The 60,948-nt window shown below is 44.0% G+C and overlaps 8 protein-coding genes and 3 pseudogenes across 9 annotated transcripts in view; 6 read left to right on the top strand and 5 right to left on the bottom strand.

Annotated features, from left to right (window-relative positions):
- Nucleotides 1-380: 380 nt before the first annotated feature.
- Nucleotides 381-2,524, bottom strand: LOC133902284 (cytochrome b561, DM13 and DOMON domain-containing protein At5g54830-like; annotated as a pseudogene).
- A 27-nt stretch (nucleotides 2,525-2,551) lies between these two features.
- On the top strand, nucleotides 2,552-6,824 carry LOC133901559 (transmembrane 9 superfamily member 8-like). The gene is made up of 7 exons (XM_062342905.1): nucleotides 2,552-2,898; nucleotides 4,242-4,406; nucleotides 4,506-4,615; nucleotides 4,694-4,799; nucleotides 4,915-5,027; nucleotides 5,117-5,270; nucleotides 5,436-6,824. The coding sequence occupies exons 1-7, from the start codon at nucleotides 2,779-2,781 to the stop codon at nucleotides 6,591-6,593; spliced, it is 1,926 nt and encodes a 641-aa protein (XP_062198889.1). The 5' UTR covers nucleotides 2,552-2,778; the 3' UTR covers nucleotides 6,594-6,824.
- Nucleotides 6,825-7,643: 819 nt separating this feature from the next.
- On the top strand, nucleotides 7,644-8,512 carry LOC133901670 (early nodulin-like protein 19). The gene is made up of 2 exons (XM_062343107.1): nucleotides 7,644-7,951; nucleotides 8,075-8,512. Exons 1-2 carry the CDS (start codon nucleotides 7,795-7,797, stop codon nucleotides 8,398-8,400), a joined length of 483 nt encoding a protein of 160 aa, XP_062199091.1. The 5' UTR covers nucleotides 7,644-7,794; the 3' UTR covers nucleotides 8,401-8,512.
- Nucleotides 8,513-8,645: 133 nt separating this feature from the next.
- LOC133901669 (probable protein phosphatase 2C 70) lies at nucleotides 8,646-14,198 on the bottom strand. 2 transcript variants are annotated; one of them, XM_062343106.1, is made up of 12 exons: nucleotides 14,044-14,198; nucleotides 13,671-13,822; nucleotides 13,125-13,188; nucleotides 11,779-11,887; nucleotides 11,528-11,681; nucleotides 11,050-11,175; nucleotides 10,840-10,963; nucleotides 10,579-10,655; nucleotides 10,446-10,498; nucleotides 9,269-9,323; nucleotides 9,015-9,193; nucleotides 8,646-8,926 (listed from the first exon to the last, which is right to left on the bottom strand). In XM_062343106.1, exons 2-12 carry the CDS (start codon nucleotides 13,785-13,787, stop codon nucleotides 8,920-8,922), a joined length of 1,065 nt encoding a protein of 354 aa, XP_062199090.1. In that variant the 5' UTR covers nucleotides 13,788-13,822; nucleotides 14,044-14,198; the 3' UTR covers nucleotides 8,646-8,919. The 2 variants fall into 2 exon arrangements, with proteins under 2 accessions (XP_062199090.1, XP_062199089.1); XM_062343105.1 differs by having other exon boundaries at nucleotides 8,646-8,899.
- Nucleotides 14,199-16,382: 2,184 nt separating this feature from the next.
- LOC133902459 (hydrophobic protein OSR8) lies at nucleotides 16,383-17,616 on the top strand. Its single transcript, XM_062344051.1, has 2 exons — nucleotides 16,383-16,578; nucleotides 17,204-17,616. The coding sequence occupies exons 1-2, from the start codon at nucleotides 16,486-16,488 to the stop codon at nucleotides 17,327-17,329; spliced, it is 219 nt and encodes a 72-aa protein (XP_062200035.1). The 5' UTR covers nucleotides 16,383-16,485; the 3' UTR covers nucleotides 17,330-17,616.
- Nucleotides 17,617-21,664: 4,048 nt separating this feature from the next.
- LOC133901715 (trihelix transcription factor ENAP1-like) lies at nucleotides 21,665-24,957 on the top strand. The gene is made up of 2 exons (XM_062343170.1): nucleotides 21,665-23,458; nucleotides 24,734-24,957. The coding sequence occupies exons 1-2, from the start codon at nucleotides 22,477-22,479 to the stop codon at nucleotides 24,742-24,744; spliced, it is 993 nt and encodes a 330-aa protein (XP_062199154.1). The 5' UTR covers nucleotides 21,665-22,476; the 3' UTR covers nucleotides 24,745-24,957.
- A 5,034-nt stretch (nucleotides 24,958-29,991) lies between these two features.
- LOC133901373 (cyclic nucleotide-gated ion channel 17-like) lies at nucleotides 29,992-35,677 on the top strand. Its single transcript, XM_062342735.1, has 7 exons — nucleotides 29,992-30,292; nucleotides 31,469-31,976; nucleotides 32,668-32,880; nucleotides 33,321-33,625; nucleotides 33,745-33,856; nucleotides 34,249-34,485; nucleotides 34,684-35,677. The coding sequence occupies exons 1-7, from the start codon at nucleotides 30,237-30,239 to the stop codon at nucleotides 35,392-35,394; spliced, it is 2,142 nt and encodes a 713-aa protein (XP_062198719.1). The 5' UTR covers nucleotides 29,992-30,236; the 3' UTR covers nucleotides 35,395-35,677.
- Nucleotides 35,678-37,008: 1,331 nt separating this feature from the next.
- On the top strand, nucleotides 37,009-38,939 carry LOC133901280 (BTB/POZ domain-containing protein At3g05675-like; annotated as a pseudogene).
- An 8,410-nt stretch (nucleotides 38,940-47,349) lies between these two features.
- LOC133902283 (uncharacterized) lies at nucleotides 47,350-49,367 on the bottom strand (annotated as a pseudogene).
- A 2,227-nt stretch (nucleotides 49,368-51,594) lies between these two features.
- Nucleotides 51,595-52,505, bottom strand: LOC133901859 (zinc finger protein 4-like). Its single transcript, XM_062343394.1, has one exon. The coding sequence runs from the start codon at nucleotides 52,396-52,398 to the stop codon at nucleotides 51,955-51,957; it is 444 nt and encodes a 147-aa protein (XP_062199378.1). The 5' UTR covers nucleotides 52,399-52,505; the 3' UTR covers nucleotides 51,595-51,954.
- Nucleotides 52,506-60,684: 8,179 nt separating this feature from the next.
- The window catches only part of LOC133902280 (probable E3 ubiquitin-protein ligase ARI7), a 651-nt gene continuing 387 nt past the window's right edge, over nucleotides 60,685-60,948 (bottom strand). Inside the window, exon 1 of the mRNA XM_062343888.1 lies at nucleotides 60,685-60,948. This exon is cut by the window's right edge and continues 387 nt beyond it. Coding sequence (XP_062199872.1) covers nucleotides 60,685-60,948 — 264 coding nt within the window.

Genomic DNA, 60,948 nt, shown 5'->3' with positions numbered 1-60,948 from the left:
AACTGTATATGGAGATACGTAAATATACTCGAGCGACGGGATCCCTAACAAAAACTGAGAGACGGCCGGGTAAGCTTGGCTTCTTTTCTTTTCCACTCTTCCCTGATGGTCATTGAGGCGGATTTCAGTCGACGATTTTGCACTACGCTTGGCTTCCTGGTCGATGAGCTCGTGCCTTAGCTTTATATATAGGACAGGCTCTAGGACAGCTTATCCATAGATAGATAAATAAATCTCAATTCGATAGATAAATCTAATGTAAGAGGGCATGCATGGAAGAATGGAGGTGTATTTGCGGAGACACCAATGCAAGGAGAGCGAGATGCGATAGGAACATGCAATGCATGGTTTCTTTAGCAATTCGATCGCAATCGGTCCAAGGTTTCCATCTTGTTGTAATAGCCCATCTCGTTGCCTCTATATTGGCTGGCTTTCTGCTTGCCTCGGCGGCACCGTTCCTCTTTGACTTGTGACAGACCATCTAGAAGCTAATTAATGTTCCAAGAATGTTCGTTGCAACACTTATGTTTGCCTTTCGGAGATGCATCTGATTGTTGCAGAATGTAAAACAGGTATTTTGCCTCGTCATTTCAATATGAATAAATCTGACTTCAGAATAGGTATGATACAAAATTCATGGCGTTCTCTCTCCGGCACACAAAATGCTGCTGTGAATCAAATCAGCACCTCAATTAATTATTTTCCTCTATAAAAGAATCACTAGGGCAATGTGACATTTTACCTGTCTGTTGTCAAAAATGTACACTATACGATGTAAACAGTGCGATGCACGAAATCAAGACAGAAATTGAAGATCTTGTCTAGCCTGGAACCATTCTGCCATGATAAAACAACCATGAAAACTCCAGTCGAGACTCCTCTGAAGCAGAAAATTATCGTGCCGGTGGATCTCATCCATATAGGAGTATATAGAAGCGGGTGTATTTGTATCTAACACTGGAAATAGAGATCGATCCACATCATCTCTAGATGTTATTGTCTGTCAGATCATCTCCCAACCAGCTTGCACCCATGGCCCAAACAACCTTAAGGGGTGTGGTTGGATCAATAGTGTTCTTGCATTCTACCCTCCCGCTACAAGAAGGTTTAAGAGGACGGGTAAACTCAAATGTGATAATGCCATTTTCTGGCTTGCACCGGACATAGGTTAAATTCTCCGATGTTGGATGGATACCAGTTGCAGTCTTTCCATCAATCCAATAAGTTTTTACTCGTCCAACCCCATCACTGCCCACCCAGCCAACATAGGTGTAGCTATTCACCATCCCATCCCCGAACCGATAGCAAGGTATCCAGTTTTCTTCTCAGCTCGAGCTGCTATTGATATAGAATCAGCGGACAGAGTCCAAAACAAAGTAACCTGCTGATCATCCAAAAAAGCACTGTTGTTGTACATGTCGCTAAGGCCTCCACCAACCACTTGAACCTTCCATCCCATCTCTTTGGTTCATAGAGTGACTGATAGTAGACTAGATCAGGTGTGTTCCGATCGGGAAGCCAAACAAGCTCTGCAGGGGTTGCTAGAACACCATGAGCATCAGGCCCACCAGCATATATGACCTCAGTTTTATTCCGGGACGTAGCATTGCCACCAATTGGGTCTGAAGTGAGATACAGAGCCACATCATGGGCAGCCTGCACTGAGAACGTCACCGGCACGCCCCTCTCAACCTTCAGCAGCGGCGCTTCCTTGTTGTTGATGTAAATCACCTTGTCAGGGTTCGGTGGGTTTGGGTAGTGCACTGCTGGAGCAGATGTGACCACGAGCGGCGTCTTCCCATCAGCGATGATCCTCAGTATAGTCGCTTATGTAGTAGTCCTCGGCAAATGGCATACCTTCCTCTGTGAAGCCGGCGACAACGACGTCGGCATGGAGCATGACGGGGGAGTTGGCCTTGGGGCCCGCCCACCCGAATGCCATGTAGTACTCGGAGCCCACGGCCGCCTCGAGGCCAATCTCGACAGTGCCAGCGGAGGCGTTGAGCGTCCATCGGAGGCGGTAGGTCTCCGTCTCCGATAGGGGGATGCAGTTGTCGAACATGGTGGGCACGGGCGAGCTATCGAGCTCGGAGTCGAAGGGGAGGAAGACGTGTCCGAGGTCGGAGGAGGTGTCGGGGTCGAAGACCGCGAGGAGGCGCGGGAGCGGGCGGGAGAAGGGGAGCTTGAGGGTGGCGTTGCGGAAGGTGCCGTTGAGCGGGAGCGGCGAAAAGGGTCGGCCGGCGGCGAGGTCGGTCAGGACAGAAGCGCGCGGACGGGGAGGCGGCGAGGAGGTCGAAGCGGGTGAGCGAGAGGGCGCAGGAGCCGTCGGGGGCCAGGCGCACGTGCCCCGGAGCTGGTGCTGCAGCATGGTGAGGTCCGCCGAGAAGTTGGACGTGAGGTTGGTGTGCGGGCACGACGCGGCGGCGACGAGCGACGCGACCCAGAGCTCTTACACGCTGAGTGACGTGATGAGAGAGATGAGTTTTTGAGATTTTTTTTTTCTGGGAAAACACGTGTATGACATGTTTTATAGAGCAGAGGCTAATGGACAACATCCGAGCAACAACTCACTTCACAGGGGCCTCACACGAAAAAAACTAATTTTTCCAATAAAGCCCCGGTAAGATCCACCCGTCCTCGCAGCGCGCCGCGCGTCGTCGTCTCCTCCCCACCTCGCGCGCGCCACGCCGAGCCTGGGAGCAGCCACCACCCACCGCCTCGCCTTAGCAGATCCGGGAGCCTAAGCCGTCGGGCGGCGCCTCCCCCACCGCCTCTCCGATGCGGTCGCGGGCGATGCCTCGGTGTGCCGCGGCTCTCGCGGTTTTTCTGCTCGCCGCCGCCGCCGCGCCGGCCGCCGGGTTCTACCTCCCTGGCGTCGCTCCGAATGATTTCGGGAAGGTTGGTTGGATCCCGCCGCTTCCCTTCCTTTCCCCCACCTGCTAGGATGTGTTCGTGTTCAGAGCTGGATCTGGTCAACGGTGTGGCGGTTCCCGAGTTGGGAACTTGGGATCCGCAGATCCAGCTCCAGGGTTGGTGACTGGTGTGCAGCTTCCCCGATTCGTTCATCCGATTCGATTAGTTCCCGTGCGATGCTACGCGAATTGGATGTGTTTGGGCTTGGGGATTGGGACCGCATAGTTGCACTTTTATCTGCGTGCTTTTTTTTAATTTATATTTGTGGTCTGCTGTTGTGATCTCTGTCCTGATCTGAAACATTTTCGCTAGATTTTGATGTGATCACAAGTTGCTACCTGCGGGGAAAAGTCAACGCATGCCAATACCATTGTGTATCTGCACTCTTAACACATAACATAAAGTTGTCTTATTGGTGATGGTCATTGATCCAAAGGTCAAGTAGGAGTTAGAATTTGATATGTTTCTGCTCTGCTACAAAATAATTGAACTGAGCTACAAAATAATTTGATATGTTTCTGGCATCCTCTGAGACAAGAGGGTGCCACAAAAGCTGAAAGGTAAGTTCTATAGGATGACGATTTGATCCGTGATGTTGTATGACACCGAATGTTGGCCAACTAAAAGGCGACATATCCAACACTTAAGTGTAGCAGAGATGCGTATGTTACGATGGATTTGTGTCCATACAAGAAAAGATCGGATTTGAAATAATGATATACGTGATAGGATAAGGTAGTGCCAATTGAAGAAAAGATTGTCTAACATTGGTTGAGGTGGTTTGGACATATCCAACGGAGGCCTCCAGAGTTATCTATGCATAGCGGGATATTGAGACGCGCTAATAATGTGAAGAGAGGCAGGGTTTGACTAAACCTAACATGGAAAGGAGTCTGTAAAGACTTGAAGAAATGAAATATCCTCAAAGAACTATCAACGGATAAAAACACGTGGAAGTTAGCAATCCACATGCCAGAACCATAACTTATGCATCAGTCTCTCTGTACCGTTATTACTTCTATTTTTTACTAGTACTAGTACATTATTATTTTCTCGTCATTTTTTTTAGTTGGATCTTATGGGTTTCATCTCTAGCTTACCCCAACTTGCTTGGGACAAAGGCTTTGTTGTTGTTTTTGTTGTTGTATCGGCTCGGGAGTCCTAAATGAGGTGCTAGATCATGTAATAAGAACTCTCGTTGAGGATTACACATGGTAAAGGAGTGACATTAGTTATGTTAATCTCCTGTAACAGAGTATTAGTCTGTGACATCATATTATTTTATCTTGTTAGGATTTTCCTAAACCGCTTTCTTAATTTGTCCACAGGGTGATGAACTTCAAGTGAAGGTGAATAAGCTTACATCGATCAAGACTCAACTTCCCTATACGTATTACTCCCTTCCGTTCTGTAAGCCAGCTACCATAGTCGACAGCGCTGAAAATCTTGGCGAGGTTCTTCGAGGTGATCGCATCGAGAACTCTCGTTATGTGGTTAGTACCTTCTAACAGAGCAAACTAATTAAAGTTCCTGCCCTTGGTTAACGTGCCTGATGTCGATTTTGTCATTATGCATGTTGTTTTGAACTTTAGTTTCAAATGAGAGAGCCAAAGATGTGTCAGATTGTCTGCAAAGTGACCATCACTGAGAAAGAAGCCAAGGAGCTCAAGGAAAAGATAGAGGATGAATATCGTGTGAACATGTAAGGACTGTAATATAGGTAGTCTTGTGCTTCTGTTCCCCTGGTAATTTTCCAAAGTGACTTAAAGTTGATTTACAGGATTCTGGACAACCTCCCTCTAGTTGTTCCTGTTGTAAGGCAAGATAAGAACACTGTTGCCTATCAAGGTGGATATCATGTTGGTGTGAAAGGACAGTATGCCGGAGTAAGTCCGTTACTCAGTTAGTGCTTAACTTTTCTTTATGCATGAGATCTTTCTATTAGAATGCTTTATCTATTGATCTGGACTAACAAATTCTCATATAAAAATGTTTTTTCAGAGTAAGGATGAGAAGTACTTCATCCACAACCACTTGTCATTTGCTGTGAAGTATCACAAGGATGATGATTCAGAGCTTTCTAGAATAGTGGGATTTGAGGTCCAACCATACAGGTTTTCTTTTAACTTTGCTTTGTGGTATTTAATTGCCTTGTGCTGTATGAAATGGACCTAAGGTATTATGGTATATGTATTTTTGCCAGCGTGAAGCATCAGGTCGACGATAAATGGGATGATGTGAACACTCGGTTGACCACATGTGATCCTCATGCAAACAAGATTGTAACAAGTTCTGATACTCCTCAGGAGGTTGAAGCTGGCAAGGAACTCATATTCACCTATGATGTTCACTTTGAGGTACTAGTTTGGGATTCAGAAGTTGCTTAGTTTTACTAGTTTGGGATTCAGGAGTTGCTTAGTTTATTTTTTGTTTAGCCACTGTAGCGTAAGCGGGTTCTTACAAGCTACTCTTTGAATGTTAAAGTACGATGATTTTCATGGAACCTCCCACTACTTTTGCAGGATAGTGAGATCAAGTGGGCCTCCCGCTGGGACACCTACCTGTTGATGACTGACGATCAGATTCACTGGTTTTCTATTGTTAACTCTCTCATGATCGTGCTTTTCTTATCTGGTATGGTGGCCATGATAATGCTTCGCACCCTCTATAGAGATATCTCTAGATACAATCAGCTTGAAACTCAAGAAGAAGCTCAAGAGGAAACAGGCTGGAAGCTTGTTCATGGAGATGTGTTCCGTCCTCCAACCAACTCTGACTTGCTCTGCGTTTATGTTGGTACTGGCGTTCAGTTCTTTGGAATGCTGCTGGTTACAATGATTTTTGCTGTTTTGGGTTTCCTTTCTCCATCAAACCGCGGAGGATTGATGACTGCAATGCTTCTCGTCTGGGTCTTGATGGGGTTGCTCGCTGGCTATTCTTCTTCACGTCTCTACAAGATGTTCAAGGGTTCAGAGTGGAAAAAGATTACCCTGCAAACGGCTTTCCTATTTCCAGGGATTGCTTTTGTTTTTTTCTTCATCTTGAATGCTCTTATATGGGGGGAGAAGTCATCTGGTGCTGTTCCTTTCACCACTATGTTTGCCTTGGTTCTCCTCTGGTTTGGCATCTCAGTACCCCTTGTTTTTGTTGGGAGTTATCTTGGGTTCAAGAAACCTGCCATGGAACCTCCAGTGAAGACAAACAAGATTCCACGACAGATCCCTGAGCAAGCTTGGTACATGAATCCAGCCTTCACCATTCTGATCGGTGGCATTCTCCCATTTGGAGCGGTTTTCATTGAGCTCTTTTTCATCCTCACCTCCATCTGGCTGCACCAGTTCTACTACATCTTTGGCTTCCTCTTCCTTGTATTTGTCATCCTCATCATCACCTGTGCCGAGATCACAATCGTGCTCTGCTATTTCCAACTGTGCAGCGAGGACTACATGTGGTGGTGGAGGTCTTACCTCACCGCAGGATCCTCCGCGGTGTATCTCTTCTTGTATGCTGCTTTCTACTTCTCCACAAAGCTGCAGATTACTAAGTTGGTGTCTGGCATCTTGTACTTCGGATACATGCTTCTCGCCTCCTATGCCTTCTTTGTGCTTACTGGCACAATTGGTTTCTGCGCCTGCTTCTGGTTCACAAGGTTGATTTACTCGTCAGTGAAAATTGATTAGGTGCGCCAACATGACACACATGACAGAGAATAATAGCACATGTTTCAGCGTCTGAGTCATGAGAACTGTACGATTAATGTGAAGTGGGGAACCATTCCCCCTTTTTGTCTTCTTGTTTTTTTCAGGAAACGTTGCTTTCTAGGACTTAGTTTATGAAAGATTCATGTTTATTGTGGTCAGATGATACACATTAGTACTGAGATAAATATAAGGGTAACACATTGCTGTGGAGTTGCTTCTTTTGACAAACTTTTCGTGGATCACTGTATAAATTTTAATTCATTATGACCGGTATGCTTTTACTGGTACAGCTGCTGGTATGAAACACCATGATTGCAACAATGTAATCACCTTTTTAATAGTTACATCTTTTGATTCCAACCTTCTTTCCAGCAAATTGCATATGGTGTGCTCAAGTGTTGACCTTCTAAAATTTGCTTGGAGCGTCAGTTATTCATTATGAGAATGCTCAAACTCTGGCATATGCATGATTCCATCACGGGTCTAGAGGACCAAGGAGTGGTGGAATTATCCAATGCTGTTGCTTCTCTTTTGGCTATGGGCTTCATCCCCCTCTTTGTGATCGGTGATCGTCGGAGTCGCCCATGCTCTTCCACGATCGAGCTGGGTGAGTGGTCGGCGGCTCCAGCAAATGGAGGCCGCTGCCGCGGGGAGTCCGCCAGCCATTGCAATTGGCGCGTAAGCGATTCAATTCCCGCCAAATCTGCTGATATCCAATCCAAAAGTGGGCCACAATCCGCAGCAAAATCACACTCCCGCTTTTTACTGTAGTAAATTTGATCAAAAGGGATTTATAGATACTTGAAAATATGCAATACTGATAAAGTTTGTTTTATGATAATTTTAATAATATAAAATTTATAAATATCTATATTTTTTTAAAAAAATACACGATCAAATTTACTACACAGTAAAAAACGGTGATAAATAACCTGTAATATAAAAGTTATACTAAGTATCTATAACTCCTTTTTAAGAAAAAAAATGCACAGTCAAATTTAATACATGATGACAAGTAGACTGGAGTTAGTACTGCTCCTCGAGCTGACACCAACGAAATTATTGACGCTGCAGCTGCTGTCTCCTTTACTCCGCCGCGCACAGGCACAACACTCCCACTTTGCTCCTCCTCCTCGTCGCTCCCACAAATCACGCCCGTCTCACTGGCCCTGAGCTTACAATGGCGCGGCTCCTGGTTGTCGCCGTGCTCGCCGTCTTGGCCATTGATCTCAGCGCCGCGACGGACCACATCGTGGGAGCCAACCACGGGTGGAACCCCAACATCAACTACTCACTCTGGTCCGGCAACCAGACCTTCTACGTCGGCGACCTCATCTGTAAGCCTTGCTTAGCTGCCTCTGTTATTTCTCGTTGGAACGATAATCTCGGCCCATTTCCATTTATTTGAGGATTCAATGCTAACGCTGCGACGGCGAATGGGTGTGGTTTGTTGGGTGCAGCGTTCCGGTACCAGAAGTGGACGTACAACGTGTTCGAGGTGAACGAGACGGGGTACGACAACTGCACCATGGCCGGGGTCGCCGGCAACTGGACCTCCGGCAAGGACTTCATCCCGCTCCCCGACGCCCGCCGCTACTACTTCATCTGCGGCAACGGCTTCTGCCTGCAAGGCATGAAGGTCGCCATCACCGTCCACCCGCTCCCGCACAACGCCTCCGCCGCCGGCAGCTCCAGCGCACCGGACGAGGCCGCAGCGCCCGGCACGAGGGCTGCCGCCGCATGGGTGGCGCTGCTCGCGGTCGCCGTGGCTGCCGTTGCTGCTTAGTACTAGCACTTTGATTCCCTAGCATTCTTTCAACCTTTTCTTCTGTGTGTTTTGCTACATTTCCCAGGGTGTTCTAATTCGACTTCATTAGTTTTGCACCAACTGTTCAAATTTTTCCGCAAGCAAAGCTGCCTTTGTGTTCCCATGTAATAATGGTCAACTGAGAATCTTTGCTACAAATTCGGCGGAACGATTCAAATCATGTGGTGCCACCAAAGCACGATCTCAAGACGAAAGAAAAGCAGTAGCTCCTAAAAACACATCGATGCATTCACAAAACCCGGTCCAACAATCAGCACGCATGTATTACATACAGGTTGCGACTACTCTGAAGACTAACATCCCTTTACGAGAACAAACCCTGTAAGAGAATGTCGAATAGAACTCCTTTCTTATATACACCACTTGCTATCCTTTTGTCTATCGCCCACCACCGGTTAGAACTCCAGTGTGCCGCTCGAGCCTCTACTTCAATGGGTCGTCTGGGCCATCAAACTCGCTGTTCACAAAGGGAAGGGCTCAAATTCTGAAACAAGAACTTGGGATTTTACAACGGAGATTTCAATGCCTGGAGAAGTATCTGTTGTAGTTGCGTCAGCCAAAGAGAAGCTTACTTTGGCCGCATCTCTTCTGAAGTGGCTGTAGATTGCTCAGCGCTAGAAGTAGCTACTGATGAAGCTGGCTTCTTAAACTGAACCACAATCACGGTCATGTTGTCACATCCTTCGCCACCACTTGTAGGTGCCAAGCAGCGGTCAAGTAGCTTCTCACACACTCTGGATAGCTTATCCTCCTGCGAATTTTTCAGGCAGATGATGAGAACATTTGTAACGAAATGTTATCAAACATAGCTGTGTGCTGCACTTACAGTGTTTATGTGTTTATGTACAAAATCAACCACTTCTTGACTTGACATGCAATCCCTGTCATAAGAAAAATTGGTTCTCAACAACTCAATAGCAATCACAGTGATACAAAAAACAGAGTAGACAACACTCTAAGTGGAATTCACCAATTAAATTTAACGTGGGAGTGCTAATGTCGAACTTAGTACCTGGCTGACAGCATGGATAATGAGTAACCAAAACATCATTTTACAACCTCAAGATCAGGAATTTTGCTTGTCTATCAAATCTAACATGTCTGCTGTATGGCATGGAACCATTAATCTCTTATGCAATCAAGTGCAATAGAGCTCCCAGTACTATCAGTCTACGTTTGCCTAACACCACCTGCTAAACGCACCAGTATTTGGCCCTTGATGAAAGCTAGAGATGCTTGCTTTGTTCGACATGCCCCTCATATAGATCAAGGCAACTAGCTAACATAGATAAAACAAATAAGCATTCTCCAACTCGAATTTCATTAATAGAGTATGATCTGGATACATATATCCATCTAAAAGTCAGGAGTTTCCTACCAAATTGCAGTTACATATCAGCAACCGCAAACCCTGATGCAAATACCTATACTCAAATCTGAATTAGATGGACGGTGTCACAAATGTAGATTAAATATACATGCTGCTACTTATTCGATATCCTTATAACAAGTTATTGTGTTCTCGTTACTTCAGGTTCACAGTTGCTAATGCATTAGACTTCCCTTCTGTCCAAATTTCAAAATTCAGTAGCATTTGGTCAAACCAATAACATTTTCAAGGTAACTGGTCCATGGTTGATAAGATACTTTTGCACAAATAACATTTAGCACCTTGACCAGTGAATAATTGCGTTTTCAAGGTTTGGCACAAACTCTTGAATGATACGTGTATTATGGATGATGCCTGTGATGATCATTGCAATATGTAGTGTCCAAACAAAGTCAGGGCAGAAGAATGATTTCCTTATCCCTTTTTTCTCTGGTAGATTTGATACAATGAAAACTAAGGAAGTTAACTTGGGGTTCTCTTCAAGTATTTTATCCTCAAACAGATGGTAATTTTTTTGGATATTTTTAGTATGACTCAAATAATATGAATGTCAAGGTATATAAGAAAAATATTTCAGTTATATCTGCATTCAGGAGAGAAATTGAAATCATACCATATGCCATCACATGCTAAAACAATGAATTCATCATCCTCGGAAAGTTTAACCTGATCAAAAGCCAAAGCAATCCTGAGTAATTTAGTTCAAGAAAAGGAAATACTGACAGAAAGGGGCTGGCAAAACTCACTGTTTTCAACTCAGGTTCAGCAGTCACAATCTGTCTCTCAGCTGGCAAAAGTTTATTTTGCTTCAGTTCCATGTCACCTAGAGGAAAACCCAAAAATAAATAAAAAAAAGTTTTATTTAACAACAAAATATTTTCTGCTTGAGAAAGAGAAGAGCTACCAATTGCCCTTGTCAAGTTCAAACTTCCTAGAGGAAAACACAAAAATAAATAAAAGGCTGTAAATAAAAAATATATTTTCCGCTTGAGAAAGAGAAGAGATACCCATTGCCCTTGATAAATTCAAACTTCCATTGACCCGCCCGGCAACAACAAATCCGCCAGCACTCAAAATCCTCTCCTTTTCTCCCTGAAGATCTGGCTTGTGATCTGTTGACAAATTGTAAGCCTGCACAACAGATGAGTAAGCAAAACATATTCTAGTATTTATGTTTGGCAACTAGAACTAAAACCAAGATGAGGAATCTAATGTACCTGACCCTTCTGTGAGATAACACACCGGGAATCCCCAGCATTTGCAACAATGAGTTGATCATTTCTTATGACAGCCACACAAGCTGTGCTTCCAGATGTTGGCCCAGAAAAGTTCGAATTTGAACCCTGCCATAGGAATTTTGTTACAAGGATTCAGATACCCTCTATATTTACTAGAATTTAACAAAAATAGAAAAAATGAAATAAACAAGGGTACATAAAAGCCCCAGTACTGCATGTCTTGCAAGCAACATCCATACTAAACAATATTTCCATTTATTTATATGAAGGGACTTTGGATAGGGTATATTAGAGGACATGCAATTTTGAAATAATAAGCTTTCATACCATGAATTTGTATTTTAAGAAGCACTCCTTCAGAGCTTAATGCCAAAAAGAGTAATGACTGGAATTTCACACACTAGGAAGGAAGGAAAATAATGTTTGACGATGAAAAAAAACTAATGAACTGTTTTACCTCCTCAGTATCCCAGCCATCCCCTAGGTTATCTGAATCTCCACCCTTGGGGGACCGTATGATGCCCTCCAGCATACCCGTGAATTTGTTTCCCTTATCTCCCAGCTCGGTCAATTCTCTCCATCCTCTTTGTCCTTTCATCATCTCATCCATTCTGAAAGAGTAAAATATTTTGAATGTTCACTACCACCAAATATATGTCAGGTTTACCCAAACTGACTCCATTCTGAAACGAGAAGCATGAAATTTACCTTAAGAAAGCTTTATGGACAGAAGTAGATAAATCATCAGATGAAGATGCTTCATTTATAAGAACTTGCTTGTGTAAATGCCTTGCACAGAATTTAGAAACGGCTTTTCCTAAAATAACAATGGGTAGTATATGTCATGCTACCAGAGAAAACAATTTCTTATCTGATGCATAACTACACACTAAAGAACAAGCCATTCCCAACAAGGACAAATGTGTCAAATTTACAAGTGGTATTTATAGTATATACTTCTCACACCTGCTCATGAAAACAGAAATGCAGAAAAGTTTGATTATTTGACTTGCTACTGTCACATTGGGAACTTAGTATCCTGGACAAGCAAAGTTCAGAGTAGCACCAAATCAGTGTAAGTTGTTAACGAGGTTTACTTGAGATCATTCAAATAGTCAATACTGCCCACTAGCCTTTTCATCGTTCAAGAAATCTACTCATCTTTAATGAACTTCATTGGCAGATAGCCAGATACAAGGAAGTTTCTTCTGTGGGGGGACCAGTGCTTTAAAGAAGCACTAGATGCTAGGCAAGCAGCAAGGTGGTACCAAGTGCCTTATAAGCCATAAGGCGGGCTAGGCGGCAGCCCAGGCGGCGACTAGGGAGCATCTAAGCAGGCTAGACAGGCGGTTTCTGAAACAGCATGGGCAGACTACTTTCGAAAATGCCCCTCCCCTTGTTCATTTGCCCTTACATGTCATAACGAATCAAAATGGCGCAATCCTTTGTGAGACTCCAAAAAAGGGCAAACAATAATAACTTATAACAAGTGCTTCCAAGAAGCGGTACTCATCTCAGCTAGTACATTGCTATGTACATACATTCAATACTGGATGGTAGTGTCAGCACCATTGCCATGCTTATGAACATACGCACAGAAGATCAACAAACCCTATGGCCCATAGTGGAATTGCTGCGGAATCTTACCGCCCTTCTATTTGGCGCATGGTGACAATACTGAATTTACCGTGCTTCAATTACACTATTACATTTTAGGAAGCACCAACATATCTAACTATTAATTGGATAGAATTGAGTGAACTTAGATCATGCTAATCATATGAACGCACTCCCTCAGAAGCTCAAATCAATCTGCATTCACTCAGTAGTCAGTAAAGCTGAAGACAATATCATAACCAGAATAGAAAGCAAGCAGAATTTACCTCCATGGCCATCATAAATGCCAAAAAATAATTGGATAGAATTGAGTGAACTAAGATCATACTAATCATATGAACACACTCCCTCAGAAGCTCAAATCAATCCGCATTCACTCAGTAGTCAGTAAAGCTGAAGACAATATCATGACCAGTTAGAAAGCAAGCAGAATTTACCTCCATGGCCATCATAAACGCCAAAAAATGATGTGCAGTCATCGAGGTTTGGCAAAGCAGCATGCTGCAAGTAATACGCATGTGGATTAGCTTTTAAAGAGTGGACATGCTTGTGCAGATGATTCCTTCAAAGTGATGCAACAAGTAAACAACCCTTATCGCAAGCAAGCTAATGTGTGCAAGCTTCCGTCATATATCATCGGGAACAATTTATCAGAACTAGTAGTGCGCTCCCAAATGCGAGTGCGACAAGCCGCTATCTGGAGCTTTTCGCTTACAGGGGAAGCGCCATTGGTCAAATCACGACAGAATTTATTCTAGGTTGTCCCTTCCTGGACGGTACGAGACAACAATTTTGCAATTAATTCATCACGCAAGTCTACGCATAATAACAGGATCGCAACTTGGACTCTAAGCAGCTGCAAATCTCCACATATACAGATGCGTCTCACTCCAAACAGTCCCCCAGTTGAGTCCGCATGGAGCACAACAGCGGAATCCTGTCACCTAAAAAAGGAAACCGCGACGGAAACCGAAGCAACTCACCGAGTCCTCCATGGAGGTCCGCCACCCCTGCATGGAGGAGAGGCCGAACCGGAGGCGGTCGTTCCCGCCGTCGGCGGAGAGCTTGTCCGTCTTGGGCGTGCTGAGGTACGCCCCCATCTTGTCCCCCGCCCGGGCGCAGCAATCCCAGCACCCTGTGGAGCAAACCACCAGACCCCGTCGTCAGTCGTCACAACCGAACACGCGCAGCACGCATTCCACCGCGACGCAGCGAGATTGATCTGGGACCCCCTCCCCACACCCCCCAAAACCAAACTTCTCAGATTGCCGCCGCACGAGCGTACGCGCACGGGAAGCGGCTGCGATTCGGAGGGGAGGGAGTGTGGCGATTGGGGAGGAGCGAGGAGCAACTTACGAGGAGGAGAGAGCGGCGGCGGTGCGAGACGATGAACGCGCGGCGATGCGAGAAAGAGTCGGGGTGGGTGTTGTATTTGTAGGCGGCGGGGATGCGGTGGGGGCGGCCGAGAGACGGAGAGGAGGGGAAGGGGGTGGGGTGGGGGATTCCTAGAAGATTGCGTATCTCTTTTTCCTTTTCACCGCCAGCCAGCTCCCTCCACAACTTCTTCCTGCTTCCTCTCTTGTGATACCTCATGAGAAAATTGATTTTTTTTACCACTATTAAGAGTGGGCTTCATTAAAATATTACCCTCAACATACAACACTATAAAATGACACTCTCAATAGGGGCTTCGACGATTTCTTATTATTGGACGATGTTTGCCCTTGTCTCACCTGTTAGTCCTCTGTCCATTCATGTTTTCTTCCGTGGGTTCAACTACCTATTCTCCCCACCTGTTTTAAAGTCGATAAATGAGATCTTCATCTGCATACAAGGATTTGCCGAGGGTGATGAGGTAGAAGGGCAACACATCAATATTCCCTATGAACGAGCTTGCATTGAACTGCACCGTCCTAATGGTCATCGTGTCGGAACTGGTACACTTGGTGAGGAGTACGAGAATACGAGCCCAAGCGGTGGTTGTAGGAGATGTCGAAGGTGGACGAGGAGGTTGAGCTCATTGGGGATGAGGCCGGATGGTTGGTTGCCGTGGAGGTTTATGATATTGAGGTAGGCACCGATGGAGAGCTCCGGTGACTAGAGGTTAGTGCAGTGGTAGATCAATGTGCTTGAGTTCTCTTTTTTGTTTCCTCCGCTCGTGCAACGTGTCTACGTTCGGCTAGCTATTTCCTTCCCCGTTGTTGCCACTATTTCCGATTTGCCATATCTCATAGCACATGTGCCTTATACCGCAACCAGTTGCTTAGCGGAATCCAAATCACACAAATCTCAAGCAAACTTATTTCTGATTGGAAACATTTGCAATTGGATTAGAACTTCTTCGGATCATCTAGTTGAAATTTCTGGGTTGAATGCTCCAAGTTAAAACTCAAGTTGAAGGTTGCAAATTCTGCGTTAAATTCTGTAAATTCCTCCAATAGTTTCTCCATGTTCGTGAAGAACTATCGAATTACTTTCCACAAAAAATTGATATAAGCTATGTAATAGTGTTTTAATAGATTCTGTGAACGACACACATGGGGAAAAAATGAACACATGGAGAAGGTCTTGTGTTGTTGGATCGATGGTACCTCTGATTGGGACTTCACCAGCATTGCCTATACTCCGGATCATGCAAATCTCGATTGCCACGACCTGGCAGAATTTTGAGCCTCAAGAGGCTCCACAGGCCAGCGTGCATGCCATTGAGATCCCAGCATGACTGCTCCTGGTAGGAGTGCTGTGCCGCTATGACGCCAATAAAGCCGGCATCCGGTGTACTTAACTTGCAGAAAAGATTGGAAGAAATTAAAGATGGGCGCACGTACGTCAGCTAATCTCCAACAGTAATCTATGTTAGTGAAGTTGGTTCTCTTGGTGTCAGGATCTTCTGCTATGTACTATCACAGAATAAGCTCTGCTCCTCCATTTTTGCTCTCCCTGAAGCATATAGACTGAAACCAGGACAAAATTTGCAGATATCGCTCGGGGCCAGCTTGGAATCAAACTCTATATATAGCTTTTTGAAACACTCATATGTATTGCTTTTTGAAAAGATGATGTTTGTTTTCTCGTATCATACCGAATTTGGATACTTATTCCTTCTTATTTAGAATGACACATAATTACTCCTAAATTGGTCAAGTTTTCTAGCACCCTGCACTTACATTAAAGACACAAGTGTAGTTTTTTCCCTATGTAACTCCATCAGATTAGGAGGAGATTACACTCCATCCTTCATCACCCCTACTCCAAAATAAATATCGTTTTAGATTACGTGTAGTTAACTGTTTTAAACTTTAGCTACAAATTATTTTATATATATTAAGTTTGGATACTTGAAAATGATACTGGTAGATTTATCTCGAAAGATACTTTTATAATAATATATTTTTACTATACTTTATTACTATAATATAATAAAAAATATTAATCAAAATTGTATTTTAAAGATCATATCGATATCTAAAATGACACTTATTTTAGATTAAAGGGAGTATATGTATTTTTCTTACGAAGCAATATTACAAGATTGGCCATTACAAGAGCCAGCAAGCTGAGCAGAAAAGCCCAGGGGAAATGGTTTAGTTTTTTGACGTGGAAAAAATGGAAGAAAAAAAAAACTTCAAACCCATTGACCGGCAGCCCAGAGCCCACCTGCGGCCCATGCCCACGCCACCGGTCCGCCCCTCATCCATCGCTTCCCTATCCGTCTCCAACGCGACCAGGTAACGGAGACGACGACGAAACCACTCCATCTCCAGCCTCCACCCAGATCCATTCCGATCCGAGATCCCGATGGCGTCCGGCGGGTGCTGCACGTTCCTCGAGATCTTGCTCGCGGTCATCCTCCCCCCGCTCGGCGTCTTCCTCCGCTTCGGATGCTGCAGCGTACGCCCCCCCCCCCCCCACCTCTCTCTCATGCTGCGCGTGCGCCTCTTGGCCGACCTGGATCGGCGCGGCGGGTTCTGGCTAGGTGGCCCGGGAATCCGTTGCCCGCGTGTCTGGCTTGCTTAGGACTAGGTTTAGTAGGCGAATCTTACGATTCCAAGCTTGCTGTTGTGATGCTGCTTGGTCTGAATTCCGAGTTCAGGAGCGTCAAACGCTTCCCTGCCTCTGAATCTCGCGCCATGTCCTCGTAAATCTGCGTATAAACTGTACTGCTTAGTTTTTCTTCACTCCTGCAGTGGTGAATCGCGTTGTTTTGGGCTTCAGTTCGGTTTCATAAAGGAAAAAAAATCGTATGCTTGTAATTTCTTCGCTATTCTATTCCACTGATGTAGTAGAACTGTCACCGTCTGTCATCCATGACAAGTCAACGGCATTTTCGATGCCACATTTCTCGTAGAGGACGAGCGAGTAGATCCAATATCTAACTGCACTAATACGAATTATGAAACCCAGTGGAATGAAGTGGTGACAAGTGATGTACACATATCTGTTTTATCTTAATAACACTATTTATACTACTGATCCCTGTAACAAACTAATAAGTGATCTTTTCATATATAAACAGATGGAGTTCTGCATCTGCTTGCTGCTCACCATCCTTGGCTATGTTCCTGGGATCATCTACGCGATCTATGTCCTTGTTGCTCTCGACTCGGACCGTCACGAGAGGGAATATTATACCCTTGCTTAGCCCTGTTTAGTTCTGCCATACCTCATTAAACCTTGCAGTTCACAGTGCGCAGCTGTGTCGAATTTCTATATTTATGTGGATTATCTGACATGACACAATAATGTGGAACCAAGTGTCTGGTCTGGTGCTACAACTTCTCTTACCCTCTTATGGTCTCGTGACTCCTCATTTCAATCTGTAAAACACTTGAGTTATGGTCCATTTTCTCCATTCTGTAATTGTGATACAAGAGAATAAATTGTTGTACTCCTGTTCTGAGATTGATTATGATTTATGATTGGTGTTCACATGCAGTTATACAATCATATTATTTCCTTCTTGTCTGCTGAAACTACGGTTGATTTTTGTTCATTACTTGGGTTGAAGTGATGTCAGTTCTACCTCATAAGTTGATTCATTCATACTTTACCAGCATAATTTCACCGTTGACAGAAATGTCACCCCTGTATTACAATTTTCATGTTCTGTTCGGCTGCATAGTTTAGGCACCAGGTCTTTATCCGTCATGTGGCAAGGGTTTTCTTTAGAACTGCAATCTTGATGGGCATTCCAAATTGAGGTTACTCCTTTATGTATGTGAGGTAGTGGCAGTATAGCATGACCACAAAATTTGTAGTAAAAAAACAAGAGAGAATTGCCTATTTGCCACTAGAAGATATGGTGGTTTCCTATTTGCCACTTCATAAAATAAACTTTCTTATTTGCCACTGCTTTTAATTTCCATTTCTTTCTCGCCATTTTACCCAGAAAAAAGGCATATTTGCCCTTGGGAGCCACTGACAGTTAATCGAAGTTTAGGGCTATTTAGAAACCGAATCATAGAATGTGATGTACTATAGAGTTGTAAAAAAAAAATTATACTTCCATAGAATTTCTTTATGCTTTCATAAAAATTTTGAATGCTGAATTTGGATGAATAAATCAGGAGATATGAATTTCTGAAGTTCGGTATGAATTACAGTTCACCTTGTTATTTTTATATCTATTTTTTTACAATAGGAAATACAACAAATGCGCATACTAAACTTATCTACACTAAATTTTCTACAATTTTGGTATTCACCACAAAAATTAATTTTAGCTTTTGCTATACCTAATCATAGTCACAGAATGTAACCATACAGCTTCCTTAATGGTCAGCAAACAACACAACTTCAGAAATTCATATCTCCTGATTTATTCAAATTTAGCGTTAAAAAATTATGTAGAAGTATAAAGAATTTTTTTACAACTCTATAGTACATCACATTCTATAATTCGGTTTCTAAATATATCTTTTTTTCTGAGTAAAATGGTGAGGAAGGAATAGAAATTAGAAATAGTGATAAATAAGAAAGTTCATTTTATGGAGTGGTAAATAGGGAAAAGTTCATTTTGTAGTGGCAAATAGGGAACCATCGTATCTTCTAGCGGCAAATAGGCAATTCTCTCAAAAGAACTCGTTGCCACTCCACAAGCTCGTAGATTCTGAAAACAGATGAGAGGTCATAGTGATTTTCAGAGTCATGTTTATTTGTACATACACCAACCTCTAAAACACGCAATCACCTTTTCTGCACTAGTGCAGCAAAATTAGAGCATGTTTTTTGAACTCACTCTACAAAATACGGAGATACTCGATACATGTGTAGTGAAGAAAATCAGTCCACACATATCATATTCCTCGTTTTGATCGATCATATCTTGTTGCTGATAGTAGTAACCACTTGATTCTGTCACTTATGTAGTGTGATCCGTGCTTTGCTTTCTGAACGACGTCTTGTTGCTGATAATGATTCAGTGGGGAGCCCTGTAAAATATAGCCAGGATGCTTGCTTGTGGTTCTGAATGTTCGTGCCATATGCAGCTAGTGATTCTGTTAGATTGTGAGTACCTGGGTAGATAGTGTGCAGTTGCTCAAGAGGTTTATTTTAATAACACTTCTGATTGCAAGGATCCTGCCTGTACTGCTGCGCAAGAGGTGCTCCTAAACCTTACCTGCCCACTTGATTCTGTTCACTTGTGCTGGTGTATTGATATGTCGAGTGATTCTGGTAGCGTATGCATTCTGATGAAATGATCAATATTACATCAGATTCTTTGTTGCACTCTTTCTGTAATCCGTATGGATTATTAGCACTGCTACATGAGACCTTTTTTTTGTACTGTTTGATTGCACTAGACGCCATCATGTCTGCAACGTGAGGAGATATGCTGTTGCTGTGGAAAAAAGTAGTCGAGCTTGTCAGTGAAAATAAAAAGGGGAGGCGGAGGGATCAAAGGTCGTTGTGTGTTGACGACTCAGCTCCTTGCTAACACGAATCATGTGATGAATTCGCCGTTACAAAGTTTGTAAATCCCAAGAGCGAAATTTGTAACCAGTTAACACGTTTTGATTGTCCAGTGACCATCAGGGCATCAGGGAACACAAGCTGGGCCGAAATGTTGAGTCAAAACTCGAGTACGGTGGTCGGTACTCGTTCCAATCCCCGACCCCGACCACGGCTGGCATTGCAGAGAACATCGACCATCTCGTGCCTTGGCAGGCTTCCCTCCACTGGCGGTCGCCGGCCTCCATGGAGGAGGAGCACCATCTCATCCACGCAACGCAACCAATCCAGGGCAGCCCATCCGGTTAAGCATCTGATCATACTATCCTTGAATCTTGAATCAATTCAAGGACCTGTTAATAATAAGCATGGATGTGATACTACAAAGCAAGCAGATTATGCATCTGACGCTACAGCTTTGTTCGGCTCGTAATGTACTGCGCACACATTGTTAACCAAAACGAAAAAGGGTGATAGGCTACTTTTGTTATACAGATATGATTTTCCTACTCCTCCTGTTTCAGTGATAAAGACGGATCATCTGATATGTGACCACAGGATCGAAGAGGCTGTCTGTGCGTGGACAAGGTGGTTAGTAGTTCACTGTCCCTTATCACGTTCATCTTGTCTACATATCTGTAAGTAAATTTTATATAATATTCTTGTGAAAGATTTCTATAAGATTACGATCTAGTCACACATCTTTTGATCCAATAGCTAGCTTGAAAAGAAAGATCTTTTGATCCAATAGCTAGTTTCTTGGTCCCTCGTCACGTTTGTCTTCATAGCGTCTACATATTTATAAGTAAATTTTATAGGATATTCTTACGAAAGATTTCTGTAAGATATTAATCCAACTACGCATCCTCTAATTCAATGACTAAGTTAAAAATAAGAGAGAGAAAGAACACATATTATTATATGAAATAAGATCTTTCGTAAAACCCGATGCTATAGAATTCATGCCTCACACTGGACATCCTGATCAGAACAGTAGCAGGGTTCCATCATTGCGTACTCTGATGTTTCGACAACACTTGAGTAGGGAAAAGAAAACACTGCTTGATGGAACACATAGTGGCTGGCCTTACTGTTTGGGGCTTTTTAAAGGATGGGCAAGATCGGTTCTCAAAACTTGCGAGGATTTGGAAACCCGGGGCAGGTGATTGTCTGAACAGGCATTGTGTGGTTTAGCTGGTCGGCAGGTTGGCATGGGAGGTGCCTTGTGCTGCTGGGCAGGGCGGGAGGAGCTTGATCCCGGCGTCTCCGGCCGATTTGGATGGCATAGTGCTCATGCAACAGTAGACCCTTTTCGTCCGGGCAACGCTAGCTGAGCTCCGGCAGCATGCCTGGGAGGATGTTACTCATCAATCGATCCTCCCTTGACAAGAAGTCTGCTAATCCTAATATAGAAGTGTTAATCAAGGTACATGTTTGTTATGCTGTCAGTCTTGGAACAACAGCTTACATGGAAAATCTCAGGTATTCCCTCTCACGGTCTAGTGTGACTATGTAAGGTGTTTGTTGATCCTGTTATAGTAGCAGGCCAGACTGACAGAGTGATAAAATAATCTCCTGGAGCATCCAGACCTAGTGTAACCTCGCCTCAGATATGAGTACGACTGACGTCGCTGATTGAAGTAGACAGGTTTTTGCAGTACCAGAATTGGTGGCAGCAGTAGGTTGCTGTCGCCTCAAAATGGTCATCTGCCGCAGCAGCAGTGATAGCCGAGTTCCCCTTGTGCAGCGCTATTTCGTTGCAAGGCAAAAGCGATGGCAAACCAGGGGAAAGATGCCGCTGCCGCGGGCAAGTGGAAACCGAAAGCGAGCGTGGTGGGCGCGGCGCTCGGCGTGGTCCGTGGTGTATGGAAGATGGAGGTCGCCACAAACCGCGGGCGCCTGCCGTGGAAAACGACCCCCACCGCGCTGCCGGCCGCCCCCAACGCCAACGCGGCCGCTGCCGATTCGTGCTACGAATTTCTCCCGTGATTTCCCCTCTCCGCGGACGCGTTTCCAACCCCCGCGGTCTCCGCCCGAACCGCCGCGCGGCCGGATCCGGTCAGCGCTGGCGTCACGCCCCACTCCGCCCTGCCCGGTGCCTGCCTAACCTAATGCGGTCCGACGCGCGCCCCCACTCCCCCGCCCGATCCATCGCGCCCGCCTCGCTGACCTTGCGGTGGAAGGGGACGGAGGAGACGCGGCCTCCTCCCGGTTGCAGTCTCCCACTTTCCGCCGCTGCCCATCCCTTTCTTTCTCCCCGCGAGCCGATTCCTACTAAGCCGCAGAGAGAAACAGAGGCACCCCTTCTCTTTGCGCATTTTGCTAGCTCGGATCCTGCCGCTCCCGGCCACCAAGCCATCCTCTTCTCTCTAGGCCTCGACTGTTCTTGAGTCCCCTGATCACCAGCCCGGTCGCCCCTTTCGCTTGCTTGTTTAGGAATCCTTGCCGTAGCCAGCCCCCTCCTTGTTCCGAGCAATTTCTGCTCAAACACGCGACCTGTTGGCTCATAAACAGTGAAAAAAACCCGACCTTTTCGGAGTAGCAAGCTTTCATCTCCCCAAATTTTCTTCTTTTGGTCAATCTTTTCCGGGCTTCCAGGTTTCAGCACCAGAAAGCCCCTTTTACCGATCTTTCTGTCCGATCACTGCAGTTTAAGCTTCAAGAAGCTCCTTTTGAGAAAATCCAGTATTTGGTCAGCTGTTGAGCTCAAGCAGTAGCTTCAGTAAAGATCCCCATGTCAAGAGCTCCTTCGAAACCGTTGCTAAGGGCCTAGCTATCCTTACTCCAATTTGGCCTGCTCGTGCTGCGAAATTTCGGTTCGTTTTGGGCTTCCGCGCCATGGACGGCCTCCCCGACGCGGACGCGGCGCCGTTGGCGGCCGCGCCGCCGCAGAAGCGCGACGAGTGGAGCGAGAGCGGCATCGTGCGGCTGCTCGAGGCCTACGAAGCCAAGTGGCTGTTGCGGAACCGCGCCAAGCTCAAGTGGAGCGACTGGGTCGACATCGCCCGCGAGGTGTCCGCGCATTGCGCCGAGGACGCTGCGGCCACGGGGAAGCCCGGCGGCAACAGCGCCAAGACCCCCAACCAGTGCAAGAACAAGATCGAGTCGATGAAGAAGCGGTACCGGGCGGAGTCCGCTGCCGTGGCGCGCGCAGGCCCCGCCGCTGCTGGTTCGTCGTGGCGGTTCTTTGTCCGCATGGACGGGCTGCTCAAAGGGCCGGCCGGCTGTTCCGGTCTGGTGCAACAGACAGAGTTGAGTAACAGTATTGACCTGCGAGCTCCGGCGAAAGCAGAGGCCGAGGTCGAAGCAGATTTCGCCGCGCAGTTGCCGGACGCAGGCCCATGTGCTTTCTCTGATCTGATGAACATAGATGACAATGGCTCTGTCCCGGAGAAAGCGGAGAAGGTTGGCAACAGCGTACAGAAGGAGAGCAGGGCTGCAGAGAGCGACGCCAACGTGAGCTCTCCGCGGAGTAAGGTGGCGAACGAGGACGTCGAGGAGGAGGACAAGGTCTGTGACCTGCCCAAGAAGAGGAAGAGCACGGAGTTTGATATAGCGAAGAGCATCGAGTTGCTGGCTAGCTCGTTCTTGAAGATTGAGCACGCCAAAATGGAGATGTTCAGGGAGACAGAGAGGATGAGGGTTGAAGCTGAGATTAAGAAGGGGGAGATGGAGCTCAAGAGAACAGAGATCATGGCCAAAACGCAGTTGCAGATTGCTAAGCTTTTTGCAAAGAGATTAAAGGAGTGCAGTGGCAAGACTGGTGGTAGTTCGTCAGTAACTGCTGAAGTGGACACCCGTACCAAGAAAGGCGAGAATGGTTAGTGTCAACATAACTTCCAATAAAATGATAGTAACTCCGCAAAAACTTCCTGAAACTTTGATTGTGATCATATAGCTTTCACTGTCAGACTGCTCCATTGTTATGTCTGTCTGTTCCAGACATAGTACATGAACATATATGCAGATTTAGAGATGTACTGGGATAAAATTTTCCACTTATGATAGAAGGCATTATTGTAGATTGATATAATGGTAGCATGCAATGTTTAGCGGACGGGCATGGAGCCCGGTGGTAAGACTCCAAAGGAGGAGTCGAACCGGTGGGGGTTCGAGCCCGTGTCCCGCACCCCCTGGCCTCAATGAAATGATATTTTATGTTGCAAACATATGGCACCTGAAATAACTTCATTACTCAAATGTTACATGAGAGACTTCACTGAAGAACAAGGGATGTAACTATATTTTGATTACTTTGTATCCCTCGTAGAGTCAAGTTTTCAACTTTGTAAAAAGAATCCCTTCCCTGCTAAGTATCTGACCAAGATTGACCAAATAGAAACTAGATTCTTAGATGCATACTTCTTTTATCATGAACCAGTTTACCTGTGCGTCCTAGCCTATATGCAGAATTACCCACACAGGTCATAAATTTAAATGGAACACGTTGTGCTACAGCAATCATGTTTTACTTTTGTTTTGATAAAATAGACAGTAGAACATCAACTTCTTGAAGGATTTGCATTCAAAAGATGAAACTTCTCTGAATGATTTTCTTCTATGCTTCTGTATCACAATATGAAATCTAGTCACAGTAGATTGTCTCAATTTTATCTTTTCCATATTATTTACTAATGTGAAGTACCGCTTAGAATTTGATATTCATCCTTTCTGGTTAACTGGTACCTTCTTCCTCGTGTTTTTGTCGCAGCCGCCTTGCAGAAGCACATCCCTTGCTACTTAGATCTAGAGAAAAGTGTTGGCACTCACAGTAGATTGTCCCAATCTGGTATTTTCCATATTGTCTACTAATGTGAAGTACTACTTAGAATTTGATATTCATCCTTTCTGGTCAATGGGTACCTTCTTCCTCTTTTTTTGTTATGTGGCTGCAATCATATTATTGTGCTGTGCTAGGGAATCTGCATTCCTATATCACAACTCCTTATTGTCACATAAATATTTCATTTTATATGTGTGCTTGTTTAGTTACGGAATATTATTTCGTTGTATACTGAATGGTATATATGGCTATATGCTTACCTTGTTTTGCTGTGGGCAATTCTTTTCTCACCATTGGTCTTGTGAACTTCAGGTTCAGGATAATGGACTTCGCGTGGCAGCTGATTCTCTCCTAGAAGCAGGTCGTTAGTTCTCCTTGGTATTGCACTGTTCCTGTGCACCAAATGTATGTGTTTGATTGATCCAAGTTCACCGTGCGTGAAGAAATAGTTAGCTGTAAAATTAAAATGCAATAATGGACGCAAATATATGATTGTTTCCCCCTTAGTGGGATTACAGAAGCAATTTTGGAATCAATGACTTGCTAGTCCGAAGTTATCGCCTTCTGTTCTTGAAGTAATTTACTGACAGCCACCATTTGTATCATTCCATCACCATGCTGCGAAGCATTGAAGCAGTAGCCACCAATTATGTGAGAAATTATATTGTGTTGATGTTTTTTCTTAACTATGTATGCACGGTCAATTCGAAGTTCAGGTAAATGAAGATGGACGAACAGTGCATATTTCATATTCATGCTGAAGTGCGCTTTCTCGTAATGAAAACACAAAAACGAGCTCAATTTATGCTGAAATTGTTTGCCAATTGCTCGTGTAGAATAGTGTTCTGATGTTTTTATGTTGAGTATACTTCAGCATATCTTATTTTTACAGAACTATTTCTTCCACGATGGTATGTGCATCTCAATTTTTGCAAATTCATTCTAAAACGATACCTTTTCTCTATAGGAATAAGGGAAGTCTTTTGCAAAAGTTTGAATTCGGCAGCATGCAATTCATAGTAAAATTATGGAATTCCCGTAAATTCTAAATTAAGAACACCACGAACTTGATAAACCGAAAAATCTTGCTGTCACAGTATATACCTATTAAAAATGCATCCTACATCCAATCCAAAATATATGTCAAAAGTACGCGTAATAATTAGTAAACCTAATTAGGCTTTAACCACAAATACGATGTAAAAGAATTTATGTTTGCCTTCCACATGATATTAACATGTTCTCAAGTAACCACTCCTATATAAAATAGGAGTTGGTTTCCGCGTCACATATTCCTCTATTCTCCTCTCATCTAATAAAAAACTCTAAAATTTAAATAATTTATCTAGTTTTGCCATCCATCCTCCCCACCTCATTACTTACCAGGTATGACTATGTCACTTATTTTACTAAAATAAATAAAAAAATTAGAAAGAAAATTAGTGGATAATCTATTTATCTTTTCCAGATCTCATCTGAAATCAAACTACGACATTGATCTCAACGTATTCGTGCTGCGATGCTCACATGGCGCATCCACACATTCCTGCATTGAGTTTGTGATTGATGTTACCGTGTCTAATGTTTATATTTTCATTGCAACGTACGAACACTTAGCTGGTGATCAAATATATTTAGTGGATCTTGAATGTTGAAAGATGGGTAAAAGTATGAGTTTATGTATCTAACATGACCCCACAAGTCAGTGACTGAGTTACACAGCCTGTGTGGACCTTCCTATGTGGCCCAAGCTTTGAACCCGTCACGAACAGGCAGTCTCCACTTGGTCCACCCTCTCCTCTTGCTAAAAAAGGAAAAAAGTCTGGATAACCCTTGGAACTATGCGTGGACATCCGTATAACCCCCAATCTTCTAAACCGGGTATTTAACACCTATATCTTTTTATGGACAGCCAATTAGCCCCTTAATTCAGTTTCACATACCGGTTTTGCTTGCATGGCTTAATTGATGTGAGGTATCAAACGCCACACTGGAATCTAACCTATAATGAGGTGGACCGATCCTGCGAATGTATCATTTGCATGAACTCTGTTCATCCTTGACTCATACGTCATCACGGCGACCATGGCGGCAACAGGGAGGTGATCCCGCGATCTGCGAAGGATTGGCCGATCGGAGTTGACAAGGCAGAGGTGAGTTCTCACACCACTTAGTCTCCTTTGACCTTGTATTTTCCCCCCGTTGAGGTTTAGGTTTGTGATTTTGGCAGGGTTTTAGTTAGGGATTGTAGATGCATCAAAATTTACTTTCTATCCATGATCTCGGCTCGAGTACTGCACATGTGTTTTAGTTCGATCTGGAATAAGTAGTGCAGGCTTGGTTGGGGTTTAATCCAATAGCAAGATGCTCTTGTCCCATGACATCTGAAATTTTGCATGCAGATTTTATCTATAAGTAAACATGTGCTCTTGTAGTGATGGAAATTAAGAACATACTCTTTTTAGGCATACTGCAGGAGCACAATTTCTGTGGAATCTAATTTTTTTTAGTAACTCATGGTGACAAAATTGGATTATGATTGAACCTTTGTTAAAATGTGAAAGTATACATAATCTGAATACTTGATGCTTCGTGTGTATAGGTAAACTGAATATTACACATTGTCAAATAGGATTATGATTCAACTTATTTTTGCACACATATTTTGTGTACGAGTAAACTGAAATTTACACTTTACCATGTAGGATCTTTGTGCTGCAATGGAAAATTTAGGTTCGCTTCCAGTCCGATTTCATTACAATGGCGAGTTCATGAATATTGGTACAGATGTTCAGTACTTATGCAGAATTAGTGCAATGTCCTATGTGGAACGAGACCAGATTTCTTTGCCTGAGATCAAAGGGCACCTGGGTGATCATGTGATAGTTACAGATGAAATACAATTGCATTGGTTGTTTCTTGGGAAAGATTTGTCGTTAGGCCTTCGATTATTAACAGACGATAAGGTATGTTGTATCATGAGCGATTGCATAACAGAAGGAGTGGCTAACATCTATGTGGAAGTGCCCTTTCCTTATGTGAGTGACATGGTTGCTGCTGATGATGGGGTACAAACACCTAAACATAAGCATAAGAAGACTTCTCAACCTGAATGCTCTGAACCCTACCGGACTGAGGATAGTGATAGTGATTATCAGCCCAATAGTGACAATTTATCTGAAGACGATGAGGAAGCCGAATAGCTCAGATTATTTGCCAAGATTTACAAGCAAAAGCTGAAGGGCAAGAAGGTAGATGTGGGCAATTCTACGATGGTGGATGCTTTGATTGAAACTGCACAAGGGAACATAGTTGAAGATTTGGAAGATGGGTATGATACTATGTACTTTGACTCTAGTGAGGAGTACTCTTATGATGAAGCAAGCGATGAAAACAATGATTATGTGGTTAGGAGGAAAAGCAATTGGCCGAGGTATGACTCCAAATCTACTATTCCGCACTTCTCAATTGGCGTGACCTTTAGAGGCAAGAAACAAATGAAGAAAGCTCTAATTAAGTATGGATTGACCACCCATAGACACTTGATATTTCCGAAGGATGAAAGTACTAGGAATAGGGCTAAATGTTCATTGGTAGGATGTCCCTGGCTGATTTATGGTGGGAAACGTAGCCAATGTGAATAGTTTCAAGTTATCACACTTGTTGACGAGCACAACTGCCCACTTAGGAGGGATAACAAACTCGTGATTGCAAATGTAATTGCTGAAAGGTATGAGGAGTTGATAAAGTCCAATCCTACTTGGAAGCTTCTGAACATTCAACAGGCTATTCTTAGGGAGATGAAGGTTGATGTGACTCTATCCAAGTGCAAGAGAGCTAAATCCATTTTGCTGTAGAAAATGCTAGATAAAACTAAAGGTGAGTACACAAATGTGTTTGATTACCAAGCTGGATTACTTAGAAGCAACCCTGGTAGCATAATTGTAATTGCTCTGGACCCTGAAGTCATAGTCAAACATGTGTTTCAAAGGTTTTATGTGTGCTTTGATGCTTGCAAAATAGGGTTCCTAGCTGGTTGTAGAAGGGTGGTTTGGGCTGGACGGATGCTTCTTCAAGGGAGCATGTAATGGAGAGTTATTGTGTGTTGTAGGTAGAGATGCAAATAATCAAATGTATCCTATAGCCTGGACAGTTGTGGAGAAGGAGACAACACTTTTATGGGAATGGTTCATTGGATTGTTGATTAAGGATCTAGGCGTCAGTGCAGATGGTGAAGGTTGGGTTTTCATATCAGATCATCAAAAGGTACTTACTTGAAAACTCATTTTATTTCCTTGCATTCTGATGTTGCATGCACTTGTATTTTTTGAGCTAATTTAATGGTTGAAGGGGTTGCTCGGTGCCATCATCAAATATCTTCCAAGAGCAGAACATAGAATGTGTGCTAGATATATCTATACCAATTGAGAGAAAAAATACAGAGACCAGGAACTTCAGAAGAGGTTCTGGAGATGTGCAAAGGCCTCTTGTAGAATTCTATTCAACTATTACAAAGCAAAGCTAGCTCAAATAACTCCTGATGGTGATAAGGATATGATGAACACTGAACCGATCCACTGGAGTAGAGCCTGGTTCAAGTTGGGCTCAAACTGTGACTCAGTTGATAATAACATGTGAGAGTCTTTCAACAACTCCATCACTGAGGCCAGGTTCTTTCCAATTATTTCAATGCTTAAGGCAATTAGGTGTAAAATCATGGTAAGGATCCAACAAAACAGGGAAAAAGTTGACAAGTGGGAAGGGAAAATACACCCTAACATATTCAAGAAGCTGAAGATCAACATTAATAGGTTAACTCTTTGTCATGTTCTATGGAATGGAAAAGATGGTTTTGATGTCAAGGAGGATGATAAGAGGAGATACACTGTGAACCTACATGAAAATACATGCTCATATAGATATTGGTAGCTCTGTGGGTTCCCCCGTTATCATGCCATTAGTGCCATCTATATGTCCTCACAGAGCTTAGATGACTTTATTGACAAGTGCTACACCATTCAGGATTAGAAGAAAACATATGAGTTTTGCTTGTAGCCAGTTGAAGGAGAAGAGAAATGGCCTGAATCTGGGCATCCAAAACTTGCACCACCAGGATATGTTAGAATGCCGGGGAGGCCCAGAAAAGAGAGGAGGATGGAGGCTAGGGACCAACCTAAAGCTACAAAAATAGTAAAAGTTGGTACAATTATTACCTGTAGGATTTTCAGCAAGTCTGACCATAATAGCAGAGGTTGTGACTCAAACCTAAAGGGGGGCAAGAAAAAGAATGCTCATATAAGAAAGGAGAAGGACAGATTGAGAAAGCAAGCAACAAGGGCAGTAGCTAAAGAAAAGCTTGCAAGCAGATCCAAGGTAACTCTCTGTATTAATTGTTGCCCAATAATTAGATATCAATCTAACCCTTTCTTGCCCAATTGTGAGGTGCCACAATCTCAAGAAGGACGGAGTACTAATGAAAGATCGGTATGTAAAACTAAATTAAGAGGTTAATTGGCTGTTTATAAAAAATATAGGTGTTAAATACCCGTTTAGAAGACTGAGGGGTTATGCAGACGTCTACGCATAGTTAGAGGGGTTATCTGGACTTTTTCCCAAAAAAAAAAAACGCAAAAAGATCGCATTTTTCGTCGCCGCTCTTCTACTCGAGTTCTTCGAAATCGTCAAACTCCTCGAGTTCTTCATGGTGTCGATTCGGGATCAGAAGCATCGCGCTCCCCCTCTGTTGCTCTGATCGGCCTCACTCCAGTTCGGCGCGAGATTTGGATTAGGGGGAGGGAGAGCAGCGGCGGCTGCCATGTTTGGGTCCAGGGTCCAGGATGAGGTGGAGATGCAGAGGAGGACCAACAACAGGTGCGGTTCTTGACTCTTTATGGCTTAGTTTCCCTCTGTGGTGTTAGTTGAGTTTCGGCCTTGTGGATCGCCTGTTGGAATCGAGGAGTAGCTGCTAGAATTTTGCTTGAATTGGGATTGGCTGGGTTTGCTGTTTGTTAAGCGAGAGTATGGAGGCCGGAGGATTTGAGTTCTATATAAGTCGAGAGGAGATGAAGGTGACGGTATGTAGCTTGTGCGTTATGTTCGTCACTGCCTCGAGGGACTGGAGAGACTGAAGTTTTGATCCGATTTGAGTTAAGATTCTGGTTGCTGTGAGAGAGAGGAGTGAATCTAGGCTGTAGAGGGAGCTTTACTGGAGATTAACCCGTCAAGTCCAGATGAACTCTTTCGTGCTAGTTTCCTGTAGGAATAGAAGGTGCGGGTGGGCATACTAGAATCTCATGATAGTTTGTGAAAATGGAAGTAGAAATTGAAAGACTTCACCATGTTTTGTCAGTTCAAGCTTAAATCCTTTTCATTTCTATGCATAGGGCAAGGATGCAACTGCCATATTCAGTTTCATGTGCAAGCTCCGTTGTTCTTTCAACTAGCCTGATTCCCACGCAATTGCGTGGGTAAATTTGAAAAATTCAATTCTATTTGCTAGACAGCTGTAACCTGTATGGTTTCAAAATAGCTGTATTCGTTATACTACTGTAACACCTATAAATCTGTATATGATTAATCTACAATGTTAGAATCTGGCCCTGCCAAAATAAGCGCTGCGGATCCTTCTCTTTTTCTCATGATTAATGAGGAGTTTTTCTAGGGTTTCTTATTTCCATTTTTTGCAGATTCATGTGGGAATTTCTAGCCATTAAAGGGAAGGAGGCACACTTGACTGAACTAGTTGGTTATGGATATATAGATACAGCATGATGAACGTATCGGATTTCTAGCCATTAAAGGGAAGTAGGCACATTTGACTGAACTAGTTGGTTATGGATATATAGATACAGCATGATGAACGTAATGGTTAGAGCCTAATACATTGATGCGAATAAAGATGTGTGTGAAACGCTTAGTTCAGATGCTACTTCTATTTTAACTTCCCTATTTGAAGCACTCAATCTTCACTCAGAAGCGCTAATCTTGATATGTAAATCATTTTGACACAAGCAGATAATTTTTACTAAATTTCTGTTATATCTTTAGGATCTTTCCTGGTGAGAGAAAAGATCAATCTAAACAACTATACCTAGCTACACGGCCTGACAGATTTGGTGGAAATAGGATAGATGCAAAGAATCCTGAGAAGCTTAAGGTGTTCAATGAAGGCAACAAACCCTGGCATCGGCGCATTATAGACCCTGGAAGTAATATTGTACTGAGATGGAACAGGGTGTATCTTGTGGCATGTTTGTTTGCTCTTTTTCTTGATCCCTTCTTCTACTACCTTCCATTGGTTACACAAGAAAAAATTACTGGATCTCCATGTGTTGCCAAGGACCAGCGACTGAGCATAACTATCACTGTCCTACGGTCACTTTTTGACTTGTTTTACATGTTGAACATCGCAATCAAGTTTCATACTGCATATGTGGATCCAAAGTCCCGAGTACTTGGAAAAGGAGAGCTTGTTGTGGATATAAAGAAGATTCAACAAAGATATATCAGAACTGATTTCTGTATAGACTTACTTGCAGCTGTGCCACTTCCACAGGTAAAGAGCTCACAAAGTTAAGTTGTTGCAGTTCTCGTTCCATAGTGCAAGCAATTGCTTACATTGCATTTCTATTTATTTTGCCATTCATAGTGGTGCTACAAGTAGCTCCTGTTTATGCGCAATAGCAATAACATATCCTTATTCCTTTGCATTATATTAATTCATTAGCATCTATGTGTCACAATTTGGTAAGATTCTCTTGGTGGGATTTTGAGTTGAGCCTATGGAATTATTTCACTTCATACCAGCTTCCCAATGGAACACATCTGTCCATTACCTCCTCACGATGGCACTGTTTCCTATTCTATCTGATTTTGGTTTGTAACCACACGATTATTACCAGCCAGGATATGAGATTGTCACTTTAGTAAGGAACCCCAGCTAGCTTTCCACCTGGAAGAGCCAAAAAGACATTGCTTTGATCTTTCAGAATTCTTTTTTCCTTGTCATATATCATCTGAATCAAAATGACAACCACTTTTAGATCATAAGAAAACATTGAAAAATAATCAAGTTCATTTAGAATTGGCAAATTATCTTAGCCAAATTCTTGCAGAACAATTTTGCCTGTGTAGCTGGATTTTTTGAACGATGATTATCCCAAATATTGAATACCCATGACTTGGTTTGCTAGTGTAAAAATTATATAGTGATGATTTTCATATTTCTGGATGCCTTTGTTTTGCAGGTTACTGTTTGGTTAATTATGCCTGCGATAAAAAACTCAGATTATAACATCCGGAACACTACATTTGCGCTCATAATTGTGATTCAATATATCATAAGAATGTATCTCATTGTCCCTTTAAGCAATCAGATCATCAAAGCTGCTGGAGTGGTTGCAAAGTCAGCCTGGGGAGGAGCAGCATACAATCTTCTGCTCTACATGCTTGCAAGCCATGTACGCTCATCTCACCTGCCACCTTCAATTTCATGTCCATAACTCCTAGGCAGGCTAATTTGAATAAAGGTCTAGGGAAGTTTGCAGCTTATGTTTGTCTTTTCCCTAAGAGATATGCATGATTTTATTTACTACTGAAAGAGAAGCAGAAAACCTTCGCTTCATATGGGAACTAACATCAATTCTGTAGTCATTTCATGTTTTCTGCTACCTCATCAGCAAAGGGAATGGGACAAACAATGAGTCTGTCTATATATTACTATTCTGGAATGCACTAGATTTCAGTCTTGCGATTTGCAGAAAGGAACAATGCTGTACCAAGTAGACATGCATGTGAATTTAAAGCAGGAAACATCACTATCATCTTGCATCTCTTTGCTGCACTTTTGTATAATTGATACTTCAGTAATGCTACTTATGACCTGTGCTTATCTTTGCAGATTACTGGGGCAATATACTATCTTCTCTCAATTGAACGACAGATTACATGTTGGGATCAGCAGTGCCTTGCTGAGGCCAGTAACAAATCTTGTAGCCTTAGATTCATAAATTGTGAGAATACTGGTTCTAACGATTATCTTGTGTGGCAAAAGGATACACATATATTTAACTACTGTGATGCCACTGTTACTAACCCACAATTTAACTACGGAATGTTTATAAGTGCTCTGGGTAAAGGTGCTGTCTCAACTTCATTCCTTGAGAAGTTCTTCTTTTGTCTGTGGTGGGGCTTGCTGCAGCTTAGGTAGGAAATCCATTATGATATTCTGTTGCTTCAGCGTTTTTCAATCACCTCCTGTATATAGATTGGTTTGTGTGTCTCTAATAATGTTTAGTTGTTCACGTCTGTTGTTACCTTTTCAGTTCAAGTGGAAATCCTCTTCAGACAAGTGCATTCATTGCAGAAAATACATTTGCCATTGCAATCGGTGCTCTCAGCCTCGTACTCTTTGCTCAGCTGATTGGCAATATGCAGGTAGTGTTATGAGATTCTCTTCTGAACTACAATAAGAAGTTTTAAAGCAGATAATTCATATTTCTTGTGCTGTCTTACCAAGTTACTCCTAGGATTAGCTTAGCTTGTGCTATTGCATCATGTGATTAATTTTTTAAACTGGACTAGTTCAGCAAAACTAAATTTTGTTGTGCAGAATAAGGGTTATGCTATCATGGATTCTGTCACTTTTTGCTCAATTTAATTCATTAAGCATATGACATACGAACTTTCATTTCATGGTTTGAAAATTCTGATCACAAGAACATAATGCTATTACTGTGTCTATGTTCAGTAAGCCATTTTCCACATTGATAGCCCAATCGATGTCTGATTCAGAGATAACTTACTTCCTTTTCTTTTTCATCTTTTAGACATACTTGCAGTCTATCAGTAAGAGGCTTGAAGAGTGGAGATTGAGGCAAAGGGACATGGATGAGTGGATGAGACATCATCAACTCCCAACGGACCTTCAAGAACGTGTCCGGCGATTTGTTCAAGTTAAATGGCTTGCAACACGAGGAGTAGAAGAAGAGTCCATCTTGCAAGCTTTGCCTGCTGACATACGTCGGGATGTGCAACGCCATCTTTGTTTGGACCTTGTTCGACGTGTAAGTTGTGGTTATATTCCCATCCCACGGCCAAATAAGTAGAATTTTTAGTTTTTAAAAGGTTCTTGATGGAATATTTACTGTCTTTGGATGGAAAAACCAAAATGTCGCTCTTTCGCTAATCGTCATTGCTTGTACTGCTATTTGAAGCTTTATATGCATTTTGTAGTATGTTTCTGATTCCTTTCTTCAATGCAGGTCCCTTTTTTCTCTGAGATGGATGACCAACTTCTTGATGCCATCTGTGAGCGGCTGGTGTCTTTCCTGTTTCCCGAGAATACATACATTTCTCGCGAGGGTGATCCTGTGAACGAGATGCTTTTCATCATTCGTGGCAAACTGGAGAGTTCAACAACCAACGGTGGACGTAGCAACTTCTTCGACTCTATCATCCTGCGCCCAGGTGATTTCGCTGGTGAGGAACTGCTCACATGGGCTCTTCTTCCAAAGACCAACGTCCACCTCCCGCTTTCGACAAGGACCGTGTGGAGCCTCACAGAGGTGGAAGCCTTCGCTCTGCGAGCTGAGGACCTGAAGTTCGTCGCAAACCAGTTCCGAAGGCTTCACAGCAAGAAACTCCAGCACACATTCCGGTTCTACTCCCACCACTGGAGGACATGGGCTGCCTGCTTCATCCAGGCGGCATGGCGGCAGCACCAGAGAAGGAAGATGGCTGAGAGCCTCAGCCGATGGGAGTCATACTCATGGTGGTCAGAGGATCACCCAGCTGCTGATAAACCCAGACAGGAGGGCACCTCAAGCGGTGGCTCAAAGACAATTGCCGAGGGCGCCATTGCCCATATGCATAAGCTCGCATCTGCTTCCAGAAGGTTCCGCGCTGAGGACACCGCAATTCGCAGGTTGCAGAAGCCTGACGAGCCCGACTTTTCGGCAGACCATTTCGACTGAAGCTGATGCTTTGCGCTGGAAATACATGTTATATAATTACAACCATCGTATCCTAATGTAATTCTATAGTACACAAGAATGTATGAGTTGTGAGTGGCGATAGAAAAGATGTACTATCATGTAAATCTGGACTCCAGACTCTACCCTGCTAATGTATACACTTCTTTGTGCAATGAACATGAACTTGAAAAGTTTTGAAGTTCATATGTTTCAGTTTCAGAGGTGGCAATGACGCTGGACTCTGTTCAGGCACATTATTACTGGATCGTCAGATCTGCATCAAGATTCGTGACTCTTATGCTCGTGGGCTACTTGCTCTCTTCTGGTTTTTGGGATTTTTTAATATTAGTTTTTTACGGAAATTACAAAAATAATACAGAAAATGAAAAAATTCCAAAAATATTACCTAGTCATCAAATGGTTTAGCGAAAATAGGATTTTCGCCCTACGGTAGGGCAAAAATATATTTTCACCAAACCGAATGACAAAAAAAGGTGAGCGGACATTTTTAATATTTTTACTACAGTAACAGGAGATTTCGCCACTACTCTCGGATGAATGGTAACTCACCTGTTTTCCAAATTTTTCTGGTTCACTTTCTCTATTTGAACAGTGGGTTGTCGTGCTCTAAAATTCATGAAACTTTTTTCAGTAGGTCCTATAATTCATGATGAATCTATTTTAAAAAGATTCACCATAATAACTTGTGTAGGTTTCAAAATAAAAAAACTCCAAAGATGGCTACTTTTAGAACTTTTAGTAATTTTTAAAGCCTAAAAAAAATTCAAAAATTTGGAAAAATTCACTAATATTCCTCTCATGTGGCGTAATAATTTCTAAAATTATTTCCAACCTTAGGTTACTTGGTGAAAAAATGAGTTCTTTTGCAATGCTCCATTTATATGTATTTTTATCATTTCATGTGATATACTCTTTTTAATTCAATTTGAATTCAAACAAATTCAAGCATGATTAATTTCTAAAATTATTTCCAAACAATTTGAATTCAAACAAATTAATCATGTTTGAATCCAAATTAACTTAAAAAGAGCATATCACATGAAATGATAAAAATGCATATAAATAGAGCATTGCAAAGGAACTCACTTTTTCACCAAGTAACCTAGGTTGAAAATAATTTTAGAAATTATTACGCCACATGAGAGGAATATTAGTTAATTTTTCTAATTTTTTGAATTTTTTTGAGACCTTAAAAATCACTAGAAGTTCTAAAGTAGTCATCTTTAGAGTTTTTTATTCTGAAACATACACAGTGCATTATGGTGAATACTTCTAAAATAGATTCATCATAAATTATAGGATATATTGAAAAAGTTTCATAAATTTTAAAGCCAAATAGAGAAAGTAGGAACGAGAAAAATTCGGAAAACAGTTGGGTTACTGTTCATCCGAGGGGTAGTCGCCAAACCGTTTAGCGAAATATCCTGTTGCTGTAGAAAAAATTAAAAATGTTCGCTCATCTTTTTTTCGCCATACGATTTGATGAAAATACATTTTCGCCTTACGAAAACTCTATTTTTATCAAACCGTTTGACGACTAGGTAATATTTTTGGAATTTTTCTATTTTCTGTATTATTTTTGTAATTTTCGTAAAAAACTAATATAAAAAAAATCCTTGGTTTTTGCTTCCGTCTTGCTCACCTCCCCTATCCGCCACCTGCGCTAGCCCAGCCTCCCGAGCTCATCGGCGTCTTCGATTTCAGTTTCAGATTCTTTTCCCTTTTGTCTTGGCAAAGTTATGCTCCGATTGCTGAGCTATGCTGTTCTTGATGCCTCCAATCCAATCCAATCCAGCAGCAAGAGAGGCATGAGGGCCCTGGCTCGCCCCAGGATCGGCAACCGTGCCACGAGCGACGTGGTGGTGCGTCTCCGGACGCCGGAGGGCCCCGACGAGTGGCTCTACTGCCACTCCGCCGTCCTCGCCGCCTGGAGCACTTACTTCGCCGACCGCCTCTCCTACGACTGGCCGACGTGCCAGATCCTCTGCTCGCGCTTCTGAGTCGAGGTCTACTGCCAGGAGCCCGACATCAGCTCCCACGTCACCGCGCTTCGCCTCCTCTACGCCGCCGAGCCCTGCTCCCGCTACGGCGTCCGCGGCGCGCTTGGCGTCCTCCAGGCCGCCGTGCACCTCGGCTGCAGCCAGATCGCCGCTGCCTGCGCCGGCTATCTCGAGTCTGCCCCCTGGGACGAGGCCGACGAGGAGGAGATACTGAGGACCATCCCCTGTCTCAGCCCGCAGTACGAATGCGTCCTCGCGCGTCTCCGGCCGATCGATCCGGCGCCGATGGCCAGCATCTTCCTCTCGGCGTTCCGGCACGCGACGCTCTTATCGGCAGCTGGGCCGGCGCGGGAGCTCAAGTCTGCAGCTCAGTAGCAGCTGGAGTACATGCTCACCGAAGACGACGACGCGCCATTGCTGGCCCTTGACAACGACATTGTGAAGTCTCAAGTGAAGGATTGTGTCACAGGTTTACTGAGCAGGTTCAGTGATTTCATGAGTTCTATCCTGATGAAACAAAAGGATGCACCTTTAGGAGATGCCGAGCTTCAGCAGGATTTGCATTCTTTTGTTTGTGATGTCTCCTGGGTTTGTCAGGTCTTGAGCAAGCTTGAGATGATGAAGTTCCTCGTTCTCTACTGGGTTGGAGTGTCATCCAATGTCGTTGAAGCTGTCGAGGCAGAGTGCACAGAGTTCGACTGTCTGAAGACCAGGCTGAAGGTGGCAGAGGTGTCTGCAAAGGTCCTGGAGGCAGTTGCATTCGGCAATATAGTTCTTCCAACTGAAAAACGTCGGCATGCGGTGAATGTTTGGATTGGCTTTGCAGGGAGAACAAAATCTTTGGTTGATCAGGCAGATCGCGATGATGATGGCAACACCGAGACACCAAAGGCAAACCTGGACAACGAAGTCTGGCAGGGCCTGGAGTCGGCGATTGTTTCGATTGTCCTGACACTGCCGTCAAATAGTCAAGCTGAGATTTTGTCAGAGTTGCTTCAGTGGAAGCATGTTAGATATCCCGACTTGACAGAGGCTTTTGAAGCCTGGTGTTATAGATCAAAGGTTGCTAAAAGAAGGCTCTCTTTCTTGAGCCACATTGATCGGGTATCTTGATTGTAGACGTTGTTCAAGCACTCTGTGAAAATGCCTTTTGTATCTGCTGTGTAAATTTTTGTTAGCAACAAGGTTAGCCGGTGAGGTTCAAGCTGGAGTGGCTCTCAGACTTACCATAGATAGGATTGAGGATCTGTCTTTCTGTGAAAACAATCATCATGGATTTCCATTATTTTGTCTCCAATTCCTTTGGTCAGTGTTGTTGTCAGTCTTGCTAGAGGATCTCCTTATGAACTTGCACTGAGCATAGCTGATGGAACGAATCGAATAGTGGTATATTCAGATATAAACAAACCAGAACAATATCTTGGCTGACGTACAGCAGTCATAATATATGAGTAATGCCAATCATTGGCTTGCCATATGGGTGCAAATGTCCAAACGCAGCATTATATGGTCCCAACCAAGAGGTGGAATCACTACCGGATTTCGAGACTTTGCCGTGTGCCTAGGGCACACAGCGAAGGCCTTAAAACACTCGGCAACATGTTTGCCGAGTGTTACACTCGGCATATCACTGTCGGCATACACAGTGCCGGCAAACTACTGTTTGCCAAGTGTTTTATATCGTGCACTCGGCAAACCTATTTGCCGAGAGCCAAATACGACACTCGGCAAAAAAAAGTGACCTAACGGTGCCAATGCTTTAACGGCCTCTTTGCCGAGTGTCTCAGGGATACACTCGGCAAACACGAGGACACTTTGCCGAGTGTCTCAGGGATACACTCGGCAAACACGAGGACACTGTGCCGAGTGTCTCAGGGATACACTCGGCAAACACGAGGACACTTTGCCGAGTGTCCGTGTATACACTCGGCAAAGTGAGCACAGGATAGCACCCAAATAGCACAGTTTGGCGACACGTGCCACGCATTGCCGAGTGTATCCCGTGGACACTCGGCAAAGTGGCATCCAAAATGCCAGATTGAACAGCCTTGTGACACGTGTCCGTTTTGCCGAGTGTAACACTCGGCATAGCCTTGTTTGCCGAGTGTAACACTCGGCAAACTGTTATTTAGCAGGTCGACAATTGATCCATACCAGATTCAAAACTGTCACTGCAATTCAAAACAATATACATATATTTCACAGATTACCACCTTCACATAAACATCGCATATTATGTGATGCGTCGCATAAACATCGCATATTACGCAAACATCACATAAAGCGTCGCATAAACATCACATATTACACAAACATCACATAAAGCGTCGCATAAACATCGCATATTACACAAACATCACATAAACCGTCGCAAGTGACACAAACATGATAAATTGTCGTGACAAGATAGCAAAACATAGTCCAAACAAAAAGAAAATGTAGCAGACCGTAACGGACTCAACACTTGATTACCACCTTAACCTGCATCAATTAAGGAGCAAAAACGCTAATTAAGAAGTATGCATTTGAAAGTAAACAGAAATGGTAAGTATGGATATAGGGTTACAAAAGTAAGTTTTCAAAGTGAGGAGAACAAACCAAAGTGAGGTGGAGTACCAAAGTGCGAACCTCCAGCTCCAAGCGTATTCGATCCCTCTGATGGATACTGCACAAAGTAGATAGTTAGCACAACACTCTATGGTTGTAAGAATGGTAATAATGGTGATTACAAGGTTATAAACTAACTCACAGGAGTGTTTGGAGCCTGTGGAGCAAGTGGACGAGAAGGGGTTGGCATCGGTGGCGGAGTTTGACCCATTGCAGCATAAAGGGGCGTCATCATCGCATACCACTGGGATCGTTCTGCCGCCAGTGTTTGGAGCCTGTGGAGCAAGTGGACGAGAAGGGGTTGGCATCAGTGGCGGAGTTTGACCCATTGCAGCATAAAGGGGCGTCATCATTGCATATCACTGGGATCGTTCTGCCGCCATCCTCTCCTCGAACGATCTCTCTAATTCGTGCCGGAGCCTCTTTTCTTCATCCAGCTGGGCCTATAGTATGTCATCGCAATCTCATCATCGTTCCAATGCAAAGCATGTAAAGATAGTGGAGGATGAATGAAACAGAACTAACCTGCATTTCGTTCATCGCAATCCGTGTAGGCTCTGGGCGAGGGCGTATACCCGGACCTGAGCTCGTGCTCTGAGCTCTAAGCTGAGAGAGAGAGGGAGTGGTGGCCGTATCGAGTGTGCCGTCGCCAATCCAGAACCGGCTATGTTTCTTGCCTCCTCCCGCCCTCATAACCACTTCCCCATCAAGATCCTGCTCGCTCGGATCAAAGTCTGGGCCGTGGACCTCCTTTGCCATCGATGTGTATCCATCCAGGCGAGCCTTGACGTTCTCGTTGGTGTACGCTGAGGCCGGGTCATTCGGGTCATAAGCAACCCCGTGCATCGCCTTTGACTTATGGGCCAAAGCATAAGCCTTGAACTGGGAGAGAGGCTGACCATCATTTTTTGCCGACTGCAACAGAAAAGCAATAACATTCATAAAGGGGACGCCCGCACAGAAATTAAGGAGAACTGAGCTTGGGAACAACAGATGCTATTGCATACCCATCTAGCCGCGAAACCAGTCAGGCTGAGGTTGCCTTGATGGTGTGGCGCGCCAGGCATCAACAATCGCCTTTCCCGGCAAGCATTGTGACTCTCCTCCCACTCGGGAGCGCACCACTTGTCCACGATCACAAACCAGCACGGAAGGTCTCCGGCGCACCACCCCGGAGGCACCTAAATAATCAAGTGCATGATATATAAGAAGAAGAAATTAAGTGTTAGTAATCTAAGGAACAATAAGCTTTATTGTACTTTACCTTCAGGTACTGCTCCCGGGTCAGAGATATGGTCCTAGCGTCTTTTTTTGTCACCTTCGCTCCAAGGTGTTCCGCGTGAAATTTGATCACGGCCTGGACGCGCGCCTCATAGTGCATATCCTTAACAAGTTTCTTGGCAGCTTTGTCGATGACAGCAGCTGCCCTAGCCTCCAAGCCCGGCTCGCATCTAAAAAAATCCTGCATATAGACGCGACGGATCCAGTCATTAGTTAAATAATTTCCATGCGATTAGTATTGACTAATGTAGTGCGAACGAAACTTACCCACAGCTCGGCCTTCACCCGCTCGGCTCTATTGGGAAACACCCTTCCCTCCCGGTCACGAGCGTCCGGCGCGGCTGCATAGTGGGCCCATGTGTATGCCGGCTCGGTTACTCCGCCCAAAGTAACCATGCCAGGGAACTTCTCCTTGATCAAAAGTCCAAGGATGCCGTTTACATGGCGTGAGTGGTTTACGCTGCCGAAACTCTGTCTCGGATCGGAGTAGAGCATTGAAACGAACCCAATCTACACATCCTCGGACTGTCCAAAAAACGTGGACAATTCGAAACAGTTACGGTTATAGATATGCAAAGACTTGCATATTTGTAACCATAACTCTTTCAAACGGGAGACGCATAGGTTACGCGACATGCACAAAACTTGCAGTTTTTTCCCTTTCTTTTCGAGAGAGAAATCAAATCAAAGCGCGCATTCAGTTCAAGAAAATACACACTTTGTGGAGTGTATAGCTTTAGTATTTCTGGAAATAACTCTTATCACTTTAGTTGGCATGGTTCTGATTTTAAATCAAACTAAACCACCAAAAGGAAAATACACTTTATAGTTATTCTAGCTTCAATCAAAGTCAGTACTCTAGTAGTGGTCTTAATACGTATATAATACACTCATCCATCACAAAGTAAAATGAGTTATATTTGTTTTTCAGTGTATGAATGCAAATAATTAAGGTGAATCGCGTAGCTATGAGGGATATAGCTGCTGAACTTTGAGCCTGAGAAGACATGCATATGACTTGTAGCCAAAGGAACCAAAAGACATTCTCTCCACAAGCAGTTAGCATCTTTTGATTAAAGGGCCTCCCTTTTGTTTGTTTTTTTCCCTCCTCGCCTCCCATCAACTACACCAACTAATTATCCCATGTTTTTTAACCTGTTTGTTTTCCCTTTTCTAAGAATGTGCCTACATGTCATTGCACCCTCACACCAACTTGTATGCTGTTGGCTATTTGCCAAAGACCACTCTTCTCACAGCTCTCATCCAACACAAACCTATCACCAGTTACTAGCTAGCTTCTATATTGTACTTCTTCTCTAACTCCTCTAACAATATTCTCATCAATGAAAGACATCGTCGGTATTTTTAAGCAGTGGGTATTATCTAATCCTCAATCATGCCGTTGTGTACGTGTTGCTTACGCTCGTATCCATTATGGAAAGGTCATGACCCATAGGAAAACTAAATGGGCTGTGATCAAGTGCAATTAGCAATTAGTAGTACGTACTGATATGCATACATGTTTGTTGCTACATATAAAAGACAAATATTTCAATTTGTAAGGTTTTATGGCTTAAATAAAAGTTGTAATGAAAGAGTATGGTGAACAATCACATATGACTATATTCTAGTTTCTCAAATATGACCATTCTAAACTCCGATCAATAAATAAAGCCTCGGATATTAATTGTATGCGACTATTGCCTATAAAATTTATTTACTTATTTTTGTTTCTTTAGTTTTGTTGCATATTCAGATCTATTTTGTTATTGTTGTCTAATTCCTCTTATTATAGCATCGAGTTCCAAATCTGTCTGTACCCTATACGTGCACAATGAGAATATTTTGTTTCCGGTAGTGAATATTTGCAGCATCGAGTTCCAAATCTGTCTGTACCCTATACGTGCACAATGAGAATATTTTGTTTTTGGCAATAATATCAGGAAAAGAAACTCAAAATGAAATTTGCATCCATAGCGCTCAATCAACAAGAACATGGCAGCAGGGCTGCTGGTGACGCACATTGAAACATGACAATCATCGGTGTGTTAGGTTGAATCATGGAGCCTTCTGGAAACAACCTCCAAATCAACATCAAGAACAATATTTTTGTGCAATTGTGAGAGAAAGCAAAAGCAATATATAGCAGAGACGAAACGTAGATAGCAAGTATGATGGATTGTCGAAGTACCTGATAAGAATTCAGGAAGAGGCCTTGCCGCAGTAAAGAAGCAAAGAGAGCAGCTATAAGTAACTCCTGTTCTTCACAGCTGGAGTGAATGAATGGAGCTCTGCCAGCAGCATTTGCACACAGAAAGAAAGTTAAGAGAAAGGTGCTTGCAATGGGCCTGATGACTGAGTGACAAATATTGGATGCAGGTAATGGGGCTGCGCGTAATTTCGGTTGATTCATCCGGAATAAATTCCAAATCTGTACCTTATACCCGGGCGTCGGAGGGGGGCGGCGCGGTGGAGGCGACGTCGGGTAGCGCGCGGCAGCCGAGGCGGAGGGCCGAGGTGCCGGCGGAGGGGGGGCGGGGGCGCTGCCGGCGGCGGCAGCGGCGGGCCGAGGTGGCGGCGGAGAGGGGGCGGCGGCGAAGGCGGTGCAGGGCCGCGGGCCGAGGCGGCGGAGGGGCGGCGGCGGGCCGAGGCGGCCCTGGCGGCGGAGGGGCGCGGCGTGGGATGGGCGCGGGGGCGCTGGCGGCGGAGGCGGGTCGGCGGCGTTGGCGGCGGGGGGGGGGGGGGGTGGGCCGAGGCGGCGGTGCTGGCGGCGGCGGCGGCGGCGGACGTGGGGCGGGGGCGGGCCGAGGCGGCGGCGGCAGGAGGGTAGTCGCGCGCGGGACAATTTTCGATCTGTCCCCGCGCGCGGGGTGGGGAAACCCTATATTCGCTGCTTTGCCGAGTGTGAAATATTTGCCGAGTGTCAAATCTAGGACACTCGGCAAACCATTGCCGAGTGTGAGAGCAAGGCACTCGGCAAACAAGTGGTTTGCCGAGTGTAAAACAAAGACGCTCGGCAAACACCTGAAATTTTTTTTTGACTACATATTCACTAAATGAATTAGAAATAGCAAACGGACCCAGAAAAATACCAAATTTTAACATCAAATATGCTATGTTGTATGTTGAGTGTAGAAAAAGTTTTAAGATCAAATGACGATTCAAACGTCACTTCGGGTTCAAACCTAATCCGTTCCCTCTCGAAACCACGATTCTTCCTGGGAGATGCTTCGATTTGTAAGCATCGTACGTGACAACTTTTGCAAAACCTTCTCAATTTTTTATCTCAACCTCTACGTATCATATCATGCCACTATGGCAAGTCTCATATTTTTCTGACTTCGTTTGCTTTTTTTAGAATTAAAAAACCAATAAGCTACATGTTGCTGGTCGAGTGTTGCCGCCCAGATGTTTCAAATTTCTTTTCATTTCTTGGGTATGACCTAAAAATAGACTCAACAACATGAATATGATTTTTCTACCCATTTTTGTTCATTATTTCATGTACTTGCAGATCAAATTTGACTTATATCCATTAAAAGCCTAGAAATGCACTTAATGAATTAAAAATAGCAAACGGACCCAGAAAAATACCAAATTTTAACATCGAATATGCTATGTTGTATGTTGAGTGTAGAAAAAATTTCAAGATCAAACGACGATTCAAACGTCACTTCGGGTTCAAACCTAATCCGTTCCCTCTTGAAACCACAATTCTTCCTGGAGATGCTTCAATTTCTAAGCATCGTACGTGATAACTTTTGCGAAACCTTCTCAATTTTTTATCTCAGCCTCTACGTATCATATCATGCCACTATGGAAAGTCTCATGTTTTTCTGACTTCGTTTGCTTTTTTTAGAATTAAAAAACCAATAAGCTACATGTTGCTGGTCGAGTGTTGCCGCCCAGATGTTTCAAATTTCTTTTCATTTCTTGGGTAAGGCCTAAAAATAGACTCAAAAACATGAATATGATTTTTCTACCCATTGTTGTTCATTATTTCATGTACTTGCAGATCAAATTTGACTTATATCCATTAAAAGCCTAGAAATGCACTTAATGAATTAAAAATAGCAAACTGACCCAGAAAAATGCCAAATTTTAACATCGAATATGCTATGTTGTATGTTGAGTGTAAAAAAAGTTTCAAGGTCAAACGACGATTCAAACGTCACTTCGGGTTCAAATCTGATTCGTTCCCTCTCGAAACCACGATTCTTCCTCGGAGATGCTTCGGTTTCTAAGCATCGTACGTGACAACTTTTGCGAAACCTTCTCAATTTTTTATCTCGGCCTCTACGTATCATATCATGATACTATGGCAAGTCTCATATTTTTCTACCTATTTTTGTTCGTTATTTTATGTACTTGCAGATCAAATTTGACTTATATCCATCAAATAATTTCTTATGAAAAAGAGTTGTCCATAAAGTTAGATTTCGATGGAACATAGCAAACATGTTATCCATCCAAGAATCGCCAAATGAAGTCATTTTTTTGTTCCACCACTTCTCACTATGCTACCAGCTACCTCCTCTGATGCACTTAACGATGAATCAAGCAAAACCCATAGATCAGAAGGGCAGCTTAGTGTGTCAAGCTAATCTACTTTTGCTTCTTCCACTTGGCAAGCATTGAAAATTCCTTTTTTAAGGCAAGGAAGAAGAATTGTTATTCTCTTTCAGAGCACAACTGATTCCAAGGGCCGCTCCCACGAGTCCACATCTGCTGCATCTCAATCTTGAAGCACGACTGAATTCTAACTCCAAGTTCATAACAATATCATTCTTAAATCATACTGTAGTAGTATCGGAATCGATGTGGCGGCCTTTGGTTGGTTGTTATTACGAGAAAGAAAAGAGAACAAAAGGAAACAAAAGAGGAAATAAATAAAAAAAGGTTTGCCGAGTGCTTAATATCAAGCACTCGGCAAACACATTGTTTGCCGAGTGTCCGTTAGACGACACTCGGCAAAGGGGTGACTCGCCGTCAGCCGCCGAACGGAGGGACACGTGGCGCGTTGTTTGCCGAGTGCCCGAATTCGCCGAGTGTTTGTTCTCAATTTTGCCGAGTGCTATGGTTTGCCGAGTGTTTTTTTGATGTATTTACCGAGTGCCTATTTGTTTGCCGAGTGCTTTAGTCCGGCACTCGACGTAGGTGGTTGTTTACCGAGTGCCCGATATATAGCACTCGGCATACATGTAGGCACTCGGCATACACATCGTTTCCGGTAGTGAATGGCATTGGGATCTTTACATTGGTTGCTCACAGCTCAATGCGGGAAATGCCAGTTTTCAGCTATGCTGCAAAATTGGAGCTGAGGCTGGGTTAGACAAATGACCAAAGCAAATATGGCACTTGATCTTCCAGGGCAATCTAATTCAGCAAGCTTATGCTTCCAGCACGCTGAAAAAAATCTGCTCTAATGTGTTTATTCCTCCTTCGCTGGGTTTATTTTGATACCTTGTCGGGTTTCGCAATCAGCAGCAGTGATGCTGTAGTAAGAGCCGCATGGCATGGTTCGTGCAGAGAAGGCAAGGCTCGTTTAACCTTTTGTTTTGCTGAATCCCTAAGCGAGGTCGTCACGCCAAGTAGGAGCAGTGTAGTTTCTAAGCTCACAGCAGCAGTCTCCAATGAATTGCCAAGCAAACAAGGGCAATCGGGTCCAAGGCCACGTTTTCCTCGTCGCAGCCGCGGCAGATCATGAAGAGGAGGGGGGCAACCTCGAAGCCCAAAGTGGCAGGTAGTGTTCGAATATGCATGGCTCCTCATCCTGGATGCGTGCAGGATCAGAACATGCATGCGTGATCATATGGTTGGGTTTTGTAAACATCCAATCGATCCATCTAGGTGCTTTGTGGAACTTATCTTGCAAAGCAAAAGCCCCAGTGCTTTTGCCGTTAGTTTAGTAAACAAAGCAAAGATTTGGGCAGCAAAGCAATACTTATGACCCACGAAGAAACTGGAAAACCCGGGCGTCAAGTTTTACACGACCCAAGTAAGCCAAAGGAAGAGCAATACACGTTCTCGAGGACTGGAGCTCAGCTTAGCAACCGGATAACAATATTTAACCTGTTCAGACCAAATCTGGAGGTATGCTTCATTTCCAAATGAGACTCTGGAAGCTCAGATAAAACATACGCATCACAAACACCCTACCGAACTGCCAATAGCACAGGAAGGAACTCTGATCCACGTGCGGCCCATGTTTGTGCTGGCCCAGGAAGGAACTCGTCTGAAATACGCACGGGCTCTGGCCCAACAAATCCCACCCACCCTTTAGGTATGTCAACCTCGCCAACACGGTTCCTGTAACTTGATCACCTTCCCTCAGCAAGTTAAACTTTTGGATGAACCACAACGCACTCTCACTTGTACAAATAAAAAAAGCACATAATCTGAAATACACAGCTAACTTTAAGAGGGAAAAAAAATGAGAGGCACTGAGATCCATTGGTTCAAAGAAAAAAATATAAGATAGAAATTTGCAACCAAAAATCAAGTTTATTTACCTTTAAACAGGACCTGAGCTTGAGCTGAAGCCCTTCTGCATTTTAGTAACTCGTCTAGTGGATCCTCGAGAGACATGGGGCATTCATCAATGGTAATGTGCGAAGACGTTTCATTTGGAAGCCGATTAACATCGATCATCTGCACAACTTGAAGATTGGCACACATGCCATCAGTCCACTGTGCATTTAGGAACTCTAAATTTGCCTCAATTTTCTGCTCGTCACCATCATGAATCTTCACCAATAAAAATAAAAAGGGAAATTAGTTGGAAGCAATAAGATGACCTTCAAACAATGCAAAGGCGAACAATGTTCAACATTACCTCTATTTCAAGTTTTTTAAGGTTGGGAGAGCTCCTTGGTAAGCAAAACATTAATAAAATGGGGGGCATTTGAGTAAAGCGTGTTGATAATTTCAAGTTATTCCAGTTGTAAAAGGTGAATGGAAGTGTATCCAGTACCTTAACCTCATCGTCCTGAGGAAAAAAAAGGATGAAAAAGATAATGTCAGAACATTGAAACTGGATGCGAGTCTAGAAACACGGATGGAGCAGGGAAAATGCGATCAAACATGTTTTTCTTCATTAAAGTAGCGTTTCACGTTATTTAATTTGTTGAGGGGAGCATGTTTACTATTCCTGAACTATGAGATGAGTTTGAGCCATGTACCAGCGTTTGTTCCTTGGTTTATGCCAAAGCACAAAATAAGAAGCTAAGAGGTGAAAACGATGTACCGGCGAGTAGAGAGTGAGGTTTCGAACCTGAGCAGGCCCAGCAAGGAATTCTCCGAAATCATGTCCATGCTGCGGATAGGCCATGACATCAATGTTGGCATCCTCGAGGCACGGCGGCTCCCCAAATCGCCAGCCATAATCATCCTCCGAAATGAGTGTTAGGCTACGGAGATTAGGCGCCTCAATCACCGAGTCGCAGACCTCAGGGACAAGCGCATTATCAAGTGTCAGGAAAAGAAGCAAGGGTGACCCGGCCACGAACAATAGCCTCCAGTTGGCTCTCCCCGCAGCACGGGAACCGGACGTCGACGAGTTTTAGCTCCCCGAGCACGGGGAAGCCCGCGAATCCGACGGGGAGGGGTGGGATGTCGCAGCAGTCCAGCTCCAGGGACACGAGGCGGCCGCAGGAGAAGATGGAGTGGATGATGAAGTGGTGTGAGCTGGGCCGGGCACGGAGGTCGATGGACTGGACGCCGCGGCGCGAGAGCGCGATGAGCCAGTCGTGGACGCGGCGAAGCGGGAGACGCAGGGGCCGGTGTAGCGGAGGAGGACGCTGTCGACGACCGAGGGGGGCGTGCCGTCGAGGAAGGGGAGAGGGCGAGCGCGGGGATCGACTCCCATCGGCGGCGCCAGGTGCGGGAGAGCGCGGAGGTGGAGGCAGGTTGAGGATCTCGTCCAGCAGGTGCGCCGGCGAGGGATCCATCAGGCCTCTCGTTCCAGCGACTTCGTCGCTCTGATCCACGTGCGGCCCATGCTCGTTCTGGCCCAGGAAGGAACTCGTCTGAAATCCGCACGGGCTCTGGCCCAACAAATCCCATCCACACTTTGGGTACGTTAACGTCGCCAGGACGGTTCCTCTCACTTTACTTTACACGTAACATTACTGTTGACACACAGGACACACTCTCGCGTGTCAACGGTAATATCATCCCGTGCAGCTACCCTACCAACTAGCTGAATAAATGAGGCTAGATAAGTTTCGCAATATTTATTCACACTTATCATTACGTACAAATAAAAAAATATTAAAATCGAATAAAAAAAATACAGTGAGATGACCATACTATCATAATCAATACAAGGATGAGTTCAAATAACTCATCAGCGTTGAAGTAAATGCATGCATGCATTTAAGGATATAACAAGAAAATAAAATATAAAGTATCTTTAGTTTCTACAATAAATAAATAATTTAAGATAGATATTTTCGATATCATGAACAAATATGGTGATACGAAGGGAGTAGTGTACTGTTGCTTTGTCCGGCCGTTTGCCTTTATTGGCTCCAATCCAACACGATGTGCATGTGCTCCCTGAGATTTTCTATCTCCAGAGCCCGTCAGCCTCCGTACCACCTGCAAGAGATGCATGCTTGGTTGCTTACAATGAAGCAAAGCGCCACACTTTGTTGACTTTTCCAATCATCAATCTGACTAGCCATACATATATGCATCAAGATGTGTGAACGCAGATGTGGTTAATTTGGTCGAGATAACTGACCATGTTCAGTCATATATAGCAAGTAATTATAATTATATAGCTAATCAATAAGAGCAGCTAACAAGTCAATTCTGTGGATCGATTGATCATATCAGCGGCTCCGGATTTGGACTCTTGTTCGCAGAAAGCGATCCATGCATGCATGACTTTAGCAGCTAGGATTAGGGTTCTGATTTCCTACTAGTGTCTGTGTTAGTCACATGCATGCTAGCAGTTAGCAGGTAGGATATTATTGTGATAAATTCAGCAGAAGCGAAATAAATAATATAATTATGCTTGCATGCATGCAGCTGGCCCGCTGATGACACAAGCACTGTTAGCAGAATTAGCAACTTGCTTGTACGTAGGTTTAATATAGAAATTGCTTTGCAAACGTCCGGCTTAGAATATATATTGACGAGTTCAACACCTCATTTCTGATTCCAAATTCCACGTGATTTTTCGGCACATCAGTTTGAAATGTTTCCCACCTTTGATCACCTAGCTAGCTAGCTATATGTAGTGTGTTTGCCGAACTCAAACTCATCTTCTCTTGCTAGCCTGATTAAAAAAATGTTCATGCTTGCACGCCTTAGTTTATTGATTGCGTAGTGACATATTATGCCATTAGCACATTATTATCGAGAGAGATTGTGACTGCAAGTCTGCAACGGAGCCTTTGATTGATCTCTACTGAAACTGCAAAAGTGTCGGCCACTAATTATCGTTTATTAATATAGTGCAAAACTACCCACCACAACAAAAATTATTAACTTTTTTTTTTTGAAAAATCCTAGTACAATACGCAGATCATCTAGTTTCCTAATTGGTGCTACAATCAGATATTTAAGTGAAAGTACTTTCTTTCTAACCACTCAAAAGAGATAGAGCAAATCAATCGATAGTTTACTACTGGTCGTCATCACAATTATACTAGTCTGTACTTATCATCACTTCCATGGCAAATCAACTTTCAGAAAAGAACATAAAAGTCTTGCTAGTAGCTATCTTGCTCCACGACCAGCCACATGTTAACCTTGGCTGTAGACGTCAAATTTCTACTGTTAATGTCCCCCCAAAGTGCCAGGTGTTCCAATATGCATGGCTCTTTTGTGTAGAAAGAGCAAGCGTTGCGCATCTAAGTTTATTGCGCGTATATCCATATGGCTACTTGTGTTTAGTAAACATCTAATCGATCGAACGATGTGTAGACAAATCGTGCAATGCAGAGATCTCTTCTACGTCGTCGTGTGCTTTTGCCATTAAGAGTTGGGGAGCAAAGACTCTTGCAGTCTAGCAAAGCAACTCCCAAGAAGAAACCTAGCTAGCCACAACTTCACCAAAGACCCCAAGCAAAGGGAAGAAGAACACAGCACTACTCAACAGCAACAGCACAGCCGGTTAAGCTTATTTGTTTGCTGGTTCATTTTAGATGAACATGCATCGGAATCGGAAACGGATCGGTGGTATTGAAATATTGATCAGATAAACTCTGGTGGTTAGTTTTTTACAAGGCCTAAGAAAAATGAAGTTGAAAATAGAGCAGCTTTCACGAAATAAATGGCGTCAAGAAATTACGAGATACATTTCGTGACTCAATAATTAACTCAATACTTTTTTCAGTTTTTTTGTCCCGGGATAACTGTATATATAGCAGCTCATCAACACATGCACACAATTTTGGGCATGCTAAATATATTGCATGATGTCCACGATGTATATGGAGAGAGATAAATGAGACCGTGCATGGGGAGGCCTAGCTATATATATACATCGATCTAGGATTAATTATTGCATGAGCTACATATACCAATTACCAGCTACTAGCTAAAGCTTAAAGCATCTGATCAAAGAGACTTGCACCGGACAGAGATTCTCTTAATATATATATAGACGCCAGATGCAAGAAGTAATCAAATAAGCATCTCAGAGCTTGAGCGACAAATCGATCTCCTCCCCGTTCCGGCCGTGCACGTGGCCGTGGCGGCCGCAACCGCCATCAGCTGCCGTGCCAGCCCAGCCCACGACGACCGGTAGCGCCGCATGCGCCGCGGCGTCCTTCCCGGGCCCTGGTGCGGCGCCGTACGTCCAGAAACCCCCGGCGCCGTCCGGCACAGCATGGAGGAGCGGCCGGGACGGCGGGGCGGCGACGATGTCCCGGCTGCGCTTGGCGAGGGTGCGCTCGAGCTTGTGCGCGTTCTGGTGGCCGCCCAGCGCCTGGGAGCTGTAGAACTTGCGGTGGCAGTAGTTGCAGGCGAAGGCCTGCCCCCGGAGGTCGACGGCGGCGGCAGGCTGCCGGCGGGGAGAGAGCTCGAGGCGCAAGTCGAGGCTGACACCAGCTGGGGCGTGCAACCCCGGCTCGTTCTCCATGGCTGCAACAAGAAATGGAACTTTTTTGTTGTTTGTGTGACTGAGAAGTGTGCGCGTGTGAGAGAGAGAGTTTCGGACTTGGCCAAGACCACGAACGCAGTGGTCTGAAGGGCTGGGCTGGCTATATAAAGAGAAGTTAAGTGTCCTAATGCTATCTATATGTGTACAATTGTACGTACATAATAGCTAGTAGCTAGAGAGACGCACGTCGTTGCTACGTACTCAAGAAAACGACGAGTACCGTGCCGTGTGGAGCTAGCTAGTCGAGCGAGAGAGCATGCAGAAAACGACGAGGACTGGTAGTGAGACGTACAGGGATGGAGATCAACTCGACAGACAAGTTACTAAGTAAAGATCGAGACGAGAGACTACCTATAGGGAACAAGCTGAATAGCTGATTTTTTTGATAAAGCAATATTTCTTATTCCGATCTCTGCATATTACTATGCACGCAATCAATCAATATTACAAAGTTCAATGTAAAACCCGACATACCGAGTGGAACAATAAAAGTAACATACGCCACAATATGAGTAACCCGTAAGACATAAAAAACCATATTTAGCACAAAGTCGATATCTAAACGACCACTCATGCCTGACGTAGACTTACATTGATGTGGTTTCTAAACATTGACAAGCCTCCTTTATATGAGGCCGCTCCTCCACCTTCCGAAACAAGGACCAGAAGCGAATCCAATGTGTGTTCTGAAAAGAACCTATATAGAATTTTAAGCTTTTGCTTTATTAAAAATCATATCATTACGACACAACCATATTGCCCAGCAAAAAGCACTCCCTCCGACCAAAGCTGAATAGCTGATGAACAGTCGGATATGTGCATGTGCATATGCATATTATTCACCAGCAGGCGGCATATCCATCCATCGGTGGACCTCTGAGATAGATAATCATTCAGATGTGGGGCTGTAGGACGTATGCACTGACAAGCTAGCTGCAGGTCTTATCCCAGCAGATCGATCTGCCAAACAGCACAGCACGGCATGCATGCGTGTGCCATATATGGCCCATCATCGCGCGGTAAGAAAGATACTGCATGCATGACTTCACGCCACCGACGCGACTAAAATCACAGAGTGAGCAGGGTTAAAACGCATTCTGTCGACTGAAGGCACGAGGCAGTGTGTCGGTTATGGATACTTTTACTGCTTGGAATGCCGCTCAAGAGTGCAAGCATGTACCACGCTCAGGACAAGATTGTATGGGGGACCTTTTCACATCTAGAATTTAGATGTGAAACTGTGGGTTTAATCGAACAATATCGGAGCCGAGAAATCATACACAAGCAAGTACACACAATAGAGAATGCATGAATGAATTCACAACTAAACAGGCGCATAAAACTAACAAGTTCCTGCAATAAGGTGATCAGTGGTAAGCGCATGGCCGTATTATATAGGATTGCTCTCAGAAATCACATCAATCCTATTTGCTTGCTGCAGTCCTATGTATAAACAACCCAGCTATTTGCTTCATATCAATCTGAAAACCCTACTCTTTTATCCTCGTCTATATTCCCACCAAACAGATCCCAGTTGGGACACAACTTCTGGTTCTGTGATCTTTTAACTTTCACAAGATGGATTTATGAGGGCGGGATATGTCACCAATCATCTCCCAAGTACCTCCCTTCCATCTGTAGGCTCTTCACCTAGCTTTCCGTCTTCGAGTTATGCAAAGACCCCTGCAATGTATGTTAGGTTAGCATCCAGTATAGGGAAATTGTGAGGAATGGTGACATCTTAAAAGCAAGATAAATTATGATACTTATAAATTAATAGTTCTAAAAACTTCACAAGATAAATTTACCTTAATTTCTATCTAAATATACTTTGAGTTTATCTAGTATGTCTACTATACCGTTCAAGATATTGCAACCTACTCTAACATGATAAATTGCAAGTATGTAAATACGAAAATATAAATAAGGTAAAGAAACAAACTTGGTATAAGAGATTTTTATCCCGTAGTATCGGTGGCACATAAGCCGCTTTAATTCACGTTGGAGCTCCAGAAAGAATATGCTCCCGGTCGCCAAGTCTCTTTCAATCATAATTCTTGAGATATCAAGTCACCAAGACAAAGCCTCAAGCATAATAAGCTACTAAGCCACCAAAGTGAGGTCTCACCACTAACCTCTCTTCCGATTATTTGTTTGTCGTCTTCACTTTAGAACTTTAGTCACAAAGACAAGTGCCTTCGCATCCCCGCACAATCTTGTTGCTGTCGCTCCACACCAATTCGGAAGGTTAACAAGTTACCGACGAGTCACCAAGACTCCAAGGCACCGAGGTACCTCTTGGTACACGCTTGGATCACTCCGTGATCCACTCTCTAGGTTGCAGCAACTAGCAACACTTCTCTATATGCCTATAATCACTAATCACTCTATAATTTTATACTTGATCGTCTTGAATGATCACTTTAAGCACTTTGATAGCTTAGATGCCTTCTTATATGTATATGTGTTTCTCTGGACTCCAGCACCTTCAAATGACTGAGTGGATAGGCATTTATAGCCTCAAATCCGCTAATTAGCCGTTTGTCGGTGAATCAGGAACCAGGGGTCCCCGAGTCCCGAGACCAGATCAGCGAGTTGCCACGTGGCGCCCTCCCGCGGGGATCGTCTCCGCGAGGTACGAGAAGACTAAGTCCTGGGAGGGGGTGCTTGGGGCTATGAACAGTGGTTCGCGAGTACCCGAGTTCCCCGATGATCCGAGAATACCAAGTACCGGAAGGGAGTGCTCGGGGTCGCGTTCAGTGGCCCCCGGGCACTCAAGTCCCCCGACGACCAGAAATGCCGAGTACCGGGAAGGATGTACTCAGGGCTGCAAACAGTAGCCCCCGAGCACCCGAGGACCCAAGGAAGTTAGTTCCGGGAGAGAGTGCTCGGTGCCATGAACAGCGGCCCCCGAGCACTCGGTTCCCTGAGGACCCGAACAGTCAATTCCGGGAGAGAGCGCTCGGGGCCCCGAGCAATAGCCACCGAGCACTCGGTTCCCCGATGACCAAGAAAGGGCATATTCGGGAGAGAGTGCTCGGGGACGTGAATAGTGGCCCCCGAGCACTTAGTTCCCCGACGGTCTCAGAAGTCCTTCATCGGTGGCCCCCACAGAGGTCCAGCGGTGAGATGTCAACCAGTGAAAGGCCCGATGCTGCATTTAAGAGGGTGCGTGGCCTATCACTTCCAACTGCTCCTGCCACACTCGGTGTTAGTCCCTGCCATATTCTGGCAGGAGGGCATGGGGACATTTAATGCACGGGTCCTATCCTGTGTCCTCCGGCGCGTCTTGGGATAACATCGTGAGGCCCAAGGCGCCCCACCTGCCGCCCTGCTGTGCCAGGCGTACAAGACCGGGCGGGCACGTCGGGCCGTTCAGTGACTGCGCGGTGGGCCCTCTCCGCGGCGCCCGTGCAGACGACATCATGACGACCGAGACCGGACGGGGGCGCATTTTCAGCCCCCCGTCACTTCGCGCAGCAGCCCATGATGGTTGCTTTCCATTTATGGTGCATTGAAACTCGTGCCCTCCCTCTCTAGGCACGCTACCGTCAATGAGTATTTAAGAGGAGCCGGTGGACACAAAAGGACGGACGGCCCGAATCGACTCTAGAGCCGATCCCCGAGCTGAGACACTCGAACCGAGAGACTCTCTGGAACAACAAAGAGTACAAGCATAGAGGCTGGGATAACCGAAGAATAAGGAGCCCGAAGCTCTAGGATAGACAGACATTCTTGTAACCAGCAACATCCTTGAGAGACATTCTCAGTGCATTTATAGCATACACATGAGTAGAGTATTACACTCAGTGCGGTCCGAACCTATCTAAAAATCCCTCCCAGTGCATTTACTGCATTCTGCATCCGATCATTCCACCTGCCATCGTATTTACGTTCATTTATTTCTCCTGCAAGACAGATTCAGAATCATCCCCCCGACCGAATCTCAAAGGGGGTCCCTCCAAACCCCTGCTTTAGGAGTTCACCCTCCGACACCGTTGCTCCAACGGATTAACTTTACTGTGAACAACGAATAATTCAGTGACAACAGTAGTACAATCACCGGAACATCTGGTGTGTACATCAGTGGGTACTAGCCATTAGAAGCCAACTCAAACTTCTTCTTTAATACTGGATATTCCAACGTTATCTTTAATTCCATCATTGAACTTTTCAGTGTGTAGACTTGAGTCTGATTGAGACATCTTCTACATTGTTCAATTGTCCTGTGTTTAGATCTTCTGATCATCGGATCTTCTGGTGTGTTGATTTCTATTTTTTCGCAAACTCTCTGGAAAATACTCCGATGTGCACTGTCATCTAATCACCAGACCTTCTGATGTATTAATCTTCAGTCTTCGGCAGTTGCAGTCTTCTTTAGAACAAATGATCCGGTATGTAAAACACATAGATTACCGAACTATCCAGTGAAATCATTTATTTCCTCAACTGAGTGAAAACACTCTGGCGTGTGCAATCTCCTAAGCACCGGACCTTCCAGTGTGTATAACTTCGGTAACACTGGACCTTCCAGTGTATTTATTTTTTCTGAGACTTTTCCAATTCAATCATACTTTATCTCGATTTCGATGACTTTTTCGTGTATTGCATTCATAAGACCTACTAATATATATTCTTGATAAACATGTTAGTCACAATAACTATATTATTATTAATCATTAAAATCATAATTATAATCTAATTAGATCATTTCTATACACAAATGATGTGATGAACTTGCTATTGCGCGACAAAGTCAAGCAAGCAGTTGTTCAACCCCAACAAGGTAATCTGTCACTCCACCATGTTCCAGTCACCGACACCAACAATTACAGTTACCTGAACGATGCTAGGACAGCTGAACTGACTGATCATTAGTCAGCAACTGGTTTGGCACCAGTCAAAGCCAATGAAATCTCAGAATTTGTTTTGACATTGATTTGGCCAGAAACTACAGTTTTCTACAACATGATTTGAGTACCCTTGTTTTGGTGTTACTTTCAAGAACAAGACACGTTAGCTAGGGGGAAACAGTCAACATAAACTCTCTATGACCTTATAATCAGATGGAAAGACGCGTTAACTGGAAACTAAAACAGCAAAATGATTTTTTCTTCTAAAAAGACAATGAAAACCTAAGACAGCAAAACTCTATGACATTAATATGCCGACGGCAGTCAGCCGTGCTTTGCAAGACAGATGTTTGGTTATGGTTTCAAAAGTTCGAGTAACAGAGTAAACAGCCTAGCCGTGTTGGGCTAGGAGTAAATTTTTCCAATGCAGATGACCAGCTCGTGTTTCATACACAGGAGAAGTTTGTAAACACCATTTTCTCCATCATACCTACCGCTTTCTCCCCCTTCCACCCTTCCAAGCCTACCCACCACTTCTTAAGCCGGTGAGCCCCTTCTCCTGACGTGCCTCCTCTCTCCCTCTGGTGGACTGTTACCATAGGGGCGGGCCCGGTGCCGTGCCCGGAAAGGAGCATGCGGCTCGCTCCATCGGCGTCCTCGGCGCTGTCGGTGATGAAGGCTGTGGCTGCATCGGCGCCTGCGCCGGAGTTGAGCCCGGTGAGCGCGAGGAGCTGCGGGGAGAGGCAAAAAACGAGGAGCTTGCATGGCGCCTGCACAACGACGAGGGAGTGGAGCAGCACGAGCTCCTTGGCCGCGAGCGCGCTCCTACCAGGGAGGGTGAGGGCGAGGGGGGCGGCGCGCGTCCTCCCTCGGTCGGAGAAGAGCGAGCATGTTTGGGAGATGGTCACAGCGGCAGGTGAGAAAGAATGGGGAAGAAAGAAGAGGAAGGGCAATTGAGTCAATTTGTAGTGGAATATTCCTTTAAAGATGCCGTCACGTCATCGAAAATGGTAATAAATCAACAATCCAGTGATCCCCAGTGGTATTTTGTCAAAGTTTTTGGTAACGATGGTATTTAAGAACATGCCACTGGTAAGGATGGCAAAAAGTTAATTGCCCCAGTTTTTCCCGAGGTTGGGGGGATTTACCTTTGCCTTTCATGCCGAGTTCATTTTCGCCCTAGTTCTGCGTAAGTCTCGAAAATCCAAAAATAATCAAAAAATATAGAAAACAAATCAAAATGAGATGAGATTTATCCTATCCATTTTCATCCTAGCCTCAGCCTCACCTTCCTTCTTCTGACATCGAATAACTTGGATATAGGGATGCAATCAGATCAGATATGAATAGATATCGTGGATCCTATATCATATCTTTTTTTTTCAGAGTCGGATATGGATAGCGCCGGATACAGATACCGATGTGGATAGTCTTGGTCATAAATATATATTAATATGAATCAAATATGTAACGAGTCGGATGTAGATAATGTCGGATACAAATACTTCTTCGGATATTGAGTAAAAGCAATAACAATATATATGGCACATGTTATGATCGTTTGACCATTCCACATGTATAAAACTCAACTACATTAACGATTCAATATGTAGACTAGCAATACTGGGTCACGTTCGAGTGAAGCCAGAGAAGTTACTAGTACCCAATATACTGATTGAAGCTTCTTTTAATTATTTGGATACATTGACCACTTCAAATGAAAAAGTCTCAACTCCAAAGTTATAGATCTCATCAAGAGCTACAATTTTCATATACGAATCGTCTATATCTAACTCGGTATGAAAAAGTTACAGGCTCCGAAAGACATGTTCGGATAGTGTTTGAATATATACGATTTTATTATCTGATATCTGATATCCGACGGATACTTATATCCCTACATTCGAATCCGATATTCGATACAATTATCCATCTTTGACTCTGATATGTGAAAAAAAATTCTAGATATCCGATTTTTCACTCCGAAATGCTTTCCGAATCCGTTCGAGCGTTCGGTCAGGAAATATCTTATGTGTTTGCACACCTACTTGGATACTTGCTCTAATAACTTGGATATAGGGATGCAATCGGATCAGATATGAATAAATATCATTGATCCTATATCATATCATATATATTTTTCAGAGTTAGATATGGTTAGCACCGGATACAGATATAGATGTGGACAGTCTTGGTCACAAATATAGATTAATATGAATCAAATAGGCATCAAGTCGGATGCCGACAATGTCGGATATAAATACTTCTTCGGATATTGAGTAAAAGCAATAACAATATATATCACACATGTTATGATCGTTTGATCATTCTACATGTATAAAACTCAACTACATTAACGATGTAAACTAGCAATATTGGGTCACGTTCGAGTGAAGCTGGAGAAGTTACTAGTGTCCAATATACTGATTGAAGCTTCTTTTAATTATTGGGATATATCAACCACTTCAAATGAAAAAGTCTAAACTCCAAAGTTATAGATCTCATCAAGAGCTACAATTTTTATATAAGAATCGTCTATATCTGACTTGGTATGAAAAAGTTACGAGCTTCGGAAGACACGTTCGAATAGTGTTTGAATATATATGATTTTATTCTCTGATATCTAGTATCTGACGGATACATATCTCTCTACATTCGAATCCGATATCCAATATAATTATCCATCTTTGACTCAAAAATTCTAGACATAAGATTTTTCACTCCGAAATACTTTCTGAATCCGTTCGTGGGGTCGGTCGGGAAATATCTGATGTGTTTGCACACCTACTTGGATACTTGCTCTAATTTTCTCAAAAAAAAAAAAAAAGAAATATCACACACTTACTGGGGTATAAGAAGACTCGTTGCTTTTCTTGCGCAAAAAAAAGGTTCGTTCTGCTGAAAAGCTACTGCGAGAAAAGTTAATAAATCATAAGCATGAAGCTTCAAATTCAATACAAGATCTAGCATTTTTGTGATAGCAACATGTATAGGCACGCAGCAGCTCCCAGCTATTATGCGAACCTAAGACTAGTCTCTAGTCTTGGTATATTTGGTTTAGAAACGTTATGCTTCGTTCAAAATCCAATCGGTTTCGAGAAGTGGTAATTTTGTACAGGCATTCTGCAGAGGAACTTAACTGTTCGTGTCGTGTTGCTGAAACAGGTTTATGTGCAAGCTGATATTGGTTAACGATCTGATTACAAGCAGACGATTTGCATTGACAAACACTCCTAGGTTTCCTGAACTAGCATCCTCGTTACATTGCACAGAGGAGTTAATATGGTAGAACAATATATTTAGCTCTGTAAGAGAGAAACACATTGAGAAAAAGAGACAAAAGAGGAAAAGGGCATGAACGGAATGCGCCTGGTCCGAGAGGCGACGTCTATGTCAGCTCCGGTCGGATGTGTTACACAAGGACCTCGGCCATGCCGGTCTCAAACCCCTTGACGAGCTGGTTAAAGTAGTTTTGCGTCACCCCCGTGAGGTTCACGAGAGTGATCCTGTACTCTGCGAACTTGGCGGCAGAGGCAGCGGCAGCGGCAGCGGAGGCGGCGTCGCAAAGCGCCTCCCTCTCCCGCTCGGCGCAGTGGTGCAGCCGCTCCAGCGACGCCTCGGCCTCGCTCTGTAGGTACTCGAAGAAATCGCGCTTGGCCTTGTCGCGCTCCTGCTC

This window comes from Phragmites australis, chromosome 20, assembly GCF_958298935.1.
Source record: "Phragmites australis chromosome 20, lpPhrAust1.1, whole genome shotgun sequence".
In the NCBI taxonomy this organism is placed as follows: Eukaryota; Viridiplantae; Streptophyta; class Magnoliopsida; order Poales; family Poaceae; genus Phragmites; species Phragmites australis.
This window is presented reverse-complemented; position numbering and strand designations above follow the sequence as displayed.

Bases quoted from the DNA above. Each gene is read 5' to 3' on its own strand.
- LOC133901559 (XM_062342905.1), top strand. From the start codon at position 2,779: ATGCGGTCGCGGGCGATGCCTCGGTGTGCCGCGGCTCTCGCGGTTTTT. The intron at 4,800-4,914 runs GTAAGTCCGTTA...ATGTTTTTTCAG, and splicing joins TGAAAGGACAGTATGCCGGA to AGTAAGGATGAGAAGTACTT. The intron at 5,271-5,435 runs GTACTAGTTTGG...CTACTTTTGCAG, and splicing joins CCTATGATGTTCACTTTGAG to GATAGTGAGATCAAGTGGGC.
- LOC133901670 (XM_062343107.1), top strand. From the start codon at position 7,795: ATGGCGCGGCTCCTGGTTGTCGCCGTGCTCGCCGTCTTGGCCATTGAT. The intron at 7,952-8,074 runs GTAAGCCTTGCT...TGTTGGGTGCAG, and splicing joins CTACGTCGGCGACCTCATCT to CGTTCCGGTACCAGAAGTGG.
- LOC133901669 (XM_062343105.1), bottom strand. From the start codon at position 13,787: ATGGGGGCGTACCTCAGCACGCCCAAGACGGACAAGCTCTCCGCCGAC. The intron at 11,682-11,778 runs GTAAATTTCATG...TTACTCTTTCAG, and splicing joins GTCCATAAAGCTTTCTTAAG to AATGGATGAGATGATGAAAG. The intron at 9,324-10,445 runs GTATGATTTCAA...TTCTTATGACAG, and splicing joins TTAGCATGTGATGGCATATG to GGATTGCATGTCAAGTCAAG.
- LOC133902459 (XM_062344051.1), top strand. From the start codon at position 16,486: ATGGCGTCCGGCGGGTGCTGCACGTTCCTCGAGATCTTGCTCGCGGTC. The intron at 16,579-17,203 runs GTACGCCCCCCC...ATATATAAACAG, and splicing joins TCCGCTTCGGATGCTGCAGC to ATGGAGTTCTGCATCTGCTT.
- LOC133901715 (XM_062343170.1), top strand. From the start codon at position 22,477: ATGGACGGCCTCCCCGACGCGGACGCGGCGCCGTTGGCGGCCGCGCCG.
- LOC133901373 (XM_062342735.1), top strand. From the start codon at position 30,237: ATGTTTGGGTCCAGGGTCCAGGATGAGGTGGAGATGCAGAGGAGGACC. The intron at 32,881-33,320 runs GTACGCTCATCT...TTATCTTTGCAG, and splicing joins TCTACATGCTTGCAAGCCAT to ATTACTGGGGCAATATACTA. The intron at 33,857-34,248 runs GTAGTGTTATGA...TTCATCTTTTAG, and splicing joins AGCTGATTGGCAATATGCAG to ACATACTTGCAGTCTATCAG.
- LOC133901859 (XM_062343394.1), bottom strand. From the start codon at position 52,398: ATGGAGAACGAGCCGGGGTTGCACGCCCCAGCTGGTGTCAGCCTCGAC.